The sequence below is a fragment of the Myotis lucifugus genome, unplaced genomic scaffold, assembly GCF_000147115.1.
Source record: "Myotis lucifugus unplaced genomic scaffold, Myoluc2.0 scaffold_45, whole genome shotgun sequence".
Classification (NCBI taxonomy): Eukaryota; Metazoa; Chordata; class Mammalia; order Chiroptera; family Vespertilionidae; genus Myotis; species Myotis lucifugus.
In genome coordinates this window covers 3,664,007-3,727,908 of record NW_005871093.1, presented here as the reverse complement: position 1 = coordinate 3,727,908, position 63,902 = coordinate 3,664,007, and the positions used below count along the sequence as shown (strand labels likewise).

Below are 63,902 nucleotides of genomic sequence, written 5' to 3'. Positions count from 1 at the left end.
TCATGCTTCTTCCTTGAGAAGATGTTCTTCTTCCCATGGATTGACTTTTAGACCAAGTTCCCATGGAAAGCACAGGAGTCCGGGAGAAGGGGTGGAGTGGGGGGGGGGCGGTTAAAATGGTGAAATGCAGACTAGACTGAGGGCCGGCACGTGCGAAGACTGGGTAGCATGAAAAAGCAAGGATGCTGGGGGAACCAGAGTGGTTCAACATGAAGGAAGCATGGGTCTGGGGAAAGGGAAGGTGTGGAAGTGATGGTGTGTGAGGATGAGAACAGAAGCAGATGCTACTATAAAGGCTCTTGGAAGTCAGATTAGGAAACCAATGAAGGTTTTAAGCGTGTGAGTGATGTAATTAGTTAGAAAGGTAACTAGCTGTGATGGAAACATGCAAGAGAAAAGAGATGTGGGTTGGGAAGGTGGCTCTAGGAAGATCACTTTGGATATAATTTTATAATTATCCAGGACTATTTAAACCCTGGGGCTAATGAGCATGATTTATAGTATGTGGGGGAGAAATAAGCCTGGGTAAAGCATTATGTGTCAATGAGGAGATGAGGAGACTGTCAGGAGCTTAGGCAGTTGTCCAAGTTCCCACAACTACACAGAGGCGCTCTGGTGCCTAAGATCACGTCGGCTGGTGCACCAGACTGCATGACACCCCCTCCTATATGAAACGGGTCTATTTGCCTCCATTGGAATGGGGAGGGGGATCTACTTTAAGTCTTTGCAACTCTGGATACTAACATGTTAGTAACAACTACCAGTTATAGTGACAGGAAAATGTTCTCCTGACCCTGAGGAATATCCAGGAGAAGGACCCACACGGATCCTGGTGGTGTGATGGAGGTGTGCATAGGATCTGCCAAAAACCTATCTGCAGGGCAATCCCTCTTGATAGGAATTTCTTAATTCTGTGGGAACCGGGACCTTTGTCGTCGGTGTCCCCAGAGAGGAAGGGAGAGAGATAGAGAGTCAGAAACATCGATGGGAGAGAAACATCGATCAGCTGCCTCCTGCACATCTCCCACTGGGGATGTGCCCGCAACCCAGGTACATGCCCTTGACCGGAATCGAACCTGGGACCTTTCAGTCCGCAGGCCGACGCTCTATCCACCGAGCCAAACCGGTTTCGGCAGGAATTTCTTAATTCTGTGGGAACCGGGACCTTTGTCGTCGGTGTCCCCAAGATACATTCCCTAGAGGCATTCTTTTAATAAACCCTTTTTGAGTAATTTCTCCCAATTGCCAGGTACTGTTCTAAGTGCCTTACATGCGTTAGTTCATTTAATCAACAACGTCACACGGGAAAACCTCCAAGCAGGTTTTTATGTTTCACATGAAATCATGTAGAAGCTGCCAGCGTGGAGTGGTATCCACAGGGGGAAGGGAGGGAGCCTGCCGCCACCTGCTCCCTGCTATTTAAAACCTCTGCAACGGGGGCCAAAATATGTATTCCTTCAGGGCAGAGCCTCTGGAGAGAGGAGCACAGCAGCTGAGACAAGCTGAAGGGAAGCTGGAAGAAAAGGGAAACAACCAGCATTCATCAGGACACATTACATGCCGGAGAAGGAGCTGGGTCCTTTGAAAGCCCATACAAAATTGATTGCACATTAACAACCCCTGAGCTAATGCTATCCGGAGGGTTGTTTAATGGAGTTACTAGGAAGAATCATGGCAGTTTTGTTCCTGCCCAGCGAGGAAATCCATTTTCACTTAGGATAACAACCAGGAAGTTCCATAGCCAGCCGAACGGAATACGGCATGAATCCCATGGCCCCATCTGGGCAGGACACAGGAAGGTGGTAATTCTGGTAGCTAACAATACCGAATGATCAGATCAATTCAAAGGGAGGCAGAGCTAATAAACCAAAGGGTTCATTCCTAGAGCAGTTAATAGGGGTCAGATCCAAAACATCAGACCACTAGGATGGCACCGGCACCAGCCAGTTGGGCTGGATGATGGTCATGGGCACCCACCATGTTTGGTGGGTGTTGAACAGTTGAATGTCTGCCCAAGTGATGAGCAGGCTGCCAGTACTGGGCCAAGAATTTTAGATAGAAGCCAAGTCTCCCAACAACATTCGAATAAAAATCTTATCCTTGGAGCAAACTTTGAACAAGGGTTCAAATTAAGACTGAGCATCTTTACTTGGCTTTATTTCCCAGTGCTCATTAATTGATTCATGCAACCAGCAATGTTTGTTGAGTACCTACCCACTGTATACCAGGCATGGCTGTAAATGCCTAGAATACAACTGTGAATAAAAACAGACAAAAATCCTTGCTCTCTTGAGTTTACATTCTGGTAAAAGGAAAAAGACATTTTGCAAGAAAAGTAATAATTCAGTGAACTATATTGGAAGGGGATACGTGTCATACAAAATAAAATAGGGCCAGGTGGATTGGGAGTGCTGGGGGTGGGCGCAGCGCCCCAGTGAAAAGGCGCCTGAATGACGGTGAAGGGTTAGTCATGCAGTTCTCTAGAAGAGCTCTGTCCCAGGCATTGGAAACAGCCAGTTCACAGGCCCTCAGGTGAAAGTTTGACAGGGAAGAGAGGAACATCCTGCAAAGCCAGTGAGGTGGGAATAGACACCACAGAGCACGGAGTCCTAGAATCTATGGCGTTGAGCTCAAGGTTCTGAGCAAGCTTTTAACCTTTCTGAGTCTCACTTTACTCATATGTCAAATGGGAATACAGTAACACCCCCCCATCCATGGAGGATATGTTCCAAGACACCCCCCCATGGATGACTGAAATCATGGGTAGTACCAAACCCTATATATAATGTTTTTTTCCTATACATAAATATCTATTATAGAGTTTACTTTATAAATCAGACACTATAAGAGATGAACAACAATAACTAATAATAAAGCAGAACAATTATAACAATATACTAAATAAAAGTTATGTTAATGTAGTCTTTTTCTTTCTCAAAATATCTTATTCGACTGTATTCATTCTTCTTGTGATGATGTGAGATGACAACACAGTACCCACGTGATGAGATGAAGTGAGGTGAATGACGTAGGCACTGTGATGTAGTGTGAGTCTGCTATTGACCTCCTGACAATATGTCAGAGCGAGGACCATCTGCTTTAGATGCTCCTGGATCACCGAGCCAAGATAATGTCGATGGTTGGATGTCAAGAACAGGTAACTTGATAGTTTAGATCCTCAATAGTTAAATTGTTTACTTCTAGAATTTTTAATTTAATATTTTCGGACCAAGGTTGACTACAGGTAACTGAAACCACATAAAGCAAAACTGCTAATAAGAGGAGACTACTGTAGTGATTGTAGCTGCTGCATTGTGACTGCTTCCCACCGCATCTAACTCCACATTGGCACTTACCTGAGGAGCAGGGACTATGTCTTATTTAATTCTAAATCTCCAGATGCTCCATTAGGACCTTCACAGAGTAAGCCCTTGGTAGGAAGTTGTGCAATAGGGGACTTGTGAATGTCCCAGCGAGTAAAACAGTAGATAGAATTGTAACTCCAGGACCTAATGATGCAAGTTATTGGCTGTTGCATTAAGCAATACAAACACTCTCTAAATATGGGATTCACACCCAGCATTGCCTGAAGTCAGTCTTTAGAGGCAGGAGAAATGCAGCCAGGAACATGGAAGAACTACCAGAAACAGGCGCTAAAGCAAAGGCAATCGTGTTAACCAACCTCCGGTGCCCTTTAAGGCTCTCAGACAGAGGTATGGTTTGTCCAGGGTCCAAATCACCACCCATAAAGCAAGAGAAGCTGAAGCATCCAACCTGAATAATGTTGCCTCCTCCCTTTACAACATCCCCCTTCCCCAGTCTCCGTGTCAGGGCTGTCCATCGTGACTTCTACTACTTCACAGCATTGCACAGAGAGGGCCGTGATGAGCTGGAATTCAGTTCACGCCTCATTCATTGGGGTTTCTCAATTCCCAGTGACAAAAACAGGCACATTTTCCCCCTAGAATCCAGAATCTGGGCTTTTCATGTATCTCTGTCCTCAAATAGAGTGGGGACAACTGGGCCTATGTATTAGATGAACAAAAAATAAAGGAGAACTAAGGAAAATATATACTCAGTGGAGGCTGGCCCCATACCCACAACAGTGAGATGGTTTCTGCACAGGCCCCAGCTTCAGGCTTGGCCTAAGTCACCTCAGGACCTGCTGTCAATTCCTGAGCCTCTCCTGGAGCCAGTCTTAGTCCAACTCCCTGATTTAATCACACCCCATGTACAACAGGAAGCTTGCGTTTTCCTATATTTAATTAATATTAAGCTGGTAGACCTGTAATTTCCTCCAACAGGCACACTCCCATTTTTGCATATTGATGCCACATGTAGTTTATTTTCTAATTTTCCATCCTTCTGGTCCTGTGCTCACCACCTTCTCCCCATAATAATTTCTATCACCCTGTCCCCATAATAATTTCTGTCAGCACGCACATACACACTGCCTTCCCTCTCTCTGCCCTCACCCAGATGGTGAGCAGCACACACGTGAGCCCCCTGAGCCCCCTTTAAACCTGTCACAGTGATGGGAAGAGGTCTGGGCTCTAGTCTTTCATTGGAGGCCACGTGGCTGTAAATGGTCAAGGACAGAGGATAAGGAACAGAGCTGAGAGTGGAGTTCTGAGGGTGCTTGTGGGGACTGGAGACATGCATACCCCCTCACAGACATCAGAGTTAGCTTTTCTCTGGTTGGGCTTCCTGCCAGAAGGCAGTCAGTGTGTTTAAGGCATTTAGGGACACCAACATCTCACTAGGGAGGGAATGGGCATAAAAGTTCGGAGCAGGTTGGGGTGTCCAGCAAAACTCTGCCTGTCTTATATATGTCCTCTCCTGGTAACTGTTTGTGTTTGGGGAACTTCCCATGGTGTCTTGAGCAGTTTGACCTACTATAACAAAGTACTACAGTGTGGGTAGCTTATAAACAACCGAAATTTATTTCCCACAGTTCTGGAGACTGGAAAGTCCCAAATAAAGGCACTGACTAGGAAGTTTGGTGTCTGATGAGGGCCCACTTCCTGGTTCATAGAAAGCTGTCTTCTCACCGTGTCCTCACATGGCAGAAGGGGAAGGAAGCTCTCTGAGGTCTCTTCTATAAGGGCACTAATCTCAACCACGAGGGCTCCATCCTTATGACCTAACCCCTCCAAAGGCCCCACCTTCTAACACCATCACATTGGGGGTTAGGTTTCAACATAAGAATTCAGGGGGAACACAAACATTCAGTCCAACTCCTGAATCTCTTCTCACCCCAAACCCTAGCACCAGCATGGGCCATGGCTCCCCCTTCCTTCCCCAGGAGCATTTCAGGGTCTGCTGTGCCAGACACTGGGCTAAACTCTGCTTGCACTGGCTCAGGGACCCTGATTTCAGGCTCATGCTCCAGACAAGGTCCCTTTCCGTCCATCAGTAGTCTCTCCACCAAAGACAGGAAGAAAAGAAAGGAAGCTCAGAACCATTCAGGGTGGGTATCTTTGCCTGTATCTCCCAATAGACCCCCTTTATATAGAACCATTTGGACACTTCTAACCTGCTTGGTCTATTCATTGGCCCTGTTGCTATTGATGATCAGATGAACTCCCTGCCCACTCTCCCATATGGGCACTGGATAACACTATCAGAGGCTCCCAACCCTCTGCACATACTCCCATGGATCATATTTCTCATTCACACAAGTCATTCCTTGAGAGAAATGGGGAGGACACAGAAAGCAGAAGTTAATATTAACTAGACCCATATAAGGTAGGTGTTATTTCCACTCCCGTCTTACAGATTAGGAAATCAGGATTCATAAATGAGACATGAATGCCCAGGTCTCACAAGTACTAAGTGGCAGGATGCAGATTGAAACTCGGGTATCTTTATTCCAAGGCTTATACGCTTAACCACTGTGCAGAAAAGATATCCAGGTGCAACCTGTTCCCTGCCTCCAGCGTCCGCATGTGGCTAGGCCGGCAGAGTTCAGAACCTGACTCAATTTGAGGATAAGGAACTCCGTTTTGTTAGGCTGTCAGAGGTCCTAACAACTGCTGACCAAACTCATAGGAGGGTCAGTGGGTAAACCAGCGCCCCTCTTTCTTTGGTGGAGCATCACAAAAGCCTTTCTGCTCATAATCATCCCATTCTCTCTCCTTGAGGCAAGGGTCTGACGGAAGCCATTTTCCCACCTGAGGTCACATAGGGCACCTATAACCAATCAGAGACTGGGGTGACCTTAAAGCCAAAGTCACCCAATTTGGCAGCCGGGGGTCTCTAACTTGACTCTAGGAAGAAATTCGTCAACCAGCCAGCAGAGTTCTTGTTACTGGACAGAGCACCATCTTTCATTAGCTCTGACAACTTCTTTTAACTCACTTCCTTTTCTAGACTGGATGCCAATGCCTTCTGTCTACCATCAGAGTCCTTGTCTGAGTTAACTTGGAGTGACGGGTCAGGTTGAAGTTGTTTTTCCTTTACCTGCTCATCCTGAGCACACTGGCCACCCTGGTTAGAACAAAACAGGTGCCAGTCTGATGGAATTATCTGGTAGTCCCCAAATCTCCTTAGCAACACATTTAAAAGGCTCTTAGAATAGACTGCATCTGCAGCTGACTAATTCCACCCACTATGTGCTGCTTTTTACTGGTTCCATTTGGAGGAAGATCCTTCCCTCTGTGAGCCTTTAGGTGATGATATCAATGATGATGTAATTGACTGTACCAAAGGATTGCTGTGAAGATAATTGAAGTAATGTATGTGAAGATGTAAACTGCAAGGTGCCAAATTGAAGCAGATTTACCTAATAGCCTATATGAGAAAACAGAGCGACCACTGGGCTAGAAGTTAGATTTCCTGCTTCTTCCAAGGTTGGTCACACCACTTAACATTTCAGGGGACTCTTCTCCCACCTGGGAAATGCACGACACAACCTTTGTCTTGTTATTAGCAGGACTGTTTGGACCCCATGTGAGCTTTCTAAGGAAAGTCATTTGTAAACTATGAAGCAGTGTGCAGGCAGGCACACAGGACAACCAAGTTTACCAAGGACATTCCTACCATGGACAAATCATATGGCAAATGCTTTCATAAAGCAAATAATCTCCTGCTCACATAGGCTTCTTAAGTGCAGAATGTGCTTGGATTTCTATTTTAAACGTGTCAGATGAATTTGCGAATTTGCCATATGTTCTTACTGAGGTGAACCTTTTTCAATGCTATGGAAGGAAGGAAGGAAGGAAGGAAGGAAGGAAGGAAGGAAGGAAGGAAGGAAGGAAGGAAGGAAGGAAAGGAGGGAGGGAGGAAGGAAGGGAGAGATGGCTCTATTCTTCTTGCTCCGATTCCACATGCTGTTTTTAAATTCCTCCATATAATTAGCTTTTTGAAATGTCACTAGGAAGCATAAGTCTTTACTGGTACTACAAAGAATATCTAAATTATTGAAAATCTCTCTTAATACGAAGTTTTATTAAGAAATGTGACACGTGTTATATAGTGTTTCTGTTCACTGAGCATCAAGTGAGTGAAATACATGCAGATGCAGAGACTGTGCTAGGCCAGCAGTCGGGGACTTGGTGGTACATTTGCTTCTGCCTCCAGCACACAGCTGTCCTGGACCCTGTCCCCATTGAGCACCCTGAGTTCCCTGCCAGCTTCTCTCGTACTCAGTCTCTTCTCTCCATCCAGTACAAGCCCAACCCTTCAGTATCCGGGCTGCAGTCTCTTCACACCCCACTTTGCAGCAAGTTATAGCCACACAGTAGATGGTGCCTGCTTATTCTGGCATTGGCAAAATCCTGACTGTGCATGCCAGCGGGAAAGGAAGCCAGGTTTCCTGGGTGCCTGGTATTCTGCTTTCCCTGCTTTAAATCCAACAATACATCCCCTCCTGCTCAGTCCTCTGAGCCCCATATCTTGCATACAATAGCCTATATTACAGGATGCTATTCTCAGAGGGCATGTCCTGGCCTTAATACTGTAAAAATTAATGGACTGGAGAGTTGTGTTCAGCTCTGAAAGAACTTCCCTTTAAAAGCTGCAATAGAAGATGGCTTAGTTCAATGGTGAAAATGATGACTAGCTTGGATGATGACCAATTCAGATAATTGGCCAAAGACCTCTAATCTCACTGGCATCCCTCTGTCACTCAGCGGGGAACTGGCCAATCATTCCATCAATACATTTATTTTGTCAGCTGTCACTGTGTGGCGCCCACACGTCTCCGCTGGGTAACTTAGGCTAAAAAATGGAAACCTGCCAATATCAGAATCACTTCATCCCTATCACGTGCCTCTCTTGTCATATGGATTTTCAATGCATTTCTGCCCAGCTTGGCAAATCTAAGCCATGACCTTGTTTTTAGCTGCTGGCTCCCTTTAATTATTAGTATCAATTCCAACCAGCTTGAGTCAGTACATTTTCAAACTGTATTAACTCAGTAAGTTCACCCAGTAAAATTCTATTCTCTTCTGTCTGACATCCTCCTCTATAAACCACACACACACACACACACACACACACACACACACACACACACACACACACACACACACACACACACTTATCCAGTATCACTTTGAACTGGTTATTTCTTCTCATCAGGGAACACATGTATGTACACACCTGATTTATTTTCATATGACTTTCCATGCAGTTTTTCCTTAGAGTAACTTTTCTCCTGTCAGAAGTAAAGAACTAAATTCTTGATAATATTAAATAAGTAAACCATTGCCTGTTCAACACTCACTCTGAGCTTCCCAAACTGGGTACCATAAGTTCATAGGATATCAGTCATTATTTTGAAAAGTGAAGCAAACAGTCAATGAATGGTTCTCAGATAAAAGCTATATCTTATTTCATTATAATCCCAGAAATGAAACAAGGACACCACTCATCTGATGATGAAATAGCCTGGTCCACCCATTGGGACTGAAGACCCACCACTGGCCTCCATCCTGGATAGGACCCTTGCCTGCTGGTCTCCAGACAAGCAGAACTTCCTAGCACTTCACAGCAAAGTGGTTTTGCTGTGATGTCACAGGTAGGGCACCAAGATGAGGAAGGGGTAGGAAGGTGAGCTTTCAAGTCAGGTCAGGCTCCAACCCCAGCTCTAGCACTGTGTGGTCATGGACAAGCTTCATCATCTGTATAATGCGGATGGTAATAGAGTTAAATATTGGACACACATAAAGGCCCATTCAAACTTACCTTGAAATAATTCTTCCACTCCTGACTCCTCTGGAAATAACAACAAAATATGGTACCAGTTAACTCCTAATATGCATCACCCTCTTCTTTAGTATGAAATCATGGTTTCCCACCAGCAATATTGTCACCCACTTGAAAGAGTACATTCCACACCTCCCTTGCAGCTACATGTAGACTTGACTAAGTTTTGGCCAATCTTACCTAATAATAGACAAACATGCAAATTGACCGTACCTTTGCTACGCCTTAAGCCATGCCCACCAGCCAATCAGAGCAACTATATGCAAATTAACCCAACCAAGATGGCGGCTGACAGCCACAGAGCTGGAGCAAGCAGGAGGCTTGGTTGCCCCAATGATGGAGGAAGCCAAGCTTCCCGGCCAGCTCTGAGCTCCACTCAAAGCAACAAATTTTCAATTATAGAAGATAAATAAACCCTAGATACCTGCTTCCAGCCAGAGCAGGAGGCTTGGTTGCCCCGGCGATGGAAGAAGCCAAGCTTCCCAGCTGGCTGCTGCCTCCTCTCAAGGCAACAAAGTTTCAGTTATAGAAGGTAAATAAACCCCAGATACCTGCTTCCAGTCGCCATGGCCACAGAGCTGGAGTGAATAAAAAAAACAAAAAACAAAGAAAGGAAAGGCTGGGAGCTTCGGTTGCCAGGGGGCTTGGTCAGTCTGAAAACAGCCATCAGCCCCTCACCCAGGATGGCCAGGCACCCCAGTGGGGACCCCCACCCCGAAGGGGGTGTGGACAGCCTGAAAACAGCCCTCAGCCCCTCACCCAGGCTGGCCAGGAACCCCAGCGGGGACCCCTACCCTGAAGGGGCTGTGGCCAGCCTGAAAACAGCCATCAGCCCCTTGCCCAGGCTGACCAAACCCCCATGGGGTGAGGGTCCCCACTGGGGGGCTTGACCAGCCGGCAAACAGCCATCAGCCCCTCACCCAGGCTGGCCAGACACCCCAGAGGGACCCCCACCCTGATCCAGGACACCCTTCAGGGCAAACCAGCCAGCCCCATCCGTGCACCAGGCCTCTATCCTATATAATAAAAGGGTAATATGCAAACTGACCCTAACAGCAGAAGGACTGGGAATGACTGGTCACTATGACACACACTGACCACCAGGGGGCAGATGCTCAATACAGGAGCTGTCCCCTGGTGGTCAGTGCGCTCCCACAGGGGGAGCTCTGCTCAGCCACAAGCCAGGCTGATGGCTGCCAGTACAGTGATGGTGGCGGGAGCCTCTCCTGCCTCCTCAGCAGCGCTAAGGATGTCCGACTACAGCTTAGGTCTGCTCCCTGCTGGTAAGTGGACTTCCCCTGAGGGCTGCCGGGCTGCCAGAGGGATGTCTGACTGCCAGCTTAGGCCCAATCCCCCAGGGAGCGGGCCTAAGCTAGCAGGTGGACATCCTCCGAGGGATCCCAGACTGCAAGAGGGCATAGGCCGGGCTGAGGAAGCCCCCCTCCCCCAGTGCACAAATTTTTGTGCACCGGGCCTCTAGTAAGATATAAATAAAGGCGGTGTGACACTTCCAGGAAATCTCTTTTTTAAAAAGGAGACATTCCCTCTTTCCTTCTACTTCCCCCATCTCATTGCCTGGGACCCAAATGTGAATGCTGGCACTGTAGCAGCAGTGTTGGCTTATAAGGACAGGCTCACAGCCTGGGAACAAAGAGTGAAAGGAGTCTGGGTCTCCGTATTGGCTTTATTACTCATGGGCTGCTTATTTCTGGACTTCATTTACATGAGAGATAAATATACTTTCATCTCATTAAGATATTTGTTTTTGTTTGTGGTGTGTGTGTTGTTTTTTTTTGGGGGGGGGTGTTTTGTTTTGCTTTGTTTTTGTCATAAACAGCCAAACTCTAACTTGTGCACCTGATTTCTCCACTCTTCCCCATCAGCTCAAGGGCCAGCTGGACTGTTTCTTCTCCCCATTCCTTTATTTCAATGATTGAAAATCCCAGGATAGATTTTCCAATTAGCTGCACTCAGATCATGTGCCTATCTTGTCTTTACCAGGGATGAGGGGTATTGAATCTGAAGGAATGACCCAAGAGACCCCCTGGATTGACCACACCTTCAGGAGGTGAAAGGTAATATCCCCAAAAAGAAAGGAGGCTGTTGCTGATAAAAGCCCATCGGGAAACTTTCCATTCCTCACCCTCCCGCTGAGCAGCACGGGCTTCTGGGACTGCAGCAGGAGCCATAATCAGTGAGGTTCTATTGTGAGTGTCTCTTTGACTGCCAACAGGGACAAACACTTTCATCATAGGGTGACTCTGGCAATGAGATAAAGAGGCACATATTTGTGGCACAGAAGACAGTTGGGGCTTCTATGTTGAACATTTATTGCAAGGCTACTCAATGCCTGCCTATTCCAGACACAAGGGACACAAAGAAGCAGAGAAAACTGGCCTGCCTGATGCTCACAGCATGGAGGGAAAGCACAAGGAGGCAGACAAGTGTGTGATAAACGCCAAGGGCAAGAGATGGGCGAGGGTTTACAGAGCGCACAGAGCAGCATGTGACCCAGACTGGTAACTGGGGACAAGGCAGGAGGGGGATCATTTCCACAGAGAGTCCACCTGTGAAGCAGAATAGGTGTTAGGCAAAGCAGGAGGGGATCAGAGGGAATAGCAGGCTGGAGGAAGTGGGGAGGGAGAGCGAGTGTGTATGGGGAAGCGCAGGTCACACTGCTGGTCTTACTGGAGTTTAGAGTGTGAGGGACACAGCAGGCTGGGAACAGGCCACGGAGGGCCTGGTGGGATGTGCAGCAGAGCCAGGAATTCAACCTGTAACCAAGGGAGAGCCGCTGACGCATTGTAATCATGAGGAGCGATGTGATGAAATATGCATTTGAGAATGATTAGAATGATTACTTGGTGTGGAAAATGATGGTGGAGGAAGGGGCAAGAATGGAGGCATGGTGGCCAATTATGAGCCAGTTGAAATGATATCATCCAAAAATAATGGTGTCCTGAGCTGAGAAGAACATTGCTTTACCAAAAAAGGTGCAGCAATGTTCTTTGTTTTACCGTAAAAGTGCAGCAATGTTCTTCTGGCCAGTATTTTGTTCCCCCAGTGAAAGCCAAAAACATAATGTGAAGTTGCTGGCATCTCTGCGCGCATCCAGAGGAATGGAGGCCAAGTGTGCAGATTGCTGGGTCCCACTTGATACTGGAGTGGAGCATCCGTAAATTAGCAGTCAGCTCAGTGCTTCTTAGACCATCTCTCCAGGACATCAATGATTTTCAACAAGCCCACCCTTTGTCAGGAGATAAATCAGAATGGCATTGCTGGTTATACTGGCATTTGGAATGAATGAGGGAGGGAATGAATGAACGGGTGAACTTAACCATTAATTGCATTTCTGGATCAGGGCCACCCTGGCTTCTATAGTTAAACACCAGGATGAGGGGATTTTTGCCCATTTCCCATCTCTGTCCTTCCTTTTGAAGTACTTCTTAAAGAGGCAGAGAGTGTTATTGAACCATCCCTCCGTCTCCATTTGACTCAAAGTGGTGAGCAATCATCCTCCATCAGAAATGGCATCTGGGACAACATGAGAGACTCTAGAGCCTGAAATTTTAAATGACCTTACAGTCGTTTACTGAAAGTGAAGGCGGATAATTCGGGAAATGTATTTTTGGAAATGCAGTTAGTGCAGAATAAAAGTTAAGCAGATAGATAACACAGGGAACCTGAATTACCAAATGCCTTGTTAATTGATAAAAACTTTTACCCAGCCATCTGCATTCACTTTGGAGCCCCATGAGAAGTAGGATTTTTCCAGGTATGGCAATTATCCTGGTGGGAATGAGTTCAGCAAGGGAAATGATGTGCCCTGTGTCTATCAGGTCAGTGTCTGTATTCATTCTGAATTGTCCATTATGGGTTTATGCCCTTTCCACCCTGCCTCTTAACCTTCTGAAGGAAGAAAAGTTTCTAGGGTAAATTCACACACAGGATAATCAAGCAGAGGCTGACCTAAGTCTCAGATTCAAGAAATTCTATGAACATTCATGAATGCCTCACTTTCCCTTCACTTTGATCAATACATTCATTGGCTCTCTTGGGTCTGGGCTCTCTGAGATGTGCCTGGTCTTGGTGAAGATGCCTGAATGAGGACGCACCATGCTTGATCACGCAAAATGACAACACAAACTAATACTCAGTCAAAAAACAAACAAACAAACAAACCTATGAGCCACCTCACACCCATTAAAATGGCTACTATTAAACAAACAAAACAACACAGCAGATAAGTGTTGGCAAGGGTTTGGAGAAATTGAAGCCCGTATGCACTCTTGGTGGGAATGCAAAATGATGTAGCCATCATGGAAAACAGGATGGAGGCGCCTCCAAAAATTAAAAGTGAATTATCATATGATCCAGCAATCCCACTTCAAGACCCTACAGAGATATATGTGCACCCATGTTCGTAACAGCACTATTCACAATAGCCTAAAGGTGGAAGCAACCCAAATATCCATTGATGGATAAATGGCTGAGCCAAATGTGTACATACAATGGGATATTATTCAGCCTTAGAAAGGAAGGGCATTCCGACACATGCTACAACTTGGATGAACCTTGAGGACATGAAGCTAAGTGAAATAAGTCAGTCACAAAAAGACAGAGGCTGTGTGATTCCATTTATATGAGACACCTAGTATCGTCAGATTCATAGAGACAGAAAGTAGAATAGTGGTTGCCAGGGCCTGGGAGAGGGGGAATGAGGAGTTAGTGTTTCATGGGTAGAGTGTTTCAGTTTTGTGAGATGAAAAAAATCTGGAGATGGATGATGATGATGGTTGCACAACAACATGAATGTACTTAAAAATGGCTAAGATGGTACATTTTATCTTATGTATATTTTACCACAATTAGAAACCAACAACAACAACCCAAAAAGAAGCATCTATGGTTCTGTAGGAGAGAAGAGGTACCAGAGGCTAGCCAATGCAAAGTACATTAAGTCACTGCTTTAAAGCCTAAGGGTGATGTGTCCTCTCTCCTTCTTGCTTTCTGCTTTCTCCATCCCTTTCCTCTGTCTACCCTGCTCACTTCAGAGATCCTGCAGAGATCATCCTGGTGTCCCCAGAGCTTAGAACACCTCTGCTCTGAACCCTCCTCCAAGGTCACTCATCACCAAGATTTCAGCCCTCCTCCAGTTCACAAGGACCCCAAACCACACCCCCAGATCCCTCCTTTCCACCAAGTTTCAGGCTCATGTTTGCACTTGTCCACTGGACACTTCCTACAGAGAATCATCTTCTCCCCAAACACATCTCCTTCCATGATCTTAGTTCCTGCCTAAAAGCTTTGCCAAAGCTCCGCATTGTTTATAAAAGGACCCCCCAATTTCTCAAGGCAGACTGGGGTACTTTCAAATATCTCAGGAAATAAACTAACTGGCCTGCTTTGGATCAGAAGACAATTGCTGGTCTAACCACCTGTGAGAGGACACGATCATTTATAGAGAAAGCAGCTGCAGTTGGCGCAATTCTAAAGATTCCCCAATACTCTGGTTTCTCTTCAGATCGCATAAATCTTTCACCTTTTACTAAAGATTTGTGATCAGCATCCTGTCCCTTGATTATTAAATCAAACATTAATCTAGGACTTCCGTGGCAGGATTTTTCCAATGCAATTAAAGTCCCCTTAAAATGGAAATTATCTGCGTAGGCCTGACTCAATCAGGTGAACCCTTTAAAGAGGGAGCCTTTTCCGGGTTTTAGCAGAAAGGGGAGTCGGAGAGAGTCAAGAATGACCCACTGAATTCTGCAACAGCCTGAAGGAGCCTGGAAGCAGATTCTTCTTTAGCCCTCCCGGTAAAAGCCCAGCTGGGCCAGCATCTTCATTTCAGCCAGTGGGATCCTAAGAAACGACCCCACCCAGACTTCTAACCTACAATGTTGTGAGCTAATAAAGGGGTGTTTTAAGCCGTTAAGTTTGTGGAGATCTGCTACACAGCATTAGGAACTGAATACAGCAGCTCTCTGGGATAGCTCATGGAGGGGGTGGGGAAGGCGTCCTGGAGGAACGGGCTGCTGAGCAGACAATTCCATATGTAGCTGTTGCACCCACCAACCCACTTCAAATAGTCCCATTTACCTCTATCTGTCCATTACACCCTCTGCCCTTTATTGGATTCACTTTGGAACTTCATGGACTTTTCAAAAGCAATCATTAACATTGTAATTACATTTATCCTAATCTAGATATATTTAAGAATGCCAAAGTCTAATGTGCCATCATTTTCCCACACATCATTGTATATGGTTGAAATAAGCTTAGTAAATTAATATCAACTCCTCCCTCTACCTCCATCACCCACCTCTCTCTCTCTCTCTCTCTCTCTCTCTCTCTCTCTCTCTCTCTCTCTCCATCTCTCTCAGACACACACATAATGCATGAGTAAATTGTGCCTCTATTTATTAACTGGAAGGACATAATGGCCATTTTCAATAAGAAAATGAGTTAACCAGCATCCACACTGTCTGCTAATTTTGTTTTAAGAACATGAACTTTGGAATCACTTAAAGCAAACCTGAATCCCAGATGGCTCATTTCATGGAGATATGACATCTCTTAGTCTCAGTTTTATCACCTGAAATGGGCACAATAATGTCACCAACCTCATTGCACTCCCATGAGGATCGATGTTAATAATGCCCATGGAGTCCTTAGAACCTGCCTTGCACAAAGTCTTCACTCAGTAAACAGGGCCATTACTATTGTAAATGTGACGAATACACGTGGGCCTTTAAAAGTAAGGGCATCAGAGCTAGCTCAGGCTCACTCAAGGCTAGGTGCCCACAATAGTTCTGTTTGGTTATGGTTTGAGCTGAGCCTGTTTTAAACAATTCTCTCTCTCTGGCTCTGAGTTTGTCTTTCTGCCATATAAACATCGAGCTGCCTCCAGCTAGTCATTTTTTAATTCCCTACAGACACTCAGATGGTGAGGAACAAAGAAAGGAATGCAGATAGCAGCCATTATCAGCATCTCCTCTTTCTAGTGCCATTCCACAGCAGAGCTCAGGAAAGATCCTGAACCTTAAGCACGTGGCAACTAAACCTGCACCCGTCAGGAGCTGCTCCCTGGGCTGACTGCTGTATGCGTAGGGGAGGGCAGAGGCCGATTACTGCAGATGTCAGAAACAAAGCAGGGAGATTAAATGAACACAGAGAAGTGCCGAGTGAGGCAGTAATTGCTCTTTATCTGGGTGTTCAAAAGAAAGAGTTCGAAAACAGAAAATTCAGCAGAACTTGACATGATAGGAGCCTCACTGCCAACGTATCTTGTGACCTGGACAGAGTCTGAGACACTGGGTGATGCCAAATATTCTTGGAGCATTTGGGAAGCTTTTCCCAGGGAGGGGCCATATTCCTATCCAAGGCAGGGAAGTTCCTCTATACTTTAGGGGGCGCAAATAATAATGAACTATGTAGGTTTTCAAAGGTGGTCCCCAGACCGGCAGCTGCAACATCACATGGGACCTTATTAAAAATGCTAAATTCTGGAGCTCCACCCCAGACCTATTCAATCAAAACCTCTGGTATGAGAGCCCAGCCACCTGTGTTTTAACATGCCTCCAGGTGATTCAGATGCATGCTACATTTTGAGAACCATAGAGCCTTAGATCTCAACCAGTCAGGGCTGGTCTCCACCCTCCAGGGGGCATGTTACAATGACTGAAGATGGGGCCAGGGATGCTAAGCTCCTGGTGTACAATCAAGAGTGATCCCACACCAAATTTCAAGAGGGTCCTGGTTGAGAAACATGTGACAAAGTTTCTCTTTGTGCGAGGTACTCTCCCTCTCACATACATCTGTGATGAATTTTTGTTATTCTATAGGAAAGGCACTACCTACCTCTCCAACTAAACCACCCATTGTGACCCCATCAGATACCCACGCTACATTCCAGCCACACAGGACAGCTAACCCTAGAGCTTTTGCTTATGTTCTTCCTCTACCAGGAATACCCTTTCCCACTATCACCTACCTACCCATCAGTCAGGCTCAAGTTCAAGCACCTGGGTTCACCTGGACTCTTTACATCCGCCTATAACTTTTGATTGCACTGAATTATTTTGCTATTTGATTTCCCCTACTGGACCCTAAGTTTAAGTGCTGGACTCCAACCACAATTATAGGCTGGAATCCTGGTGATATGACTTTCTAGATGTGTGATTTTGGACAGCTCACTCAAACTCTCTTTGTCTCCATTTCCTCATCTGTACAGAAGGGATGATAATATGCCTACCTCACAGGGTGGCTTGAGGAGTAAATGACAGCATGCATACGAAGTGCTTAGATTAGCACCTGGCACATGATAAGTGCTCAGTCAATGTTAGTGATTACTCTTATCATTCTTGTTATTACTGTTTGTATCTCCTCCTGGCTCTGCCATATGGTAAACATTCATATATGTGTGAAACAAATATACTAAGGAAGGATGCTAAGAAAAATTATCCAAAACTTGGAAATCAGGCAAAGAAAGCAGAACAAGACCTTTCAATATCATGCGGAGGCATTATTCAATGGGCTACCCAAAGATTATCCAGGGGGTTGAATTTTCTACTCATTATACAATTAGAGCCCAAACACTAGGAAATTATATGTAATTCCTTGATTCCTATCCAGTAGAAAAGATAAGCTTAAAGGTTGTGGAGTTTTAATTGACTTGGCAGTCTTATTTGAAAATTATGCTTTAAGTGAAGTATATCTTGGGTTATGAGATCGGTATATGGGGGAATATTTTCATCCCAGTGTGAAATGCAGTATTAAAACTGATCACAACTGGCAAGCACCTATTGTTTTGTAGGCAATGTACTAAGTGAATTTCATGTATTTTATCACTGAATCTTAACAACTTTATGAAGAATCACCTTCCGTGTGTCTCAAGGAGCAAACTGGAATCAGAGTTTAATAACATTCTCAAAGCCACATTCCCTTTTATCTGATCAATAAGGTGGGAATAGTCAGTATATCCAGCATTTGGACAGGTCTAGAAGACATTGTTACTTTAATTGTTAGTGTTGACTGACTGACTGCTCCATTCCCCTCCGGTGGCTGGTTGTGGGATCATTCATGTGGAAGGGCCACCTGTCTGTTTGCCTTTCCGTGGAATCAGTCTTCCTGAAGATGGTGACTAATATACCCGCCACAGGCTCAGGCACTCTCAGCTGGCCAGTGGGGTCAGTTAAGGGCCTGCTGTGTGGACCTGAGAACAGGCTCTACATTCCCAGTTGGGTGATGCAGCCACTTGGCCCATCCGACTTCCGACTGTCTGCTTCGGTAACAACCATATTGAGCATCATGCACATACAAGCCCTGGGCACTGGACACAAAGAGATGAGTCATGTTGGCAGCTAGGAGACTAAGGCTCACCTCTGCTACTCTCCAGCTGATAGATATGCTCGAGAAGAATACAATACAAAGCATGTCCAACACCCACAAATGAATAGCAGGTAGATTACAAATTATGGGGGGCTTTCTACTCCCTAGGTCCATCATTGGTTATTCATCCCTCAGAGGAAGACAGACCAGAACAGGTAGGGGGAATGGTAGGCCCATGTAAGCATGCCCTGCCTGCACCTCCAAAAGGAGGGAGAACAGAGCACATGACCACCTGGGACACCTGCCACAAGCAGCTCAGGAGGCAGACGCTCTGTGCCATGCATGGGCAATGGTATTTGTCCCTGGAGCCACTGCCACTGCAGAAAAGTAAACACTGGGCTTCAGCAATCACACCAGCTACTCTTCTTCTCTTGGGGAAGAGCAACAGATAGGCTAGTGCAGGGTGCCTCTCCAATAGCACCAGTGGAAAGGGGAGTAAAAGACGCTGTTCTGAGGCTAAATGAGATAAGCTGAAATAAGGGGTCCTCAATAAGATATAGAAAGTTCTCACCCTGAAGAATTTTCACTGGAGAGGAGATAGACCCCATACCTAGCTTGTGTCAGTGAATAGACAATGTCTACAGTCTACACTCAGTGTTGATGTGTTAGGGTAAGTCTACTGAGAAGTGATCCCATCAGTCCCCACAGCCTAGAGACCTATGCGGTTCAAGGTTGAGAAGACATCTGGGCTGAGTCTTAAAGGACCATGGGAAGTTGGCCAGGTAAAGAAGGCAGGAAAAACTCCATAGCAATAAAGGAGCATTATGAGCAGAGGCCCAACGATGTCAAACTGCATGGCCATGGGAATGCCCACTGATAGTTTGGTTGCTGGAACATGAATTTCAAAGAGTCAGGGCCTGGTAAGATTTCAGGTTGAAATGGTCAGTAGAGGCCAGGTTGTGGAGTACCTTGCTCATCATGAGTTTGGAATTTGACAAGTGATCTTTGATGGTTTTATTCACATGCCTATTAGAATCAGGTTTGTTTTTGCAAAGATAATAACTAGCATTTATTGAGCACTTTCAATGTGCCAGGCATTGTTCTCTATGCTATACATGTCTTAATTTTTGGATACCATTAACCTATTTAATAGGTGGGGAAGCTGAGGCACAGAGAAATTGAGTAACTTATCCAAGTTCACAGAGCTGGTAATTGGCAAATGGAGGACTTAAACACAGCCTGGAAATAAAACTGATATGCTTAATCTCATACTTGATTCCTCAAGTTTTTTTACTTCATTTTTTATACCTGAGCCTAATTAGAAAACTTTGTGAACAAGGGCTGGTATATTCTTTTCAATGATTTGGAATAAGTTAGAGCTCCTTCCCAATGCAGGTCTTCAGTGTGCTACTTTGTGTTATTAAACTCTCTGATTCCAGTTTGCTCTTTGAAACATGAAAAAAGTGATCCCTCATGGAATTAAGTGATAAAACATATGAAACACACCTAGCATATTGCCTTTGGCACAATATAATCGGTGCTTGCCAAGTGTGATCAGCTTTTAGTATAGCATTTCCCATTGGGATGAAAACTTCCCCCATTATAGGATTCTCAGCTATCTTAGATATGTGTGTGTGTGTGTGTGTGTGTGTGGTGGGGGGGTGGGGTGGGTAAGCTCTGAACTGACACTAGACCCACTGGGTAGATTTCAAAGCAAATCTGATCTAGAACTTTCTGTTGAGTTAGAATGGTGGGAAATATGCTGTCTTCGTTGAAGAAAAGAGAGGACAGAAGGGAGGGGGGAAATGCATAAATATGAATGCCACATTCTAAAGACAAGTGGGAAAGGGACTCCAGGGCATTAGAATTACCCAGATATGTGCAGGGTTCCTCTACTCCTACCAACCTGTGGGGACAAAACGGCCTGGCTGAGTGTGTCCAGCTCGCTAAGGAGGGGCTCTGGGCTGCCTTGGCTATGCACTGCAGACTCCTGTAAGCATGTGCGACCTGGAGAGCCTGTTAGGGGAGGTCAGGTCTGAGTGAGGACACCTGGGGGCATCCCCACCACGGGGAATTAAGGGCTCCAAAGTGAGTGACAGGAGCCACCCTTTTAGTCAGGAGGTCTTTACCTGGGTTTGTAATCATAATTTTGGACAGAGGAAAAACAATTACATCTTTAATCTTCTCTTCTAACTGAAATCAAACATGTCCTTCCATTAGGGATGCAGGCAACGACCTGTGGTAGAATTTTCAGTAGCTGAGATTTTATCCCTATTAAACTCACAGATATTTTCATATCACACCACACTTGTGCAGATACCACAAAATATCAATTATGTTGATCATGACTTCAAATTAGGCTTATTATTAGCCCCACAGCCAGAATGTGTCACCTGACATGTTAATAAAGAAGTGGACCTGTGACAACGTCGCCAATTTGTTTTTACAATATTGTGCTAAACAGTTTAAACATAATTGGTTTCTTCTTCAATCTGATTTATTTTATTTTATTCTTTAGAAATGGTATTCTGAGAAGGGGTCTATCAGCTACCCAGTCTGTGGGGTCCATGGCTGCAGTGTTGCCAAAGAGCCCAGAGGACCTGGCATTGCAGCATACACTCAGCCCAAGAGAAAAGTGATTCCCAAGGTGGGGTGTATACTCTGCACCCTGGTTTCGGAGGATGAGAAAGCCTACAAGGGAAGGAATAAAGGGAACTGACTTTATGGGACCTCTACTTCACATCACAAACTGTACTTGACTTAAAATAATCTTCTGTTGTCCGAATAGTAACCTCATGAGGTGAGAACAATTTTCCCCGTTTTACAGATGGGGCAACTGTGGCTCAGATGAGTGTCAGCACTGCTAGGAAATAAAGGAACTAAGCTCAACTCCACTCCACGTCAGTTTAGTTTTCCACTCTCTGGGTACCTTTAACCTGTTTAATGGGTGGGGAAACTGAGGTATAGAGACATGTGTGCAATGACAATGAGCATAGCTTTGACAGAACTGCTGGATAAATGGAGAAGTCAACACATCCACCAGAAAACAGCCCCTTTGGTCGGTCATGGGGTACACCACTCAGATCCCCCTTTATGAGAACCAGCTGGGATGAGTCCAAAGTCCACACCATCACCTCCTTGCAGCATTGGCTCTGAGGACACACTCTCCCCAGGCTACTCCCAGCCAATGACCAAGACCACTGAGCCATTACTAAAGCCGGTGAAGCAGGTCCCCTCTGATGGACAATCTGCCTCCAGGCCAAGGTTTCTCCCATTCAACTGCATCCTCCTTCCTCCCGCCAGTCCTTTCACAGGTGCCAGGCCAGCATTGGTCTGAAGGCTCCAAACCTACTCCTGCTCACTCTTCCCTTTATCCTTCAATAAATTTCTTGCATGTCTACTTCCATCTTGGTGCTTACTTCTTACATGACCCAAATTAACGATCTTCCAAGAGTGAAAAAAGGCTGGCCCTCTGGTGAGCAATCAAAGGAGAATGTTTCTTGTGACAGATTCCTGAGCGAAGGAGGGAAACCAGCCCCTCCTACGGGCAGCAAGCTAATATGCTAATTAGACTGAACAGCAGAATGACCATCCAGATGACCTTCAAGATGACCTTCCAGACAAAGCAGTGGCTGCGAGGGGCTGAGGCAGCTACAGCTGCGAGGGGCCGAACCCCTTACACAAATTTCGTGCATCAGGCCTCTAATGGGAACATAAACAGACAAGCATGGGCAAGGTTGTTAAGGGTTAAATCAACAGGGCAACTCTGTTAAATAGTGGTTACAGTTGATGGAGAATATTTTTGAGGAGGGGGCAGGAGGGGATATTTCTGGGCTCCTGGTAAGATTCTGTCTCTTGAGTTGGGTGCTCCAGGAAACAGGTGTGCCCAGTTGGTGACAATTCAACATGATGTTGACTTATGACCTATGCAGTTTTCTGTCCGTCTATTTTTCTTCATTAAAATGTTTAGGGCATCTAGCACCCAAAGAGGTGACATTTGTGGGGCTGCTCTCTGTAGGACAGGGTGCAATGTATTCATTACTAGTTGTGGGGGAGGGGAGGCAGGCACTCTGCACAGCCCACTTAGGAGTTGCAGGGATCCCGGATTTGCATTAGGGTGTGGTCCTTAATGAAGGACCTTCAGGCTATTTATCTCAGGGTGCTGAGTTTCTACCAGAGGTTCTAGACCAGTGGTTCTCAACCTTCCTAATGCTGAGACCCTTTAATACAGTTCTTCATGTTGTGGTGACCCCCAACCATAAAATTATTTTCGTTGCTACTTCATAACTATAATTTTGCTACTGTTATGAATCGTAATGTAAATATCTGATATGCAGGATGTATTTTCATTGTTACAAATTGAACATAATTAAAGCATAGTGATTAATCACAAAAAAATATGTAATTATATATGTGTTTTCCGATGGTCTTAGGCGACCCCTGTGAAAGGGTCGTTCAACCCCCAAAGGGGTCACGACCCACAGGTTGAGAACCGCTGTTCTAGACTAACCTGATATATATGCCCTTTTTAGCCAACCTTCAGTTCAATAAAAAAATAACTTATATCTTGACATTTTAGGAATGTCAGAAAGAGAAGAAGTAGGGAGTTCTACAATCCTCAGGATTGCCTGTAGCAGGATTCAGCGCTTGACTTTGAAAGCTTGATGTGTAGCTTACAGAGAGAATTAATCTGCCCGGGTGGAGAAATATGCATATATGTTTGACAAATCAATTCTCGTTCTTGGAGGAGGAGAAGGGAGGCTCCCACGGAGGTCAGGCAGCTCAATTACCAGCGGCAAAGCAGGGCAGCTGAGGTCTTGCAGAATCAAGGGCCTCCTCACACTGATGCTTGCACTGGGACTTGCTGGCATCACCTGTTTGTCTGGAACCACTGCAATGAGCCTCTGAAATGAATAACATTCTCACCTCCAAGAGCAGGGGCCAGCCTCTGCCTTCAGTCTCAAAGGCTCAAAAACACCTGGAGGCAAAAATGCACAGAGCGCCCTGCTAAACGGAAAAGCGCAGCAATCAGATCACAGGAGCCTGGACAATAGTTGCTTTTCTCATGTTTGTTCTGCTGAACCTCTGCCCCCAGGGCCTTCTCCCTTTAGATCCCATGATTTGGGGTCATTTACCTCTTACTTACAGGCAGCAATAGATGGCATTTTGGTACCCAGGCAAGTTCAGAAAAGACGGTCTCAGATCAATAGCAGCACCTTAAGAGGCAGTGAACAGTAGAGTTGAAAACATAATTCTACCACCTAGTAAGATTGTGACCTTAAGCAAGTTTCTTAACCTGTCTGTGCCTCAGTCTCTTCATATATTAAGCAAGATTATTTATTACTAGAGGCCTGGTGCACGAAATTATTGCAAGGGGCTCGGCCCTCGCAGCTGGGCTTTGTCCAGAAGGTCATCAGGACAGTCGTTCTGCTGTTTGGTCTAGTTAGCATATTAGCTCTATAGTATGGTACTTAATTCAGAGGGTTATGAGAGTTAAATCAGTTAATACATACTGCAAAAAGTGCATAGCAATTGATAAAAGTCAGCTATTATTATGATGGCCATCATTAGCACTGCTCAACAAATATTTCTTGCTCTGTGTCACCCAGGTTCCTGGTCCACAGGAGGATTGTCCCTGAAAAGGTAAGGCAGCCGTGAGACTTATTTTCATCAATGAGACATAGGCAATCATTTCCAGACAGGAACTCTAAGAGCAGGTGTGTTTACCATATTCCTCTTTTCCTGACATGAAAACCTGGCAACATGGGGATGGGGTTTCCATCCAGCTGAGGCCTTGAATGGGAGGATAGAGAGCCAAGCTCCACGCCCACTGTCAGGAGACCCACAGTATGAACAAGACGTAAATATCCACTAAAATTTCACATTTATTTGCTACTTCAAATCATCTAGTCTATTCTGATTGGACACTGACTGGTACCTAAAAATGAGGTGCTGCCATAACACAAACCTCAAGTATGTGGAATTAGCTTAGGATTCATGGGGGGCCCAGTAAGGAAACCTTGACTGGAGGCTGGAAGGATGGCAACCCCTCTTACGCAGGGCTGAAATATGTGGTAAAACCTGATATGATCTAGAATTCAGGTAATATCTTGTAGCTCGAGAGAGAGAAGTTGCAAGACAAAACTTGTGTGTTAATTTCTATTGGCTTCATTTGTGCAGGTAACACAGGAGTGGGTTTGCAAGCAGGAATGAATAGAAATACAGAGTTCCAAAATTCAGAGACTTGTGGTTTGGAAGGGGAAACATTAGAGGTAAAATTGAGAAATGCAAAGGCTAATTAAGTCTTGCAGCAAGAATAAAGCAACAGATTGGCCTTATACCCACTGTTGATATTTCTGAATATCCTTGCAACTAGGCTCAGCTCCACATAGCGAACAAGAAGAAATTCTGCATCCATTGTTGAGAGGCTGTAGACTCACTATGACCCCAGGCTCAATTCTAAAACCCAGGGACCTCTTGGTTCTCCTGGCTTATAGCTGGTTCCCTGTCTTATCTCACTTCCTGCCTCACAATTCCCAGTCCCTGTGTTTGTTCTCTGTCGAAAATTCCAGGGTTTTTAGCTCTATGCCATGCCCCCCACCACCTACCACCCTCTTCTTGCATTAGCCAGAGTCCTTCTCCTGAGTCCTAGTCACTATGATTCTCTCTCCACCAGCTCCTGCCAGGCCCTCAGGACCCTGCAAACCTGAGCCTTTGGATATGGTCATGGCCAGACAATCCTAAATCTGTGATGTTTGCCTGTAACTCACAACACACCTCCAACTCTGCCAAATTTCTGGGCTTCTTTTAGTTGTCTTATGCCAAGGGCTGGCCAGTTCACAAGCTACAACCTGGCAAGTAGCTCCGTAATTGGGATGTGATTTGCACCATCCAACATTCCTCATGAGCCCCACTTCGGACCTTACCTTTCTCTAAACTTGGTGCCCATAACTAATCACCAAGGCCAGATGATATCTCACAATGGCAAAGTGCAGTAAGACCGTCACTACTTTTTCCTAATGCTTGACTGCTGTTAATGCAACCTGAGATTCCACTGGCTATACATCAGCCCACCTACCTACTCCTCAACACACAGCCAGCACCCCATGAGCTTTTACTCCTGGAATTGTTGGGTTTTTTACATCTTCTCCTGGAATTGTCCTTTGGCTGATTCCCTGGGCTCTGGGCCTCACAGTCTCTCCTTAAGCTCTTCTGATAAGGCTCCATTTTCAGACCACTGTTTTCACTTATTCCTTAAATAATAGCAGCCTCCAGAAAATGGAATACCCCAGTCCAAGTCAACCTTGGCCTATGGGACTATCCTGGGACGATTCACCCCAACTCAGAGGAAAGAAGTTGGGCCTGTGTCACACTCTGAATGAACTTGTGGTCAACAAAAATTCCCAGGTCTTTTTCACCTGAACAGCTTTCAAGACGCTAAGATTCCCTCATACCATATGTGAGCATTGAATTTGCTGTACCTACATATAACTTTTAATATTTTATTTTAAAGCCATTGTTCACAAAATTGAATGAATTATAATCTTTTATCAATGACACACTATCAATAGTGAGCAAGAATGGTCTGCTTCTGATTTATTTTATGAATATGTATTTACATATACCTATTTATGTTTTTTAAATATAGGGAAGTTTTGTGAACCCAAGAGTACACCTCAAAATGAGACAATGAAAAATAACCGACATCTACTTGTGTATTCCTTGGGCCTGGGGTGGCATTATCTTGCATGGCTGAGATTTACCTGGCACTTATTCAGAACTGACATCTATTCTAGTCCCCATGGCTGCCCTCTGATCTTTTTCATTCCTATTTCCATAAAACATAGTTCACAAATGTCCCATTTTAGAATGTGGTTAGTCTTTAGAGAAACCCACAGTTCGGTTCTTTGGAACCTGAAAGTTAAAATGCACACATCCATCTTCCTATCCACATGAGAGACTATAGCCCGATGTGTCACCTCTGGCATTAAGGTTGCCTGGCTCATACACCTGCACAGTTATCAATTGTCTAATTTTTCTTCCCAATCAGTAGAAACCTGAGGAAAAAAGATACCTTAACACCTGTTGGGCTTTCAGCCAACTCATTATAGGAATTCAGCACCTGGGTTGTCTGTAGAATATCTTCTCAGCTTTCCCCCGGAAAAGGGTTCCTAGGGGACTCTATACTCATCTGTTCGTGGGGGAATTGATACAGGCAAGTATCATAAATGTCAAAGGAAAGTGTATTCAAGATACTTCTTTAAGTACATTTTAAGGGCAACAGGACTTATTCTTATAAAGCAATAAGACAATATATAAAGGGTAATACCATTGTAAGCAATTATATATATATAAAGAGACAAAGAAAGAGAATGTGGGACAAGTGGAAAGAGGGAAGAAAGAGGAAGGAGAGAGAGAGAAAGACTAAAGATAGGAGAGGCTGAACCTAAACTGGGCTGAGCAAGCTATCCATTGAAATCTACTCATGACGCTTTCTAACTGTTGCATTGCCAAGCCATATGGTAGGCTCTGTGAAGATCACCAAAGACAAAGGGCTCATGGCTGTCATCAAGCTTACAATCATGTAGTGAAGAGGGGCTGTTAAACAAATGTTGGTGAAATAATCAAAGGACCATCAAAAGAGTGTAGACATCTTGGATCTGTGAGTTTACTATACTCATTAGCTTGGCCTCATAAATATCGTTATATACATAATAGAGAAATATGGGTCATACATCACATAACAGTGCTGAAATGTAATACCAAGAAAATATTATAGCTGTTAATAAACTTTCATCATATAAACTTTCATCTGGACAACAAAGTTATTGTCATATTATGTAATTGGCCCAGAGTAACCACATGTTTTAATCTGAAATAAGTTAGTCTAAAGTCTTTTACAACACATTACCTTGAATACCAACAATAAAAATTTCTCTCTTATTTGTGACCATTAAACAAATATAATTAGCAAGTAAATTTTTTCTGCTTTTCTCTAAAGTGCCTGTTCCTCAACCCCATCCCCAAAAGAAACCCCAAAACTAACCCATTAAGTGAATCTTACTTTAGCTGAATTATTCTTAACTTGGTCATCCTACCATCAAGTGGTAATTACGCTTCAAATGTTCTCACCTCTTTCAAATATCCAACATAAATTCATACCCCAAATCAGAGGCTCACACCCATAGAAGTAAGTCTACACAGACTTTTTAAAAGGTCTTGAAACAGTGAAATTCCATACACAGACACACACATGGTTTTGAAAATTGAATGGACAAACTGACAAATCAACCAAGGAATTAAAAAACGAATTGATGCAAGAACTTGGGATCCAGTGGGAAAAGAGTAAGGAAATTTGAATTGGCCACAACAGTAACTCCAACCTTCCCCAGAGATACAGAACACTTATTTTTATTTTTTGATTCAGCAGAAAAATTGGCCCCCAGTCCTACATCATTTCTGCTTCTGCAGAGATTATGCCTTTTAGCAACATGCTTCTGTTGACTCGGGCTCTGTCCCAGGGAGTATGGGTTAAACACATTGAGCTGGTGGTGATGAGAAGTTGGCTTTCTGTCATTGAGTTTGCAGGCAGGGTGGTCCTCAGATAAACAGGGAGTCAGAAATTTTGTGTTAAATGCAGATTTTAGTTTCCTGGATATGAAATACTCACTACCATATATTTAAGGACTCTCATGTACTAGTAAGTTCTAGTGTCTAGAAATATAGGACAAGAAGGACAAAACCATAAGGCAAAAATCTAATAGTTTGCTAGTTTTTGAGACATAAGTAATTATTTATAATGTTGTGTTTCTTTAAAAGGCTTAATAAATACTGTGTTGTTGTTTTTTCATTTAAGTCTTCCTTCTTGTTCTTCTTGTTCTAAACAGGAAGAACAATTCTGATGATTATGAATGAGAATACATAGTCCCTAGTGGGATTAAGGCTTCGAATTCTATTCCATCCCATTCATAAATCCTCCTAGGTAAGCTATCAGTTGAATTCTAGTCCTGAATTATTCTGTAGAAACTGCATTGAAAATATCATGTGAAATTAGGAAGAGCCTGTAATACACGTTTAGAATTCTTTCAATCTGTTGTACTTAAGTCGTGCCTTCCTAATCCTTCTCCCTACCCTCAGCTCCGTAATCCCTTCAGTGTCCCCCCCTCCCCACCCGGTGTGTGTGTGTGTGTGTGTGTGTGTGTGTGTGTGTGTGTTTATGTGTGTCTTTCTTTCTTATCCCTTTCTTCTACAACACAAGGAAGTCTTTTTTATCATGCCTCATTCCATAATAAAATTCTTTCTTTTTAGCTATTTTTGAAATGAACAGTTGCTTTCAAGGAAAATTATAAATAGCGCTACATTAATTGGGACCCAGCCTCAATAATTTTATGTATGTGAGAAGAGTGTAAAAATGCCATATCTATTCCCTTATGAGCACAGATAATTTCGATGGTTATCACAGTCATTCTTGTACCCTGAGGGTCTGGGTGGCCCACTTCTACAGCAGATGTATTTAAAAGAGTTTGGTTTAAATTGGACCAAGTTAAAATGAATTAGGAAATGAAACCCAGGACCTATTTGGGTAGGAAAGAGGACTACAAAGAGGGTGACACTTGATTGAGAACATAAGATATGTTTGAATTCAATACAAATATAAAAATTATTCTGCTCTGCACCTTCCAACAGTGGGCAGTAAACAGATTCATGTCATACATGAACCATTGAGAGGACAGGGAGATGATATGCCTACAGGAAGGGTAGAGATAAAAAGCCAGGATTTGGGAGTCAGGAAGAAAGAAAAAGGTGGGAAGGAGGAAGAGGAAGACAGAGTTGGGAGTAAAAGGGGACAGAAGAAAGAATAATAAAATCACAATCTTAAATATTTGTAGAAAATAATGTATTAGCAAACAAAGCCAATTTAGTCTATGAGGCCCCAGCTAGCAGAATTAGGATAAAGAGGAACAGTTCCAAGCAAAATATTTTTTACTTTTCATAAGAAAGCACTTTCTAGTCATCAGAGCTAAAAAGGGATATGTTATACAGTAATGAGCGCTCCATCAGAAGAAGTAGCCAAGCAGAGGCTGGGTCAGCATCCAACCTGGCTCTTCTCAAAGAGATTGCCCTAGAACCCCTGACATTCTGTGATTTTGTGCTCACACCAATAGAATGTGCTTATGGTAAAATTCATAACACAAAGGAGATGCAGTCAGTTCTCATTATTCTCAGTAGTTCTATTCTATAGAGTCACCATGGAATTAGCAAATATTACACCATCCCTACTAGGGCAAAAGAAGGGTTGGATCCCTGTGAGCCTCTGGTCACATTTTTTTTGATCAACCAATCAATACATGACCTTATTTTATGTGAGTTTCTATTTAAAAACACTTAAAATATATTGTTGACTCATTAACATTGAACTCATGACCAACAGCACTATAACTCATGTCTGAAGAAAGCTTATCAGATACATTTTTATTGTAACAAACAGCTTTCTCGCACTTAGGAACACTAGACAGCTCTTCAGCACTATGCTTGGAGGTCATTTTAAACAATAAAATCAACAGCAAAAAAAGCACAGAAATGAAAAAAATGTGGCACTAAATAGATGGTGAAAAGGACACTTACTGACAGCATGAGTGCTGAAACAAGAAGGTTGGGTGTCACCTTGTTCACGACCGTGCATATCGGACAACTCAAATTTTTCACTGATTTCACATATCCATGAACGACTGTGAAAGTGCTAGAGTATTGATTTTGGGGTTAGCAAATCAATTTTAGCGAGTAGGTGAGTTCACAAATACAAATCCACTAATAATGATAATTACCAGAGTGTGTAGTTTAGAGGAGAGCAATAATGGGTAACCGGCCATGTAAAGGGCTCTGACAGTCCAAAAACTGTACTTCCAATTCCCAGACCTCCCCTTACAAAGCAGAGCACAGTGGAGTTTGCATTTCTGCTTGACCACAGCTGTCAGTCCTTCTGGTCCCAGGCTAGGAAGACAGATAGCTTCATGGCCCAAGCTATAAGGGTTAAGAGTCTTCACTGTCTTGTAAAAACTGAAACCTTCCTGCCCTGGCCAGTGTAGCTCAGTTGGTTGAGCTTAATCCCCTGCGCAGAAAGGTCACCAGTTCAATTCCCCATCAGGACACACGCCCAGGTTTCAGGTTTGGTTCCTGGTTGGGATGCATACAGGAGGCAACCAATTGATGTTTCTTTCCCACACTGATGTTTCACTCTCTCTCCCTCTCCCTTCCTGTCTCTCTAAAATCAATAAAAATGTATTTTTTAAAAATGGAAACCTTCCATGAGACCAGAAGAGCTGGTTTCAAATGGACCACTTTAGATGGACTTATAACTGCCCCTTGCCCCTGCCTTATACCTCTTTACTTCAGAACGCCAGGGGGTGCTGTTATGCAGAATGTAAGCTCTCTGGGTTGGCGCAGGTGAGGAAACTGGAACTTAGAAAAGTGAAGTGATGAGTCTCCAAACCAATTAATGGAAGATCTTTCCACTTTCTGGCACTGCCTCCAGTCATCATCAGAATGCTACCCTCTCAGAATTAAGAGGATTATTTGCACTCTCCGTAACACCAACTACTGTCCCACCTGGACCAAATTATCTCATGGAAACTGGCCCATCTGTGTAGCATCAGAATCCACACTTACCACCTCACATTCACACACTTCTCCGAAATAAAAACATCATCACCATCACAGTCTCATTCATTAAAAGACAAAACTATAGCTGTAGTCGGTTTGGCTCAGTGGCTAGAGCATCGGCTTGCAGAATGAAGGGCCCCCAGTTCGATTCTGGTCCAGGGCACGTGCCTTGGCTGCAGGCTCCTCCCTGGCCCAGGCCCTGGTTGGGGCACGTGCAGGAGGCAACCAATCCATGTGTTTCTCTCACAGTGATATATCTCTCTGTCTTTCCCTCTCTCTTCCACTCTCTCTAAAATCAATTGGAAAATATCCTCGGGTGAGGATTAAAAAAAAAAAAAGGCAAAACTATAGATTTTACATTTCTGAAAACAGGCAGAAACATAAAGATGTACAAATTAAAAGCATGTTTATATTTTTCCAACTTTAAACAACATGTTAAATGAGATCTTCCTGTAAGAGCAGTGGACCTCTCTCATCTGAGTCTAGCATCTGCAAGGTGTGAGATTGCTTTGTAATAAAAGAAAGCAGTATTTTCCTTTTTGTGGATTTTAATGTAATGATATGTGCACACTCACTGTTAGTTTTAATGGGCTGCAAGAATTGAGGCCTTGGGAGTTAAAAGAATATGCTCTGGTAATATTCACTCTCTGGGGTTGGCTGAGGCCTGGCTGGCATGAAGGCCGAGGATACTAAGGAGTGGCCACTGGGGCTAGTGTGGCAACTGGAGTGTTTTCTTCCAGCCACCACCACATGAGGAGCCACCTCCCATCTCAGAATCTCCAATGGGGTCCAAGGTCACTGTGTATAGAATCCTGGGGGTACTGTTCACGTTTATGCCTGGCCAAAAACAGGATGTCCTGTGCTTGTGGGAGTGGCACTTACAAAAAACATAGCATGAAAGGTTCCAGTTGGGGTCTTGCAACCCAGTGGCCCCAACTTGAAGATGAACATCAATGCCAGAAGCGACACCGTGGCCACTTGACTCCTTGCTTGTATACAGTCCTACACACTTTCCCAAAGAGGAATTACCTCATTATTACAACGAATCCTAATCTCTTTCCTGCCCTGGATCCTGTTTATCTCTCCAGCCTCATATTTGCCACCCCCTACTTAGCACACCCATTGTTTGTTGTTTGTTTGTTTTGCCACTTTCTTCAGTGAGTCAGGTTCTCTTTAAAAGCCACAGAGCCTTCACCTATGTGCTTCCCTTCACCTAGTATATCCTCTACTTTCTCATCCCCTGAGCATCTCCTACTTCTAACTGATATTACCAGTTAGCTCTTTCAGCTGAAGTCACAGAAACTCAGACTCAACTGGCATTTAAAATATAACAAAGATGTATTATCCCACAAAACAGGGAGTCTTAAGATATAAGAGTTCTCAGGTTGGTAAATTCAGCTGCTCAACAATGTCATCAAATACCCTGGTCTTTCCATCTTTCTATCATATCATCCTTTGCCTATCTTCACCACTCCTTGCTGGCCATCAATGGCTGCTGCAGACCTAGGCAAAACAGGAAGCCACAACAACATCCAGAGGCAACCGAACACTTCTCAGAATCCTTCATCAGACTTTCAATTAGTGTTTTAATCAACAGCAAGATAGGGATTACCTTGATTGGATTAGTGAAGCACAGACCACAGGAATAGAATCAAGTATGATTGAATAAAAAGAGGAAGGTTTGAATAGAATCAAGTATGATTGAAAAAAAAGAGGAAGGTTTGGGGTCAACCAACACTATTTTCTATAAGTCACCCTCCACACGTGTTGCTTTAGGTGACCATGTGCTGCCACTGCTTCCTGTTAATCTCTCTCTCTCTCTCTCAGAAATCTGAACCTTCTGTATCATAATTGACTGTTCAGTTATATGTCAACACATTAATCTTTGAGCTTCTTAAAGCTAGACATGATGCCTTATTCATTGTTATGTCCTAGAGCCTAGTACATGTGCTTGGGGCTTGAGAAAGAATGAGTGAGTGAATGAATGTGTGAATGAGTACATAAATGACAACTATTGGGTGCATGGGTACACAATAACCCTCTGATGAAGGCATTGTTTTTCCCATTCTATAATTAGAGAACTTCCCCTTCAGAAAAAGTAAAAACTTCTCCATAGTTACATAGTACAGAGCAGAGCTAGACCTAACTTCAGAGTTTCTGGCACCAAATTGAATGTTAGATCCAATAGAAATGAGGATAAAAAGACCAGAGTATCAAATGGCCAGCCCAGTGTCCCAAAGTAGCAGTGCTGCAAATGTATAAAAGTAATTTTATTAACATTAACAAGGATCATTGAAAAGTTTGAGTGTAGACACACACAGATCATTCTAAGATTCTTTTTCAATCTGACTCAAATCTTACTCTGCCTTCAGATTTTCATTGCCAGAAACATTTATATAACAAATGGACCCCGATCTTTTGAGGATTCAATTTGCAATCCTGACAAATTAAGGACCCTGAAGAATCAATTATTTTTACTTATCTCACAGGCTGAAGGAGAGGAAGCCCTACATTTCTGGAACTTTGGCTTTGAAACCTTTTGAAAGCATTACAATAAAGCCAAGGGAATTAGACAATAGGATTCTTTCAAAACAGTAGGATTTAAAGGATCTTATTACCTACTTTATAATCTTACCTTAAGGCTGTAGGAAGTATTAATTGGAGCAAAGACATCTAAAAGGGAACAGCTACTGTAAGTCATCTCTATTGTTGAAGTTTGCCTTTTATCTCTTTAATTTGTTACATTGCCTCACCCTCTATCTAACTCTTGAATCCCTAGTGTGTACTTTTTTTCTGGGCACAGACAGGGGGGAAAAAATAAAAAAGAGCTAGGCCAAGTGAATCAATGGTATTTCAAATCCCATTTCCTGCCCTGATCAGTGGTTGATCCCTTCAAGGGAAGTGGGGTGGAGAACAGAGCAGGCAGGCTCTAGGTAACCAGAAAAACTCAATCCAAGAATCTCTAGAGAAAGCTGACATGTGACCTGCACCCCCAACATCCAATTCTTACTTGAAACAATATACTGTTTCTTTACAGAAAGTGTAAAATGCTTTAAAATAGGTTGGAATGGCTGGAAACCCCTCTGATAAATGAAAGTAGGATGTGCTAATCAGATCCTGTTGTCCCTCACTGGTGGGCTTTGGAGACTACCTTTATCCCACTCACACATTTTTTTATAGTAGGATTAGAAATAATTCTTATTTTTTATTTGAAGTAATAATCTTTAGCAAAAATTTCATAATCCCATAGAAAATGGCAGAGTTAAAGGGAGCTTCATTCTTTAGAAAGGGAACAAAAAGAAAGTGAACTCCTACTTTAGGAATATTGATCTTGGTACAATTTCCCCTCCCAATTTGTAAAAGGTTTCTGAATGTATTAGGTTACTGTATAATTTTTTTAAGTAAGTGTTACCTTTCTGAGGACAATCTAAGATACTTAAATATTTCTCAAATTGCAGTCCTTGTATTAATCAAAACTGCAGATTCCTGGGAGCATTCCTGGGTCGGTAGACTCCCAGATCTACTGACTCTGAGGCTCTGAGGAACAGGGCCAATTTAGAAATGTTTGAAGCTCTTTGGACAACTGTTACACATGCTGAAGTTTGAAGACAATTGGCACAGTGAATGATTCATGGGCTTTGGGGTCAGAAAGAACAAGGTTGAATGCTGAGGACACTGTCAGCTAAATAAATAAGGGAAGTCAACTACTATGAGCAAAGAAGACACGTTTCATCTTTCTGGATTTAACTAGGTAAACAGATCAGTGGCTCCAAAATGTCAGTTTCACAAAAATTTTATACTTTACAACCAGTCAGTTCTCTTTAATAACGAGTCCACTGCCCTTTGGGGACAATGCTGTGTTCAACATAACTGATTTGCATGATTTTTGTTTCTATCTCTCTCAACTCCCATCATTTTATCATAACTTAAGGGTTAGGGACTCCCTCTGCATATCTGTCCACATGGTGGATTCTACAGAGTTACAGCTGCCAGTGAAAGTTGACTTGGATTCAGACATTCAAGCTTTCTGATTATTTTGACACATTTTGACAGATTCTAAACTTACAAACAGCCAAAGGGCTGATCCAAGAAAACCCGGAATCTGGGCACTGGGTGCTTTGATTGGTCGGGATTCCGGAGTCTATTTTCTGAGTCTGTTGAGACTCAGCAGAGGCAAGGCCCCACAAGGAGTGGTGAACTGGGTTAAAGAATGGATTTGTGTTTTTCTTAAGCTTATCCTAATTGCAATAATAGAAAACAACTTGAGTGAACTTAAGTAAATGATGATGATGATGATGATGATGATGATGATGATGCATTTCAGAGAACCCAACAAAACTCAACAATCAAACTAAAAGATAGGCATACAGGGCTGCTCTCTGGTTTTCAGCAAGAATTCATCGGTTTTTGTTCTGGGACCCTGATTTTACTTGACTCTGCTCTGAGCACTCACTCTCTCAAAAGAGAAATTCTAATGAACGCCTTATGGTACCTTCTCCCTGGTTCAATATGCCATGGCCTGGAGGGAAGCATCACAGAATGGAAGCATGGTGTTCTTGGTTTCAGCCCAGTGAGTAGGGTGGCCCATTCCCCAATAGCAATCCTAGCCAACCCTATTGGAATTTACCATGGTCTACAAAACATATATTTAAGTGGAATAGACTGTAAACTCCCTGCCCGCTGGCAGCCCGTTGAGGGCAGGATCTATGCCTGATTTGTCTCTCCAACATCTCCAAAGCCTCAGTGGCTGGGAACACTGGTTTTGGACTCAGCCCTCCTCAGCTGGAATGGCCACTCTCCCTACTTCTCATCTGACTGTAGGCATATCCCTTAACTCTCAAGCTATTCTCTATTCATCTGTAAAATAAGGACAGTGCTAGTAACTAATTCCTAGGTTGTTGCAAGGATGAAATGTGAATACCTACCGGCATCCACTTAACCCAGCACCACCAGGGTGAGGCTCCCACCACCTCCCAAGTACCACTGGGGAAATTTCTGTCCACAGCCCAGGTAGAAATGTACAAACCTCGTTAACTGACAGCAGCAAGACTGTTTTTCAACCTATGGGTAACAAATTGTTCCTTTAAAATCTAAGAGTGACATTGCAAGGGCAGAGTCTTCAAAGTCCAAAGTTTTTAAAGAAGTCTCTTAGAAATGAGGTGTTCTCTACAATGGACCAATCCCAATCCCCCTCCCACAAAGCCTTGATATCTCAGACTAGCCACTCTCATGCTCTGCTCCTGCTATAGGAATTATTCAAATACATACTTGGTATAACAGGGTCAGGTATTGGTTGGTTGGAGTCTTACCTTCCTCCTCAGGGCTAGAAATAGAAACAGGATCCAGAGTTCAACTAAGGGGGGAGGGCCTATGCCCATACCCACAGAGTGCTAGAAAGGCCAGGGCCCATGTAGGGCTTAGCTTCAAGGAGGCCCAGAGGCTTAGGGCCAAGCCCTAGGACAACAGCAACATGGGTGGTCTGGAGGCCCCTCTCTGCAACCAAGCCTGCCATCATTGGAGAAGACTGTGGAGCATTGCTGGGTAGTGCTGGACAGCACGCCAAAAGGTGCATGGCTACCACGGAGGCACAGCATCCCACCTGGTTTTGGTGGAACTATGTAAACCCTTGTGTTCTTATACAGTCCAATAGGGGAGACACCCAAATATCAAACCTCTCAATGACCCTGGTCAACTGGGGCCAGGAAGTTTTATTTAGATTGTTTATTTAAGAAGTGTGGCATTTCTTGCACCTCAGTTACAGTAGAATAATCCCTCCCTAATACACATTAGCATCACCTAAGCTCCTGCCTGCTCCCTGATGTAGGCCTCATCACTCCCTTCTCAGTGGGGGCAATTCCTTGAGCAGTCCCCTTTGATGACTGAGACCAAGCAAAGCATGTGGTTAGGGATTCAACTCTTCACTTCCATGCCCCTCTGTGCTCACGACTGCAGAATAAGGGTAGAGTCTGGTTGGAGTGAGCCTGCAGCCCCTGCTTCAATGCACAGGAAGCCAGTGGAGCTTGGGCACTGGAGAGAGGACTCAGGCATGGAAGGTCCAGGAACGGAGAAGCCAGGAGAGATGGTAGGAATGAGGTCAGCAGCAGAAAAGATAAGCAGAGAGTAGAAGAGGCCCAGGCAAGAGTGAGAGTAACCAGCCAGAGAGGACTTGAACTCTAGCATTACAAAAATAACTCCAAATCAGACTAAAACCCTAAAAATTGCATTAATAATCATTAAGTTTTATGGTGAGCTAGCTAGGCACTGTGCTAAGCACTTAACATGTATGAATCTCACCTCATTCCTCAAACAACCCTGCCAAGTGATGTTAAAAACCCCACCTTATAGAGGAAAGAACAGAGCACACGATTTGCCCAAGATCACCCAGCTGGTCAGCAAACAGATCACTCACCTCTTGAGGTGCCTTGGGCAGGTCTGTTTCTAACAGAGAAGAACGGAGCTGTGGCTGAGGTGAGGGCGTCATGGGACAGGGGCCAGACCCCTCTGACAGCCTTTTCCCTTCCTTCCTCAAGGATGACAGAGCAGCAAACAGAGTTGATTCAGAGTCCAGTCCATTCTAGTTATTCACAATCCTCGTGTTCTATAAAGTCACTGCAAACACTAAATTAGCAAATACTGAGCCATTGCTCATTGCTCCTAGGGGAAATACAGACTCAGGTTGCTGTGAACCACTGGTCTCAACATCTTTATCAACCAATCAATACATAACCTTGTTTTATGTGTGTTTCTGTTTAAAGACACATTTAATATATATTGTTGATTCATTAACATTGAACTCACAGCCAACGGCACTATAACTCAATGTCTGAACAAAGCTTATCTATCACATGTATTTTCTCCATAAGGCACTTCACAACTGTCTTGCACTTGGCAACACTAGACAGCACATCTGCACTCTTGCTTGGGGGCCATTCTAAACAGCAAAATCACCAACCAAAATCACACAAAAAAGCAGAAAACATAGCACTAAATAGACCATGAAAAGGACACTTGTCGAGGGTATGAGAACTGAAACAGCATCCCCTGGTTGGACCTGAGTTGGGAATGAGTGTGTTAGGCAACTCATATTTTCCTCTGGCCTATGCCTGTCCACAAATGATCATGAGAGAATCGCAAGTATTGATTTGATGAATACAAATAAATTTCAGCATGTAAGCAAATTCACAAGGGTGAAATTTGCGAGTAATGGAGATAGACTGTAGCTTCCCTACTAGCTGTGCAGCCTTGAGCAGGACAAGCACCTGAGCCGATTCCTCATCTCTAGAACACTTAACCAACCAGAGCCTTCACCCAGCGCTGGGGCTTAAAGGTGTTGACACAGAAGAGTGGGCCATGAAAGCTCTGTGAATGGGCTCAGAAAGCATTCATTCCCTTATCTCCAATCCATACACTGATAAGAGTCCTAGGCCAGAGTTAGGAAGTGCTCAAGGCCACACAGCTTAAAAGCATCAACCTAAGATGTTCCTCTGAACCTACTGCTGAAATAACTGCTTATGAAAATGGGCTTTATCATCCTCATTCTTCCCCCCCTCCTTTTCCTTCTCAATTTTTCTTCTCTTGGCCCAGGGAGATTGGCTACATGGAGGAAGAAAAAGAGCCGATTAGTCTAGGCAGGAAAATACCGTCTCACAGCAAGCCTGCCTGTGGGGAGTTCATGGAGTCAAGTGCAGGCATTGAATCTCAACACATCACGGCACCGTAGTCATCTTCATCATTCAGCTTTCTCCAGGCCATTCATTCACAAAATAGACAAATATCTGCATTTTTCTAGATGAAATGAATGCAGAAGGAGCCATTTCCAAAGACAGATGACTGTTCTTTTTCCTTCAGCAAAGTTTAAAAAGGTAAAAATTATCATATTATGGGCACAGTGGTCATGGAGAGAAAATGAGGCCACTGCTCAACAGGGGAAATTGCTCTGCTTGCCTGGGAATGTTTTAGCATTAAATTAACTCTCCTATCTCCTGCCTGCTAATAGGAAAGCATTCACCTCTCTGTTTGGCAGGGGATCTACATTTGCATTTAGATGGAGCTGTTGTAAAGATGGCCCAGTGCAGGGGCCTCCATCCCTTATTTACAATAGCAGCTGGGTGATAAAATGATTATCACATAAGTGGTTGTTTCCCTGGTTTTGATAGGGCTGGAGCTAGAATGGGAAAGGCTGTCATCTGAATGAGTCAATGAAAGGGAAGAATAGTTTTTTCACGGGTGAGAGCTCTGTGGCTTTCTGACAACACTGAGGCATGCTATCTCCATCCTGACAGCCAGAGCCAGGCAGCTCTGACAACTGGATGCAGGTAGAAAAGGCCGCTGACATGGCTGTTTCAATGGACAGACGCCCTGTTAACAGTTTGCACTTCATTCGGGGTAGGCAGCACATGGACTGTTGCTCCCATTTTTCAGATGAGGAAACTGAGACTTGGAGTGGAGTGCAATGATTCTCCCCTGGACATACCTAGAAAATAGCAGAATTTGACTGAGTACCTAATCCCAACACCATATTCTGTCTATTGCCAGCAACTTCCTGATCGTCCATCCTCCCAACATCTTCTTAAGTACCTAGAAAGAAGGTCCACTGAAGTGGGACTCTAGAAAGCAAAAAGCCATGCTGATTAATGCAACTAACTATGTGACCTTGGACATCTCCCCCCACACTCACACCTTTTTTTTTTTTTGCCTCAAAGTTTTTATCTGTAAACGTTAAGGATTTGGACAAATGTGTTGGTAAGAAGAGCTTGCCTCTCTTGTCTGAATGTTCGGGCTCATCCCAACATCACATCTGCACCTGTCCTGTGCACTGTCTGAGCAAAATGTGCAGCTGTTGCTGCTGTGAAGGAAACTAGTCTATTCCCAGATCTAGAGAGGTGTTTCCCGGACTTTAGCAGCCATCAGAATCCCCTGGAGTTGTTCAAATATAGTTTACTGGGCCCCAGAGATTTTTATTTCTAACTAGTTCTTAGGAAATACTGATGCTGCTGGTCCAGAGATGACGGATGGCATTTGGAGAACCACCGCTACAGAGATGAGAAAGCTCAGACCATTGCAGGAAGGGCTCTCACCCCTCGCCTTGGGTGTCAGAACTAGAACTTTGTCCATTCCTACCATTTTTGCCTACCTGTGATGACATCAAAAGGTGTAAACCCAACCAACCAAGTATATTACTATCGAAGTGCCCTTATTGGCTGTGAGAATAGTGACCATAGTAACTGAGCAAACCAATTTATGGTTTAGAGGCAGTGATCTTGAAATGTGTCAGTGGAAAGTCTTCTGTTGCAGAAACTATAAAACCAAGTCATGCAAGGTCGTTGGAAAGCTGATCAACTTATGTGCATTGGCAGTAGGTCCTATAATCCACAGAAGTATAACTTCCCTTTGTCAGGTGATAGATACCAAGATAGACAGAGTTGGACCCAGATCAACTCAATGGATCCAGAGGAGGAGCATCCAGGGAGACCCAGAATAATATCCAGATAAGGGAAGCCCTGCCTTCAAGCAGATATTGTGCTGTCCCTCTAGGCCCAGAAAATGGGCATACTAATCAGTTTTTGTGTCACTGCTTGCAGGCTGGAACCTACCTGCACATCCCAGCCTGGGAGAAGTTATCAGAGAGCAAACTCCATGTCTCTGTGGCTGGGTACCAGGCACTCCCAACACACTGGGATAATGAGATGGTCTCCAAGGCTTCATAAAGGAATTAAATTCCCTTTTCCTGAGTGTCCCACTGTTTCAGGCAAGTTGTTGCTCCAAAGACAATGTCCCATTATATTTGACAAAATTATCCTCAATAAAAAAATAAAAAAGTTGTTTAATAAACACTGAAAGATACGGCTTTTGTAGGCTGATCATGTTCTATTCATGAACTCTGTGAAAACAAAAGACAAGAGGAATGAGGTGCTGTCAGCTCTCTCAGAGGCTAGATTTTCCCAGCTTGGGGCAGACACTTATATCTGAACAATAAAGCAGAGGAAATTTTTTTTATCATCCACAGAACAAAACAGAGAAAAGAAGTCCAGAATATCCAAAACAGTTTCTCCCCAATCTATATTCTTTGGTCTCAGAATGTTGTCACCCAACCCCTACACCCCCACAACATCCCTTTCCCTCCCCATATCCACACACACTCACACACACACACACACACACAGGATCCCCACACAGGATCCCCATACTTGCTCTCCATCTTCCCCTAGTGCTATCCCCTTGGCTAAGGTCAAGGAGTCAGGTAAACAGGACTGAGGAAATAAGGAAAAGGAAGAGGAATGACAACTCATGACTGAGTGTTCTTATAGGCTAGGCATTTGTTCTGTGGATGGAATTAGCTACGATGGAATTACTTAGCTACGATGGAATCACTAGTATGTTTCCAAGAATCCCCTTCTCTGTACTGTTCTGGGTCAGTGTGAACCATAGCAGATATTTTATGTGAGATTTGGAAGGTGGACCTGAAGTAACAGATATATTCCTTATTTGCCTGGAAGATGGGTGCTGGGCCCCAGGCATTATCTCAGCAAAGGTATGCCATCATTCATCTCTGGAGCACCTGGTTGGCATGGTGAGGGAACTTACTGGTCACACAGCTACTAAATTGTGAGGCTGAAATCCCAACCTTCAGGTTCTGATTACTCCAGTAGTCTAACCACATTTTAGAGGAGGGGCCAGGGAGAAAGGGGGATCTGGGGAGAGCTTTCTGAAAATGCACCATTTTTAACCTGAAAAGATAGTTTTCCTCTGTTCGTAATCTAATAAAATAGATATATAGGTAACATTTAAGAGAACTTTGTACACAGCTACTGTGTATAAACAATGGCTGATCCTTTGGTTGAGACTTCAGCTTTCATTAAAGCAGGGGTCCTCAAACTTTTTAAACAGGGGGCCAGTTCACTGTCCCTCAGACCGTTGGAGGGCCGGACTATAGTTTAAAAAAAAACTATGAACAAATTCCTATGCACACTGCACATATCTTATTTTGAAGTAAAAAAACAAAACGGGAACAAATACAATATTTGTATTTGCATGTGGCCCGCGGGCCGTAGTTTGAGGACCCCTGCATTAAAGCATCTTGCATCACCAGCGCTCGGAAAACAAGTCAGTACAGATGCCTGGATAAGTGAAGGAGGCTGAATGCCTGTACTGGGTGCTGACAGAGGAAGGGTTAAAAGTTGTCACCTGTTACTGTTCCTTCAACTCCAGCCCACCCACCCCCACCTCCAGGGATAATGACCTCTGAGAGAGGAGGGGGAAGGCCTGACAGAGTGTGGAGGGGAAATGTAGATGAAAAGAAATCAGAAGGCCTTTTCTTTCATGTTTTAAGTACCAAATTATGCTTGACATTTGAATTTTCCCCAAGGCTCACTTCCATAAAATCATGCCAAATTACCCTGAAAGGGTTGGAGCTTCCTGGAGAGACTTTTGTCTGTCATGAAACAGGGTTCCTTTATTGTTCAGACATGAAAAGATCTGGAGGAGAAAGGGGTGGAAAGGAGGTGAGAGAGAGCTGGTTGAGGAGCAGTGTGGCCTCTGTGTTATTTCTGGTCAGAGGTTCACTGTATAACTGGCCATGGAAACAGATCCTCAAAATGCAGACATCTCAATGAGCTGAAGAGGCTGGGAATGGACATATAATAATATTCATGTTGGTCAACAATTACAGAGGTCTATAGCAAGGTGGGCACTGTGCTGGGACCCATACTCCCTTGAACTTCATGACAGCCAGGCATTGTTATTACTCAGCTTATGAATAAGAAAACTGAGTCCAGGAAAGATGAACTAACTTACCCTGGTCTTTTGAATGCCAATGCCTCAACTACAGGGCTACTGTACTGTCTGTATGACCAGGTACAATGTCAATGCAACAGGAAGAAGAAAGGGGCAATATAGTGACAAAATATCATTGGATATCAAAATATCAATGGATGTCATTGTTGGGTCTCATCTAGACTAGCTTATATTCACTGACAAACCAGAAAACACTAATCCTATCATGTCATCCTCCTGCTGGACATGCCAACATTGATGTTGACAGGAATGGAAAAAGTCTTTAAGACCAGTAGAAGCTCGCTGTTGCAAGACTTTGGTCCTTCAAAGGATGTCCCATCTCAGCAGGTCCTTCTGAATCTTGCCTAGGAAGCTAGGCCAGTTTCCTGTGGACCGACAAACAGTTGTTGGCATTCTTGTTCCCACTGTACTAGGTTCTTTGCTCTCTCCAGGCAGAGCATGCTCCTCCCCATGCACTGGCGCCAGCTTACTTGAGTCACCATCTCTCACCTGGATTATTGCTAACACCTCCTAGCAGTTCACTATTCTAATTCTTGACCCCTCTGGATTTCTGCCAGTGATCTTTCTAAAAGCAAATTTCATCATGCCAGTTGCCTGCTCCAAACCCTGCCACAGCTTTCCACCTCCTCGGGGCTGCACAAAAGCCTTTGGCTCTACTCACTCTGGGCCCACTTTTCTGCAAGCCCTGCTCTTTACTCTGTGTTCCATTCACTGGGAATCATTAGCACGTCTACAGATGCTCAGTGCTTTCCTTAACCTCTGGAACTTTGCGTGGCACCTCATATCCTCAGGCAAATAAAGTGGTGTGGTGGCAGGAAACAGTGCTCCAGGCAAACGCATGCTCATTCTCCAGTTCTCAAATGCCACTTGTAGGCACAAGCCCACATTATCCACTTGAGCAATAAACAATGGAGACAACTGCCTTTATGCCCCGACCTGCAGGGCACGCTTCGTGGGTACACCGCACCAAATCCTGCAAAGGAATGAGAGGATAGGAGACGCGAAGAAATGGAGGCAAGACAAAGTTCTGATCAAGCCTCAGTTTTATTCTTTACAGCGAGTGGTATTTATACTGTTTCTAGAGGATGGGCAAAGGAAGTTGTTAAGGATGTAACAGACTTTGGAATGTCGCAGCTTATCAGCGGAGATGTAGCTTGCTTTGTGCTTAGGGTGAGGGTATGTTATTTCTTAACTCCAGGCTAAATTGCAAGGTTAACTTTTAACTCCAGGCCAAATCGGGAGTTGGCTTGGAGGAGCCAGAAACCTCTTGTTGTAAGCTGGAGATGTATATGTGATTTATAATGGCTCCCAACACCTTTACCTCATTTCTATGCCAACTTGACCATTCCATGGGGTTTGTTGGCGACTGAGTGGGAGTTTCAGAAGTGTGTGACTATTCAACAGGTAACACATTGAATAAACCAGTCATCCAGAGGTAAATCTCACTGCCAGGAAAGGATTCTCTAATAGCATGGAAACCACAGTTAACACCACAGAAAAAAATCAAAGGTAACTTCCAAATCATGGCATGCCAGAAAAGCAACCTTGGAAGATACATTTTTAGTTGCCCAGGTTCAATTTCAGGAGTCTCTCTTCCCATTCTTACCCTCAGTCTTAGCTTCACTGCAAAGACAACCTGATGTGGCAGAGACAAAACCGCGTGCCCAGCAGGTGCAGGCTGACACCCTGCTCTGCTAGGCTTACTCCATGCTCAGATGTATTCGTTCAATCTACAGGGCATATTTCTATTCTTGTCTAGGAGCCACACACAACTACAGACCAATTGGTTGGACCTTGACATCCTGCTTAGCTTTTGTTTCTCTTGAAGTGGGTTGGGCACTCAGATATCCTGGATCTCACTCCCAATGAACTATACACACAGCTGTTCTTTGCCTGTAAGTACTTAGGTCTTCCTACCTTTGATTTAGTACTGATGCAAATCAATCCTACATCTCCACTTGCCCCCTCAATTACCAGAATTTGACCTTCCACTTATACCTCTTTGGGAAAAGACCTACATCTGTACCAGTTCACTCAACCTGGGACCCATCTGTTCCTGGCATCTTCCCCTACCTTTCGACTCAAAACGTTTCATTTTAATTACATTACCTCCCTCTCTGCAGGACACACTGGGGCAATATGCAAATGCCTAGTGACATCACTCAGCTTGGGGCTTTCCATAGAGTAGGTTTTCAATGAATATTTGAGTGGAAACATTAACAGTTTTAATTCTCAGTGATGAATTGTGACTATGAGCTGGACATTATCATGACTAAAATCCTGTGTCTAAAATACAGTGGATATATAAATCAAGGTGTCACAGGTTAGGTTCCCCAGAAAGCAGATTCCAAAATGGAGAGGAAGTTTATTAAGAAGTGCTCTTGGGATCACAGTGAAAGGGAAGGGAAGGAAGTAGGATTGGGCAGAGGGAGAAGCTGAGCCACTGTGCAATCTGAAGAAAGGACTCACCACACCTCTTGGGGAGCTCCAAAGCTGGGTTGGATCTGAGAGCTGTCCAGGATTGAAGAAAAGGGGCTGATCCTTTAACCCTTGCACCAGGCAATCATTGGATGCAAGTTGCCCCAGTAATGGCATGTGACCTTGGGTCAGGTGGCTCTTTTGGCCAAAGCACTTTCTACAGAGAACTGAAAGTTATGGGCTGTCTCCTAGAAGTACTTCTAACAGCAGAGGAACAAATCCTTTCATTCTCAAGGGACATCTGAGTGGCATGTCCCACCATCCAGCATAGAGGCAGAGAACACCATCCCTCCCCCAAACAGCCAACTCAACTCAGCTGAGTCAACCTGGTGCTGCTCGGAGATAAATGACAGATGTCCCAGGTCTATGACCCTCCCATCAAAAATAGTTGTTCACCATTATTCCCTTTCTAGCCCTTCCCTTTCCCAATGTCCCTGATCCATGAAAGTCATAGTCTCATCTCCTTTTTAATTGAATGTTTATATCAAGCCAAATAAGGCAATACTACTTTTCCCCTTCTAAAATTAGCAGATAACAGGTTAGTGGCTAAAGACAAGGAAAAGGGTGTCAGGGCACAGGGTAGTAGGGCATGGTGTGACAGAAACTAGGACAACACGAGATCAGACCAGAGGAACAGGCATGGTACATGGGGAGGAGCAGCCAGAAGTCAAAGACTGCAGAGCAATAGATGGTGCCAAGAGCTGGATAGGGAGAAAGAGAACAGAGCAGAACATTCATGGGTCAAATTTAGGACAACTGGTGAGATTGCTGCTGTGGGACCACAGAGCCATCAATGGGTGACCTGACTCAGTTCTGGCTTGGGGCCCATTCAGCCTCTTCCTAAACCCCATCCTCAAAGGCACCATCTGAAAAAGTATAAGTAATGCTTCTAATTTTCTAAAACCTAAATGGCAAGTTGGGAATCATTGAGGAACCTTACGGCATTGTAGGCTCTCGGATCTGGACAGGAGCCCGGAGAGGAGGGGATGAGGAGAGCATGAGGCCTGTCCTGGGAAGTGAGAAGCAGCCCACTCCCCAGCTTCTTCCTGGAGCTTCAGCTCCTCCTCAGGTGACAGGCCTCTATGGAACTTGCTCTCCATCTGTGTGCATTCGGAGACCTCCCAGGTCTCATCCCTGGGGCTCTAACTTTGCCAAGTCAGAGTGGAGCATAAGCCTGGGATGCCGACCCTGGTGAAATGCATTCAGGTGCTCAGGGGAAGTGTCTTAGGCTCCAGGAAACATGGCATGCTTTCCCTTGTGCTTGTGCTTGAATGTTTACACAATTAAGAAGCTTATAAGGAGCTCCTGGAACTTAAATTAAAACATTAGAGATGGTTTTGCTCTGGTCATTCATTAAAAAATAATAGCAGCCTTGAAGATGTGTCACTCAGGTCTTTTAAGAAAGAACTTTCTTAACATTCTGCTGCAAGGAGTGCAATTGGATGACAGCCTCCAGGTGCAGTGTTTGTGCTAAGGCCACAGTCTAAGGCCACAGTCTTCCCAGAGAGTCCCAGTCAACTAGGGTTACGGGGAACACTAGGGTCTGACCAGTTCTGCCCCAGCACAGGACTTCTCTGTGGGTAGTCCCTGCACTGGAGCTCCCCATTCAGCTGGCTAAGACTTTCTAGCGGTATACCCTAATCAGACACTGGTATTTAATAAGAATAACTCCCACTGCATCTTCTATTTCAAATCCTACCTTCTTCCTTCCCTCTCCTTTCACATGCATCAGCCCTGCATCATGGTCTGACAGCTTCCCCTGCAGGCATGATAATGGTCTGAAGGCTTTACCAGCTCCTCCTATTTATCTCTCACAGGTGAAGCTCTTGCACTTCTAAGTACATCTTGGCATCTGCTTCCTGGAGGGCCTGCACTTATTCTACAGATGAAAGATACTGAGATCCAGAGAGGCTAACCAACATCCCGTAGGATGTATAAGATGATATAGAACAGACAGAATTTATGTCTTGGGAGATGAATATAATGGTCTACAGCCTAACAGCTCTATCTCTGCTAATGGATGAATTGTCTAAGATTCCAGGAGGGTCGATGCTGCACATGCTCCGATTCGGGCTGGGTTGACCTAAGAACCAGAAACATTCAGGTTGGTGCCTGAAATCAACAAACAAGCAGAAGGCCCAGTCTGTCACCCTGGGATATAAGAGTCAACATAGGTATTAGGGGATCATTAGGACTCACTGAGACATGTGAAAGAAATGTTTTGAAAATTCAAATCCTGAGTTATAATCTACAAATAAGGGATAGGAAACAGAAACCAGGAAAATAGGAACGGCTATCAGCACGCTCTGCAAAGGTCTGTTGACCTAGGTCTTTCCCACCTTGTCCTGCCTGTGCCAGTTTTCTACCTCCCAGCATCACAGAGACAAACTGAACAGATGGGATCTGAGAAAAGCCAGTCTCCCTCTGTGCCTTATTTCCTTCCAGCGAGAGCAGCAGGGTTGAAAGCACAGTGTGGATTACCATTGCTGAACAGACATTGCTTGCTCATTGGCCCAGTTGATGGGATTTTAGAACGGGTATCACTTATAGGTTCCTGTACCACACAGAGCCGGAAGCAGAGACTGGCATTTAATAAGAACAACCCCCACTGTATCTTCAATGTTTCTCAGAGTTTGGGGTGTCCTTTTTATCATAAAAAAATCCAAAGAGCCCTCTCCTACAAAAATAGTATTAATTGTATTTTTTATTCATTATTTGAGGAAATGGATAACAACTATATCAAAAAAATACTACTAATGAAGCAATTCTTTAAAACAAGACTGTATTTTATTAATTTCAATATTTACCAACATTAGAAAATTGATAATAAATAGATGTGCAAGATGTCTTACCTATTTTTTCATAAGACAAAGTTCTTCTGAATACAATCTTCACATATATGGTATTGTACCTAATGCCCTAATGCTGACACTATAGATGATACCCATTTTACAGAAGGAAAAGCTGTGGCCCAGAGAAATCTAGGAGTCAATAAAGGATGCTTAGTGGAATGTGGTGATATCCAAAAAGGTCAAAGTTTTTTCACTCCGCCAGAACAGCACTCAGTGTTAGACTCCTGCTGCTTTCATATGCAGAAGAAAATACAACTTCAACTGCCTTAAATTATATTGTCTGAATTTTAAACAGAAAGTGATCAAGTTCCAGCCCAGCTGATGCCCAGGTTGAGTGTCAGCCTATGAACCAGGAGGTCACAGTTCGATTCCTGGTCAGGGCACACGCTCGGGGTTGCAGGCTCAATCCCCAGTGTGGGGTGTGCAGGAAGCAGCCGATCAATGATTCTCTCTCATCATTGATATTTCTATCTCTCTCTCCCTCTTCCTTGTTCTCTGAAATCAATAAAAATATATTTTTTAAAAAAGAAAGCGGTCAATTCCTAAAAGGGAAGTGTTTGAAGTCTCCCCAGCAACCTCTCCTACTACCCTGGCTGTGTTGGTTGCCCATCGCTGGCCTGGCTGCCTTCCCCTGTTTATGCCTCTGTACAGCTCAGCATCCCGTCCACCTGCCCCAGGGTGAGCACCCTGAGTTAGCAGCAGTGGCTTATTCTTCTTAGCACTCTTAGTGTCTAGTACAGAGTAGGTGTTCAATAAATACTTCTTGACTGTGGAACAAATGAGTCTGAGAGGTCAAGTACAGATAGAATTTCCATGGAATAGAACTAATGTGCAGAGTTAATCCAAGACACTATCACCAGTGCAGAGGCCCCTGCACTTTGCTCAGACAGAAACCAGGGACCAAGGGACAGAATGCAGACCCTGGATCAGTCAGTCAGTGACAGTCTACCAGTGACCCTAGGACAATGAGAGCCTGATCTCGTGGTGGTAAAAACCCTAGTGGGTGTTGTTCTGAAGGTAACAGCAACATCAATTTTTTAAAAAATGATTTGCAAACCCACTACAATGCTGAGCTATGCCTGCCAAATGCCAAACAATGAATTACAAAAGGCGGGGGTGGGGTGGGGATCAGACAAATGGTTGTTTGAGTACCAGAAAGAAAAAATAACTATAGCCAGCCATATCCATCTGTGTATGGAGACACAACAAACCATTCTGTGCTGTCATTCGGAGCAGAGGACTGATTAATTGCCAAGTCCTCAAACTCCGCAATGTCTGTTTTCTTAAACTCAGAGGTCTGACATTTCAAAACATAAATGTTGTGGTTGTGCGTATCGTGGCCAGGTGTTCTCGGAGTGTGGCAATTTCTGCCATGTCAGCCATTTCCCACAGAAGGAGGGATTGGAGGATGTCTGTCTAGCTGAGTGATTCCGTATTCACATGCACAGCCTTGCAGCCACCCTCTTCTGGAAGGCCCAGGCCGTGATGCCACGCTGTGTCCTGTTCCTGAACTCACAGCAGCAGGACCCCAGCCTGGCTCACTCTGTTTTCATTGGCCACTTTTCCCCTGGGAGCTGAGTGCTGGGCAGGGAGCTGAGTGCTGGGCAGGGACCCTGGGCACAGCAGGACAGAAGCCAACGGTTTCTCATGGGAACTTTTCACAAGGGAGGCTCTCTCTTGTCTGATGCACACAAAGCAATCTTCCTGGGGATTATAATGAAAAGTTTTAATTCAGAGGGAAGTAGCCCCACACTGAATTGCTATGCATACTCTCTAAGAGAGACACAAATTCAAGTGACTATACCTTTATAGAAATATGGCAGCTGGTTATATTGGTCATATAAATAGCTGGCATTTATTGAGCATGTACCAACTGCGGAATTAATTCCTTCCACACTCTGGAAGCTGCAGCCAGGCCAGAATACAGAGCCCATAGCAGGGAGCCAAAAGCAAGACCAGAATGGGAGCACTGGATGCTAATGTGTGGGAACCAGGCAGCGAAGCATCCTAGAGGTGAGCGACAGCAGAAAGCCGCTACCCTCTGCTTTTGCCATTCAACCCGCCAGCCACACTCAGAGCAACTCAGACCAATTGTGATCTTTCCACCCATGATCTGTTTGCTATTCGTTACCTCCATGGCCCTGCTAGTCCCACACAGCCTTTCTGTGTCTGGGAAAATTGCTGTCATATGGGAGCCCATCTCTGCTTCCCTAGGCTGCCTCAATTTGTTCTTTCTCTTTGCTTCCAAACCTCTCAAAGAGGCAGAACATAGTTACAATGCAGCATGCTGTCACCCTACCAGATCTCATTGAAGGTAAAGACTGAGAAGAAGTCACCTTTGCCCCTTGACATGTGTTGCTTTGCATAAAATAGGTGCTCAGTAAAGACTAGTTGAATGACTGGACCAACCGGACTATGACATAGCACGCAGCTTCATTAACTATTTTAGATGTAGGAAAAAGGCTCCCCTGACATTCTTTAGGCTCTAAAGCACTACATAATTATCTATACTAATAAAAGGGCAATATGCTAGTTAGACCGAATGTCTTCTGGACGACCATCCAGACGTCCTTCCTGACAAAGCTGGGCCCCGGGCAAAGCCACTCGCTCATGGTCCGGTCACCAGCGCCTGTGGCTGCGGCCCAGGAGAGAAAGAAAAGCCACCCACCCTGGGGCTGTGCCAGGCCTTGGCAAATCCGGCCCAGGTCTCGGGTGCCTGCGGCCAACCAGAGGAAGGGAATTCTGGGTCCTGGGTGCGGGGCCAAGGCAGAGGCAGTTAGGGGCAATCAGGCAGGCAGGCAGAGGGGTTAGGGGTGATCAGGCAGACAAGCAGGTGAGAGTTAAGAGCCAGCAGTCCCAGATTGTGGGATCGGGCCTAAACCGGCAGTTGGACATCCCCCGAGGGGTTCCGGATTGGAGAGGGTGCAGGCCGGGCTGAGGGACTACCCCCATGCCCATGCACGAATTTCTCTAAATTAATAAAGCAATGCCATATTAAAGAATTCACTTTTGTGTGCCCTTCCTCTTCAAGGCATAAAGAGATGCAAGTCAACAACCGCTTATTATTTAAAGTTTCTCCTTGTTGTTATTTGTCTTACCTTTGCTACCATCTTAGTCTTGGGCTATTCATCCACATAAACCTGTTTTAAAACTCCAGAATTCATTTAAATAGGCTAACAGCAAATAACCACTTAATAGATATTAATAGTCATAGAGAAAATAACCCATTGTTGAGCTGGTTTCAGTTCAGGCCTTGGTTTCCTTGTTGTTTGGGGCAGTAGTCTATATACAGTCACAGCCTCTCTAATTATTCCCAAATGCAATTACATTTCCAACAGGAAATCCTTCTCTAGAAGTCAGCCCCAGCCTCAGCAGCTGGACCATGAAGTTCATGGGACACAGGGGGGACAAAGCCAAGGACTGTATTTCATTCCAGTGGGGACTCCAAAGTGGAACATACGTTCCAAAATGTCAATAGTACTGAGATTGGACATGATCTTTTTCTTACATTGGTCTAAGTTTTCCCCTTAGCATAAGGATTGTGCTATTTTTATTATAAATTATACTATTTTATAATTAAAAAAACATTATTTATAAAATAAAGAAAAAATAAATTTAAAAGCATAATTTTTTGAGCTAGCATTTTTTTAAATGTAAGAAGGAAAGCCAAACCAGAGTAGGAACATAAAATGAGTGTGTAAGCCTGAGACCATGCATGTGCTCCCCAAGAGTCACGTCTGTGGCTCTAAGTTTTTCAGCAGCCGATGTGAAAAGGGGATTCCTGAGTAATTCCACAGTTCTGACCTCAGTTGGGAACAGACCAATTACTCTTGAAAAGGTACAATGTTGCCTGACCCTGGGCCCAGACAGAAATTTTTCCTCAAGGACTTATAAGAAGACTGATTATGCTGGTACACGGTGGGTTTTGCTGATGGCCTGAGCTGACCAGCCAGGTCTTTCAGACATCTCACCACCGCCCTTCGGATTTGCCGAGCCAGGAACACATGTCCACCCATGGGCAGAGCTACCCCAGGTCCATCTTCTCTATCATGTGAACCCCACTCTGACCTCCGAAAGTCCTTCTGCTGACAATTGGTCCTCCTCTAGTTTCTCTCCTGCCTGCTCCTCCCAGTTCATCCTACGTGCAGCTACTTTTCTAGCTCTGCATCATGGACTTGGTGCTCCAAGCGCAGCTGAGCCTTTTTCCTTCATGGTGGTGCCTCTGCAAACTGGTCAGCCAGTCTCCAAAGTCCCTGTGCCTGGGTGTGGCCTGGGCCAGGTCCCACGCCTGTTGCCTCCAGCCCCTCCTGCCAGTCACCCTTGGGTGAAATCAGAAACCAAACAGCTGCTGCCCGGTGGTAAGGGACACCCATCTAGAGCAGTGCTCCCAAAGCTGGTGCCTCAGCCAGTGCCAGTCCACAAGCTGCTTTGTGGGTTATTGGCCCACTAAGAGGAAAGGGCAGCTGCTGACAGCAAGTTTGTTGGAGCTTTGACGGCATTGCCAGGATTGCCACATGTGAGAGCACTGGGCTTATTCCTTGTGCAAGGTACAGAGTAGCTCTCAGGTATGGCTGACTCAAGGTGAGTCCCATGGGGGCCAAGCTGCCTACCCATCACGTACAGGAGAACCACTTATCAGTGCCTGATGAACTGGCAATCTTTAAAAAGCTCCTTTTCCAAGTTGGTTTGGAGAAACTATCTAGAGCCCTGCAACCACAGACAGTCTCTGTCTAGCACCATCAGGAATTGAGTTCAGACTACGCTCAGGCACTTTGCTAGACAAATCGCATATGTTGTCCCATAATCACACCCACTCCAGGAGGTAAGTACTATTCTAATCCCCATTTCATGATTAGCACAAGGGAGTCCTGGGGTAGTTCCTTAGATTATTCTAAGTCTTGCAGATGGCATGGGTGAATCAGGCATTCAGATGCCAATCTGTTTGAATCTGAAACCCATGCTAAGTTTACTATTGTCCTTCACCTTCATGAGTAGCAGGGCAAAGTCTGCTGAACTTATGGGATTGGCAGGAAACCTCAGGCTATTGCCCCCAATGAGGAGGAGGAAAGGGGTAGAGAGCCCTATGGGCTTCCCTACCTTAGTTTTTTACAGTTAGAGCTAGTTATTTCTGAGTTAAAAACAATTGTTCCCATGGCAACACTCTGGAAGCTTATCTTAGCAACCATGGCTATTTTTTACAATTTTAACAAAGTTGGTTCAAATACAGAATTGCTCTTTTCAAGAGTTTTCAGAGGCAAAACCAAATTGACCAGTTGACCACAGCTTAACATTTTCTACTTCTTAAGAAAATCATAGCAAGATGTAACCACCACTGGAAAGCAGTTGCACCAGCCTGAGCAATGGGTAGGAAGGAAAACAACCAGGTTTGCAGTCCAATTTACTGTTTTGAATCTAAAAAATAACAATATGTAAACTCTTTTTTAAAAAGAATCCTTAGGGAGGACAACATGCTTAGAGAGGGAAAGGGAGAGAGAAAGAGGAGAGACAGAGACGGGGAGAGAGAAACATCAATTGGCTGCCTTCTGTATGCACCCAGACCCGGGATCAAACCAGCAACCTAGGTATGTGCCCTGACAGGGAATCAAACCGGCAGCCTTTTGGTGCACAGGATGATGGACAACTCTGAACCAACCAAGCCACTCCAACCGGGTGACATATAAACTCTTAAGTGTGAATTTTTCCTCTTATTGAAAAAAGGGTTCATAGATTGAGAGTATTCAATGTTTATTGATTGTATTAATTCTCTCAATTGCTGCTGTGACAAATTGTCACCTAGTTAGCGGCTGAAAAACACCATCAATTTAAATCATGCAAGTCTTTAGATCAGAAGGCTAACATAGGCTAAGATCAAGGTGTGAGCAGGGTACATTGCTTTGTAAAAGCTCCAGGGGAAAATCCCTTTCCTTGCCTTTCTCAGCTTCCAGAAGCTGCCTGCTTTTCTTGCCTCACAGCCCCTTCCTCCTTCTTCAGAGCCAGCCAAGCTGAGCTGAGTCCTTCTCATGCTTCCATCTCTCTGACATCTCTTCCAATTCCCTCTTCCACGCTAAGCACACTGGGATTACATTGGGCCTCAGAGAACCCAGAATAACCTCCTTATTTTAAGGTCATCATCCTGGGAATCTTAACTCCATCTACACCCTTATTCCTCTTTGCTGTGTGACATAACATACTCACAGGTTCCAGAGATTAGGATGTGGACATCATTGGGGAGCTATTATTCCCTCCACCCCAGTGGATATAGCGGCCTAGGCAGGTTTTCCCAATGAGGAAGAGAATGGTGGGGGTGAGGGTTCCACTCTAATTTCTCCTCCTCGGCCTTAGTCCTGTGGCTCTTTGGCTTCTTCCTCTTACATATTCTGGCTATTGACTAAAGTATATATTTATGAAGGGAAAGAAAAATGGTGGCCTAAAGTCTTTTCCCCAATTGTCACCCCAAATAGCAATGCTTAGAATGGAGAAAAGGCCTGTGGAGCAAGGCTGGGCCACTTAGGATTAGTTACGATGAGATCAGGGTCTGGCATTAGGGAGATGGGCGAGGCCATGAGTCCATGAGGAAAGAGGGCAAGGGTGTCACCAGGGCAGAAGGCCTGGGTGGAGCGGGGTAGACCGGAGCTGCTGACATTTTAACTGAGGGCAACCTGATGGATGCTGGAGTAAAGAGGCTGACTCGACGAAGTGCTAACCTTCCTGAAACACTGCTGCAATTACCCCATGAAGACGTTTATGTAGCAGGGCAGAAAACAAATCCCCGCGGTAATCAATACAAACCAACCGAAGGACATAACTTACCCGGGAGAAATGGCTGCCTGTACCAGCTGAAAAATGCACCGGAACGCCATTGAGTCCCGTGCCCGGTTCTGTGGTGAAACCCTGGGCGGACATGCTGAGGGAAGAGCCCCCAGGAGCCTCAGGCCCTAGCAGGAAAGGGGAGAAATACACCCCCAGAACACTAACGCAAACACACCTGAGAAAGGCCAAGAATTGTGAGCTGCTTTCTAAAGAGTCAGAGAGGTTTGGAAGAGGCAGGGCGGGGGATCAGTGTGTCCTGAGGAGAGGCGAAGGAGGGGTCAGCAGAGAAAGATAATGAAGCAACAGTGGTCAGGAGTAGGGCTCTGCCATTTATCAGCTAGGTGACTCAGGAAGTGACTTCAACTCTCGTGCCTCAGTTTCCCTGGCCGTGGGAAGGTGGTGATCGTAGAGCTCTTGGGTTGGAACTCTTGCCAGGAATGTGATAGGCACGCTGTGTGTTGGTTTTCACTTGTTTGTTTGTTTTTGCTTTGGGGATCTAAGAACACCTAAGGTGAGATCTACCCTCTTAACAGATTGTGTCCAATGCAGCAGCATCATCTATAGGACTGCATGGTACTGCCAGTCTCTAGAACTCCTAGCACAACTGGAATTTTATGCATGGTGATTAGGAATTGCTAATCAGCATGTTGGTTCTTGTGCGACAGCTGTGAATGTAAGTATACTTAAGGCTTTGTGGATGAAGTCGGTCTGAGGCTGGGCCAAAAGGGTGGGCTAGACAGCGAGGACAGAAGCAGCCACGAAGGTGAGGCAGTGAGACCCATTCGAGAACAGGAAGAGCCCAGGTTGGGGATTAGGAGCCTCTGTTCAACAAGGAGGCTGGGGTCAAGTTGCAAAGTGGTTCTGAAGGCTGCCTCAATCCTGTAGGAAGTCCCCAGATTACTGAGATCAAAAGACAGATACCAGGCTATTTGCAGCTTGCACAGAGATATTCTAGAATGCGTGGTTTTCTAGAAGGTCAGAGACCCTGGCTGGCAGCACAGAGAGCCCCTTTCCTCACTTGTAAGGTGAGGATGGCAGGCACTTCCACAAAGGTCAGGAGCGAGGATTAAATGAGAAAATGTCTTTAAAGTACTCAGCACGGCGTATGGGGGACATATCTGCTATTATTCCAAAGAGTGCATGGTCAACTTTTGCAGTGTTTTCAAAATGTGTTTCAGTTGATTTTTAACATTGAAACTTTTTTTCTTTTCCCAAAGAAAACTCATAAGATAAAAAAGGGCAGGTTGTGAGATTTGGGAGTTGAAGGCCCAGAACCCTCTCACTCAGCCTTCTACCTCCCCCCAGGACACCTCCCTGGAGAAAGGCCTTCTTTTTTTTTTAATCCTCACCCAAGGATATCTTTCCATTGATTTTTAGAGAGAGTAGAAGGGAGATGGAGAGAGACAGAGAGAAACATCGATATGAGAGAGATACATCAATTGGTAGCCTTCTGCACATACCCCAACCAGGGCTGGGGAACCTGCAACCAACGTACGTGACCTTGACCAGAATCGAACCCAGGACCCTTCAATCTGAGGCCAACACTCTATCCACTAATCCAAACCGCCTAAGGCAGAGAAAGGCCTTCTGTGTGTTCTTCCAACTTGGTCTTGCCCGGCCACTCTCCTGGGAAGGCCCAAGAGGAAGGGTGCTTTAGCCAAGGCCAGGCCTCCTGGCCTAGTCTGGTTTCTTAGCAACCAGTTCGTCCAATGACTTGTTCAATAAGTCAGGTTGATAAAAGTCAGTACACTGAGTGTCAGTCCACCAAATGCCAAGTCACCAAGTGACTCATTTCTGAGTTTCCCAATCATCAAAAACTTGCTTCCGCTTTACTTACAAAGTCTCTAGCAATTCATATTGGACCCATGGGCAGGGATGTGGGGAGCCTGAACTCCTTCGTCAGGGACCTCCTCATCCTCAGCATAACCCTCAGGTCTCCCTCTGGCTGCTACCGAGTTCCCACCCTCTCTACCACCAGCCAGCCCCTGCCCCAGTCTCTTCCTCACTGCCCCTCGGTGCTCTGGGTTTCCCATCCCCACCCTCTACCCTCTGTCCTCTGTTCCTTGGGATCTCTCCTGTGGGGTCCACAGCCCAGGCTGTGTTCTAACCGACCCTTCCCTTCACCTTCCTCCAGCAGAGGGGCTTCCCTCTGATCTCGCTTTCTGAGCTCCAGCCACAGGGAGCTTGGGGCAGACACAGGATGAACACTTGTTAAAAAGATTACTCTGAAGGCAAAATGAAAGCTGATCACCTAAAACTTTGCCAAAGACTTCTACATTTTTTTTAATTTATTCACCAGTTTAAAATAAACTCGTTTTCAATAAATGTAGCAAATTCATTGAATTTGCTATTTGGCAAGTTGGCAATATGATGAATTGTCCATGGGCAGATTGGTTTTTGGAAATTTGACCTAAAACTGAACCTCAGGCCCAAGATTTCCATTTCAGTTTTTTCTAAATATTTCTCAATACATGGTGATAAACACAATCAGTGTGTCTTTATACTGATCAGTATGTCTATAATCAGTACAGTCAAATTTGGTTTCTTTTCTCTCTGTATTTTTGGCAACTTTGTTTTTGCAAAATGCATTTTCTCAATTTTTTTCAAACTTTCTTTTTAAAAATGCAGTGTAATTTCAGATGTTAATGGCCTCATTTCTGTTTGCACATATTCTTGTTGATAATGAAATCTACTTAATGTGAGTTAAAACTAAAACCTTGTCTTGGTAATTCACAGATATTTAAAAACTCTGTAGCAATTCTAGGAGGATCCCAGTTAATATCCTCAACAACTTCCAACGGTTATACTAAATAGGCCTTGGTATTAACAGAAATAGCAAACAAATTAAAATTGGACTCTTAGTAACAATTGGGAGAAATGAATGTGGCACCGTTTAGCACTCAAGTGAGTCTAGTTACATGGGTGCCTCCTACACATTTAAAGAGAACATCTTTACTGAATAACCATCACGCTAAGTATCATTTAAGACTGGTATTGAGTCATCTGACTTCACTATATCTCTTTCAGGAATGCACAAGAGAACATCAATCAAATTTAAAATAATGCAATCCTCAATTGGCATTGATGTTAACAGCAATCTCTATCTGTAGCGTATAGCAAATTTCCATGTGAGCAATGTAATTTAGAAGGAATGCACATTTTATTAAAATTCCAGCTGAGGAGACATCTTAAAGACCATTCTCCGGCCTTGGAGAATATCCCGATGATCCATAAGAAATGCCAAAATGATCCCCCATTTCCACAGTGGATTCGACTTCAAGAACAGTGCCTATCGCTGTAAGGATAAATCTCTCTTCAAGTTTAATCTCTTTGAGAATTCAGTTTATATTAAAAGAAAACCACTTTGCTGTGTATTTGTATATAAAAACAGGATTTAAAGTGGAGCTTTAACACATTATCCTATTTAATCTTCACAATCTTTGGTAGTAGGTACTATAATCACCATTCAGAAGATGAGGCATCTGAGGCTCAGAGAGGCTAAGTGACATTTCCAAGTCAACACAGCTAACGAAAAGTAGGCAGCGTTAAATGTAAGTTTCCTGGCTCTGAGAAAATAGTCAATAAGTTAAAGCAACAAACATGCATCATGTGTCATATACACAGACCTGTCTATTTTTCTTTTTTTTGCAGCTTTATTGAGATATGATTGACATATAACATTGTGTAAATATAAGGTGTAGCACTAATTTTGACCATCATCTCTCACCCAAATGACTTCAACAACCTCCTGATGTATTTTCCTGCCCCAAACCTCAACATTTCATCCACATCAGTCTCTATGAAGTGCCTAATGATCATGTCATGCCCCTGCTTAAATCCCTTAAATGGCTGCCCCCCACCCCATTTAAAATAATAAAGTTCAGTCTTAACAGAACACACAGACAAGACCCTTTAGGATCTCTCCCCAACCTCTCACACCTCATAACTCCTAAACCCACTAGAGCTCTGCCAAGTGCTTTTCCTCTATCTGAGATGGTCTCCCTTTTGGGACCTGATAACATTACCCAAGGCCAACTCCAAGTTCTCTTTGTGAAGCCTTCCCGGATGTCTCAGCCATGATCTCAGGCAGTTTGTCAGCCCTTCCTGGGTGACCATTTATTTACTAAACAGCCCCATTGTTTCATAACGAGGCCTGCTGTCCATCTCTCCAATAGCACACCAAACTTCATCAATCAATAATTAATCCATTCTTACTTTGTGTAGCATCTCACCATAACCCACTTGTTTCTTGCTATGTAGAACAGGGATCAACAAACTGCACCTTGTATGACCTGATTGCCTGTTTTTGCAAATAAAATCATATTGGAATGTATTCATGCTTGTCCATTTATACATTGGCTATGGCTGCTTTGCCCTACAGGACAGACTTGGATCAACTGCAACAGAGACTGTGTAGCCTGTAAATCTGAAAATACTTACGCTCTAACCCCTCACAGAAAAATTTTACTGATCCCTGCACTGGAAGTAAGGTCAAAAACTAAAGTCAAGTTGTCTTGTAGCCCTATTGGGTCAAGGTGGTGGGGGAGGGGGAGTCCCTATGGGATATCAGGGACTTGAATGTCAGTGTATGTTCTGGGATAGGCTTACTTTTGTGTACTGGACAAATTCATCCCCTGTTAGGACCTCAGTTGTCCTGTCTGTATAGTAAGAAAATTAGATGGGATCAGTGGTTTTTAAACCAGAACTCTTTCCCCACAAGTAGTTTAGTCTATAGAAGGCCTGTGTGCAAAACAAAGACAGAACTATTCTGGTAAAGGCTGGAGTGGGAGGCCAGAGTCCTAACTCATCATCTCCCAGCCTTGCCCTTGCTACACAGGGGCTCTTGAAGGGGTCTCACAGTCCCCCACAACCCCAAATATAAAGGCCACTGATTGAAATATTCTCTGAGTCCCTTCCACAGTCACTGTCCATGATTCTGAGCCTAAGGTACCATGTAAATCTCCCAGATTTAGAACCCTCCAAAGTCAAACTTTGTCATTTGCAATTTTTTTCATAACCAAACCAAATCGCAACTAAGATAGAGTGAAAAGGAAATAACTAAATAAATATTACCTACTTGGCCATAAAATGGCCTCTCTGCTCTCCGGAATGAGCTGGCACTTTGTATGATCTGTCTTGGGCATTTTAAAACACAAAAGCAGAGTGTCAGCTTCGGGAAGATGTACAACTTGAGGGATTGTCACTCCGGTGACAGAGCACTCATGGGAACAGTGCTGCTTCAAAAGGCATCAGGTGGGTAATGACACTCTGAGTTATTTGTTGCCGGAGCAAGGACTATTTTAAGCGGCTCACAAGTGCTTTGGAACTGCATCAAAGAGCATTTTGGTCCCTGAGGAAGGGGCTTCCAAGAAAGAAAGGTGGTCAGTGGTCCTAAGAGTTCAGAGCTCTGGACCAGAAATCAGGCCATTTGCACAGTGTTCCCTCTGACATTTTCCATGTTCCTGTGGCAAGTCCTCTGGGCATTCCGGGGCCTGGCTACCTTATCTATGAAATTAGTAGGTTGCACCAGACAATAATAATGTGTCAGGCCCTATGCTAAGGCTTTACATACAATAATTCAATGTTCACAACCCTTTGTATATATAAGATCTCCCATTTTATGAAAAATGTAGAAAGCAAGTCTTTGAGACGTTACACAGCTAGTCAAAATTACACAGCTAGTCAAGAGCAAGACAAGGCTTTGAACGAGCTATAGGAAGCAATTGATCAAAATGGTTAAATTCTGAAGTTAAATGGCTCTGAAGTTAAATAATTTCTGTTTGAATCTTGATTTTGCCACTGATAGAGTGTGACACTAGCCAGTTTCTTTAAATAATTGCAATGACTTTATCTATAAAATGGGTCTGATGGCACTATATGCCTAATGTAATTGTTTAAAGGATTGGATGAGATCATTTTTGTGAAACAGCTGGTAGATACTGAGTCATAATTAATGGTAGCTATTATTGTCATCTGGCTAAATCCATAATCCATGTTATTAACCACTCTGTAAAAAACAAACTTTTCTCTCTCTCTTCTCTGATAGGATTCTAATCAATGTCCTACATCAGACCAAAGACAGTGAATGGTCAATTCCTTGTCTCATCCCATCCCTAATCTCTCAGCAGCATTTGACATTGCTGCACATTCTTTCTTAAAATATTCTCTTCTCTAGGCTTTGGGACACTACATTTTTCTGGTTTTTTTACTATCTCAGAGGTCAATCCCTCTCAACCCCTTTGCCAGGTGTTCCTCCATTCCCGGACTTCTACAAGTGGGAGATCCCCCAGGTCTTATCTTCATGCTCTTCTCTTCCCCATCAACACTCTTTTCTTAGTTTATAATGTTTAGTACCCCAGCTTCAAATGAACTGACAACTCTCAAATTCCTCTCCCCACCTACACCTAACCTCAGCTCCAGATGTCCTCATGTTTCTACTTGGATTCTCAAAGGCATCTCAAGCTTACATGTCCTAAACAGAAATGTTGGTTTTCCCTCTACTCAAATTGCTCTCCTCCCTCTAACCTATGTCAATAAGTGGAACCACCGTTAAACCAGTTGCTCAGGCCATAGATCTAGGTTGTCATCTTGGTTTTTTTCCTTCTCTCACACCCCATATCAAGTTCATCAGTAAGTTCCCTCTGCTGTACTTCTAAAATATATATTGAATCTGACATTTTCACCATGTTCACTACTACAGGCCTAGTCCAAACCACTGTTACCTCCTTCCTGGGTATCTCTAACAGCCTTCCATTTATTTATTTATTTGTTTGTTTGTTTGTTTATTTATTTATTTATTTATTTATTTATATCTTTATTGTTAAAAAATATTATATATAGTCTCTTTTACTCCCCATTGACCCTCCTTGCCCCCCACCCCAGGCCTTCACCACACTATTGTCTGTGTCCATGGGTTATGCATATATGCATACAAATTCTTTGGTTGATCTCTTCCCACCCACCCACCCACCCACCCCTGCATTCCTTTTGAGCTTCAACAGATTGTTCCATGCTTCTATGTCTCTGCATCTATGTTTTTATTGATTTCAGAGAGAGGAAGGGCAGGGAGAGAGAGATAGAAACGTCAGTGATGAGAGAGAATCATCAATCAGTTGCCTCCTGCACACCCCCACTGGGGATCAAGCCCACACCTGGGCATGTGCCCTGATGGGGAATCAAACTGTGACCTCTTGGTTTATAGGTCAACATTCAACCACTGAGCAACACTGGCTGGGCACTAACAGTCTCCTTTTAACTCTGTGATGCTTCCTTTGGAGCATTTGAATAAAATTTACTTTGTTTTCAAAGGAATGTACTGGGTTTTAACCCTAAATTTCTCTAAGGAACAACTATTATTTGTTCTAAGACTAGAGAGGTCTCTATTCAATAGAGTCAAACTGTATTATTTTATTTTCCTATATTGAGAATGGAACAAGTCATGAATGAAGTGAATTTGGTGCTTAAGACATACTGGAGGAGAATTTAAGCCCAGCTTGCTATTCCACCCATCTCCTCCTCACTCTACCTGACCCCAATCAACCAAGCTACATGCTGGACTTGCCCGGATTTGCCAGAATTTGACTGTTCATAAATGGTTCTGTCATAATGATAAGCTATGTTGGAAGCTCTGGCCTAGGCAAAACGAATACACTGGAATCAATCAAAGACTACACCAGGACAGAGAATGGACCTCCCCCAATAAGCAAGGCTAACCACACAAAATGTCCAGGAAGGTATGGCAATTTCAATTCTAGACCAGCTAGAGGTAAAAAGCTTGAGATTAGATTAGAAAGGCTTACAGGGGTCCTCAAACTTTTTAAACAGGGGGCCAGTTCACTGTCCCTCAGACCGTTGGAGGGTCGGACTATAGTTTAAAAAAAAACTATGAACAAATTCCTATGCACACTGCACATATCTTATTTTGAAGTAAAAAAACAAATATTTTTGGCGGGCCGCATGTGGCCCGCAGGCCGTAGTGAGGACCCCTGGTGGGAGAACAATGACCCTGGGCTTCAAAAGGGCAGTGATTTTCTGTGTTGATATTCATTCAACAGATATTTTCAGGAACCACTCTGGTTCTTTCAAAATGGAACCATTTCAAATCTCTGTGTCAAATAACAGCTTGGATATCCCAGAATCAAATTATGTCAGGCCAAAAGAAGACTAACTTAGGATCAGAGGTATCTCATTTTGAGGCCCAAAACCTCTAGCTGATTCATGAATGATTTTTTAATACATGTTTCAATAAACTGACCCAATATATACAATGACTATTGCAAAAGCTAACTCCTTTAAGTTCCTTTGCTTTTTTCTGATACGTGAACTCAGTTATACACCACTCACATCGGGATCTCTTGCTCTGTTTCTGAGATGAACAAAAATGAAAAGAAAAATCTTTATTTATATTAAAATATAATTTTTGAATCATAGCTCATGCAAATATATAGTTAATACTTATCAAAGCTTTTATTATACCCATTAATTACTGAGGAAACTAGTGAGATGTTAAAACTGGTCCAGATAGCATTCAGGGATCCAGGTCTATATAATTTTTGAATCATAGCTCATGCAAATATATAGTTAATACTTATCAAAGCTTTTATTATACCCATTAATTACTGAGGAAACTAGTGAGATGTTAAAACTGGTCCAGATAGCATTTAGGGAACCAGGTCTTTCTAGGCAATTTAGTAAAGGGCTATTGGAATAAAATGTCTGGGCTAGACACAAACTCTTTAATGTCTACTAGAGTGACAAGCTGTAAACTTT

General features: G+C 44.0%; 1 non-coding gene across 1 annotated transcript; it reads left to right on the top strand.

The window, feature by feature from the left end:
• Nucleotides 1–14,714: 14,714 nt before the first annotated feature.
• On the top strand, nucleotides 14,715–14,831 carry LOC111825889. The gene has a single exon (XR_002829126.1). It is a non-coding gene; the product is annotated as a U5 spliceosomal RNA (small nuclear RNA).
• The last annotated feature ends 49,071 nt before the right edge of the window (nucleotides 14,832–63,902 follow it).